The sequence below is a fragment of the Onychostruthus taczanowskii genome, unplaced genomic scaffold, assembly GCF_017590055.1.
Source record: "Onychostruthus taczanowskii isolate IOZ18803 unplaced genomic scaffold, ASM1759005v1 scaffold251, whole genome shotgun sequence".
In the NCBI taxonomy this organism is placed as follows: domain Eukaryota; kingdom Metazoa; phylum Chordata; class Aves; order Passeriformes; family Passeridae; genus Onychostruthus; species Onychostruthus taczanowskii.
Window position 1 is genome coordinate 29337 of NW_024499808.1, and position 66770 is coordinate 96106.

Here is a 66770-nt window from a genome sequence, read left to right on the forward strand (position 1 = left end):
CTGCCCAGCTGGGCCATTCCCTGCACACCTGGGCCATACCCTGCACACCTGAGCCATTCCCATAGCACCTGAGCCATTCCCTGCACACCCGGGCCATCCCCTGCCCAGCTGGGCCATGCCCTGCCCCAGTACCTGCCCTGCCTGCCCTGATGGGCTGTGCATGACCTGCCCACGCTGCCTGCACAGGTGTGGGCCCAGGGAGGGGATGTGACCCTCTCTGCACACCTGGCAGGGGGGTGACACCCCGGTGCACACCTGGCAGGGGGGTGACACCCCTGTGCACACCTGAGGCCCTGCGTGAGGCTGGCCGGGGCGTGGCCCCTCCTTGCACACTCGCGTGTCCCTGCTGAGCCGCCGCCATAATCCGCTTTGGGGACAAAGAGGATGAGCTGGGGGGAGGGGGAAGTGACACGGGGGCCACCAAGGGGGGGAGTGCGGGTGTGAAAATGAGGGGAGAGTGTGTGTGCAGGTGTGTGAGACACCTGTGGGTGTGACACAGGTGTGTGTGACACCTGTGTGTGTGTGATACCTGTATGTATGACACACGTGTGTGACACTGTGTGTGTGACACCTCTGTGTGTGTATGCGTGTGACACCTGTGTGTGTGACACCTCTGTGTGTGTATTACACACCTGTGTGTGTGATACCTGTATGTATGACACACGTGTGTGACACCTGTGTGTGTGATACCTGTGTGTGTGTGACACCTGTGTATGTGTGTGACACTGTGTGTGTGACACCTCTGTGTGTGTATGTGTGTGACACCTGTGTGTGTGACACCTATGTGTGTGTATTACACACCTGTGTGTGTGATTCCTGTATGTGACACACTTGTGTGTGTGACACCTGTGTGTGTGTATTACACACCTGTGTGTGTGATACCTGTATGTATGACACACCTGTGTGTGTGACTTCTGTATGTGACACACTTGTGTGTGTGACACCTGTGTGTGTGTGTGAGAGAGATACCTGTGTGTGACACACTTGTGTGTGTGTGACACCTGTGTATGACACACCTGTGTGTGTGTAACACACCTGTGTGTGACACACCTGTGTGCACCTGGTGTGCACAGGTGCGTGCAGGTGTCTGTGCCCTGTCTGTGCACCTGTGTGTGCGTGAGCGGCTGTGCTGCACAGGTGTGTGTCCTGCTGGGTGTGTGTGTGCAGCCAGGTGTGCCCACACCCTGCCTGCGTGCTCAGGTGTGTGCTGTCACCTGTGTGTGCCGGGGCCCTGCAGGGACCCCAGGCTCGGGCTGTGCTCCCGGGGCTGGCACAGCTCCTGCGCACCCCTGCAGCCCAGGGCAGCGGGATGTCATCCCTGCTCAGCCAGGGGACAGGGATGGGGACACCTGGCCAGGGGACAGGGATGGGGACACGCCCTGGTGGAGCTGGACCAGCCCGTGGAGTGCAGCGACTACATCCAGCTGGGCTGCGTGCCCGACACCTCGCTCAGGGTCTCGGAGCTGAAATCCTGCTACATCGCCGGCTGGAACTTTGCCAGAGGTGAGTTCCCAACAGCACGTGTGCTCCGAGGGCGAGCTGGGCACCCCGGGGACATGGGCTGGGCACAGACAGAGTCCGGGCGCAGGGCGGCAGCGGGGCCGGGCTCGGAGCAGCCCGGGCTGGGGAAGGAGTCCATTCCTGGGGAGGGCATGCTGTGGAACGGGATCAGCTGTGAGGTCCCTGCTCACCCGAACAATTCCTGCTGGCCCTGGGAAGCCTCGGCAGAGATGGGCCTGGCCCCTTCCCCAGGCCAACAGCAGGGACAAAGCACATGGCTCCGTGGGGAAGGGGCAGGGACACAGCGGGACAACATGGCTCCGTGGGGAAGGGACACAGCGGGACAGCATGGCTCCGTGGGGAAGGGACACAGCGGGACAACATGGCTCTGTGGGGAAGGGGCAGGGCGGGACAACATGGCTCCGTGGGGAAGGGACACAGCGGGACAACATGGCTCCGTGGGGAAGGGACACAGCGGGACAACATGGCTCCGTGGGGAAGGGACACAGCGGGACAACATGGCTCCGTGGGGAAGGGACACAGCGGGACAACATGGCTCCGTGGGGAAGGGACACAGCGGGACAACATGGCTCCGTGGGGAAGGGACACAGCGGGACAACATGGCTCCGTGGGGAAGGGACACAGCGGGACAACATGGCTCCGTGGGGAAGGGACACAGCGGGACAACATGGCTCCGTGGGGAAGGGACACAGCGGGACAACATGGCTCCGTGGGGAAGGGACACAGCGGGACAACATGGCTCCGTGGGGAAGGGACACAGCGGGACAACATGGCTCCGTGGGGAAGGGACACAGCGGGACAACATGGCTCCGTGGGGAAGGGACACAGCGGGACAACATGGCTCCGTGGGGAAGGGACACAGCGGGACAACATGGCTCCGTGGGGAAGGGACACAGCGGGACAACATGGCTCCGTGGGGAAGGGACACAGCGGGACAACATGGCTCCGTGGGGAAGGGACACAGCGGGACAACATGGCTCCGTGGGGAAGGGACACAGCGGGACAACATGGCTCCGTGGGGAAGGGACACAGCGGGACAACATGGCTCCGTGGGGAAGGGACACAGCGGGACAACATGGCTCCGTGGGGAAGGGACACAGCGGGACAACATGGCTCCGTGGGGAAGGGACACAGCGGGACAACATGGCTCCGTGGGGAAGGGACACAGCGGGACAACATGGCTCCGTGGGGAAGGGACACAGCGGGACAACATGGCTCCGTGGGGAAGGGACACAGCGGGACAACATGGCTCCGTGGGGAAGGGACACAGCGGGACAACATGGCTCCGTGGGGAAGGGACACAGCGGGACAACATGGCTCCGTGGGGAAGGGACACAGCGGGACAACATGGCTCCGTGGGGAAGGGACACAGCGGGACAACATGGCTCCGTGGGGAAGGGACACAGCGGGACAACATGGCTCCGTGGGGAAGGGACACAGCGGGACAACATGGCTCCGTGGGGAAGGGACACAGCAGGGGAGGGGCGGCGGCACCGAGCGGCCCCGGGGCTGCGGCCGGCCCGGGCCCCGCGGCGGCACCGGGCCGGAACGGAGCGGGCCGGGGCCGCGCTCTGCAGCCAGAACCGCGTCCGGCCCGGCGCCGTCAGCCCAGCTGCTGCTTCAGGAACTGCAGGAAGTTCCTGAGCAGGCTGCAGAACTGCACCAGGCTCTGGTACGGCACCGAGATCAGCAGAAGCCTGTCCGGCTCCGGTGCCGGTTCCGGTGCCGGTTGCGGTGTCGGTGTTGTCACCGGCTCCTCGGGCACTGGGGGGATGGATGGCTTTGGTGCTGGCTCTGGCACCAGCTCTGGCTCCGGCTCTGGCACCAGCTCTGGCTCTGGCTCTGGCACCAGCTCTGGCTCCGGCTCTGGCACCAGCTCTGGCTCTGGCATCAGCTTTGGCAGTGGCGTTGGCTCTGGCACTGGCGTTTGCTCTGGCATTGGCAGTGGCGTTGGCTCTGGAATCGGCACTGGCATTGGCTCTGGCATCAGTTCTGTCGTCGGCTCCGGCGTCGGTTCTGTCGTCGGCTCTGGTGTTGGCTCTGTTGTTGGCTCTGGCACTGGACCGGCTCCTCGGGCACTGGGGGGATGGCTGGCCCCGGTGTTGGAGCAGCTGTTCCTGCTGGAACAATCCCACCTGGAGCAAGTTCGGGGTGCTGAGGCCCCCTCCCAGGGCTGTTCCCCCATCCCTGGCCCGGCCTGGAACTGTGCCGGGATTGTCCGGGGGCAGCTCCTGCACTCGGCCTGAGACGGGCACAGACCCGGCACAGACCCAGCACAGACCCGGCACAGACCCGGCACAGACCCAGGCACAGAACCGGCACACACCCAGCACAGACCCGGCACAGACCCGGCACAGACCCAGGCACAGAACGGGCACAGACCCAGCACAGACCCGGCACAGACCCGGCACAGACCCAGGCACAGAACGGGCACAGACCCAGCACAGACCCGGCACAGACCCGGCACAGACCCAGGCACAGAACGGGCACAGACCCAGCACAGACCCGGCACAGACCCGGCACAGACCCAGGCACAGAACGGGCACAGACCCAGCACAGACCCGGCACAGACCCGGCACAGACCCAGGCACAGAACGGGCACAGACCCAGCACAGACCCGGCACAGACCCGGCACAGACCCAGGCACAGAACGGGCACAGACCCAGCACAGACCCGGCACAGACCCGGCACAGACCCAGGCACAGAACGGGCACAGACCCAGCACAGACCCGGCACAGACCCGGCACAGACCCAGGCACAGAACGGGCACAGACCCAGCACAGACCCGGCACAGACCCGGCACAGACCCAGGCACAGAACGGGCACAGACCCAGCACAGACCCGGCACAGACCCGGCACAGACCCAGGCACAGAACGGGCACAGACCCAGCACAGACCCGGCACAGACCCGGCACAGACCCAGGCACAGAACGGGCACAGACCCAGCACAGACCCGGCACAGACCCGGCACAGACCCAGGCACAGAACGGGCACAGACCCAGCACAGACCCGGCACAGACCCGGCACAGACCCAGGCACAGAACGGGCACAGACCCAGCACAGACCCGGCACAGACCCGGCACAGACCCAGGCACAGAACGGGCACAGACCCAGCACAGACCCGGCACAGACCCGGCACAGACCCAGGCACAGAACGGGCACAGACCCAGCACAGACCCGGCACAGACCCGGCACAGACACGGCACAGACCTGGCACAGACCCGGCACAGACCCGGGCACAGACCTGGTTACAGACCTGGTTACAGACACAGCACAGACCTGGCACAGACCTAGCTCTCATCTGCTCAGGCTCAGCAGGTGGCATTGGTAAGGACATGCTGACCAGGACACACTGACCGGGACAGACTGACCAGGACACGCTGACCAGGACACACTGACCAGGACACATTGACTAGGATACATGGGTCAGGACACACTGACCAGGACACGCTGACCAGGACACATTCATCAGGCCACAAACACCTGCAGGCCAGCAGAGTCCCTGAGCTCGTCCATCACCTTCAGGAAGCTGAGGGCTCAGGTCCAGGCTGGCACAGAGGGCAGGACACGGCGTGGCCCTGCCCACCACGGCTGGGGACCTGGGCCCTCGGTGCCACCAGGGCAGCGTCACCTGGCCTGGGGAGGGTGGGACACCAGCTTTGCTTGTAGCCATCATGGTGCTGCCAAGGGGGTGCTGGGGGTTGGCAGAGCAGCCAGACCTCGTTAATGGCTTGATTGGATCGAGCCAGAGGGGAGGCTGCCCTGCCTGGACACTGTGCCCACCCTCCTGGCAGCTGGTGAAGAGCAATTCCACTCTGCACCTTTGGCCATTCCTGACACCCAGCATCATGTGCCAGAGCTCCAGGCTAGCAAAAGCATCGTTTCCCCTTCTGATTGGCCATTAATTAATTGCTTGTGCCGTGTGAGCTGGGTGTGATGAGGAGGCTGGGCGTTAATTACCACGGCTCCTTGCTGCCCGGCTGAACCCGTGCCCCTGAACGCTCCGAGCTCCACCAGGGGAGCCGAGCAGCGATTGCCGCAGCTCGGGTGACAGCAGCACGCTGCAAGGCTGCCCTGCTGAGCTCCCAACTCGGCACCCACCGTGGCGAAGCCCCCTGACCTGTGCCCCACCAGGGAAACCTCGGCTGTGGATGGACTGGCCGTGGAATCACGGAGTCTCGGGCTGGTCTGAGCTGGGAAAGAGCAAGAGGTGACCTTGCCCACCCAGCTGCCACGGGCACCGCCACGAGCTGACGTGGGGCACAGGGGGCGAGCGCCGCCGGCCTCAGGGCACCTCACCGTTGTTTAACAGGGACTAGGAGGGAAATTAAAGGAGTTTTCCCCCAAAATCCTTCTCAATCCAGTTCCCCTGCCTGCCGACGCACTGGGGCAGACTCCAGGCTCGTCAGCAAAACAGTAACTGAGGTGAGGAACAAGGTGGGATTGGGGCCTAGGGAATCCCCCCATCCCAAAACTCCATGGATTGAGGTGAGGAACAAGGGGGGATCAGAGCTCCAGGGAATCCCCCCATCCCAAAACCCCATTGACTGAGGTGAGGAACAAGGTGGGATCAGAGCTCCAGGGAATCCCCCCATCCCAAAACCCCATGCATTGAGGTGAGGAACAAGGTGGGATTGGGGCCCAGGGAATCCCCCCATCCCAAAACCCCATTGACTGAGGTGAGGAACAAGGTGGGATCAGAGCTCCAGGGAAACACTGCCACCCCAAACCCCCATGGATTGAGGTGAGGAACAAGGTGGGATCGGGCCCAGGGAATCCCCCCCATCCCAAAACCCCATGGATTGAGGTGAGGAACAAGGGGGGATCGGGGCCCTAGGGAAACCCCCCCATCCCAAACCCCCATGGATTGAGGTGAGGAACAAGGTGGGATCGGGCCCAGGGAATCCCCCCCATCCCAAAACCCCATGGATTGAGGTGAGGAACAAGGTGGGATCGGGCCCGGGAATCCCCCCATGCCAAGATCCCCATGGATTGAGGTGAGGAACAAGGCGGGATCAGGGCCCCAGGGAATCCCCCCATCCCAAAATCCCATTGGCTGAGGTGAGGAACAAGGTGGGATCGGGCCCAGGAATTGTCATAAATAGGGCAGGAGATCTTTCTCCTTTTTAATGCCTTTATTAAAGAGATTCAGCTCAGGTGGGGAGAAATCGACGGGTCGCGCCCACGCCGCCGCTGTCCCCAAGAGTGGCACGGAGGAGGAGGGTGATGATGATGATGATGATGATGTCCCCAGAATGGGCCGGGGTACCGGGACCCCCCGCTCCGGTTTGAGGGGGGGGGTCACAGACCCTTCCCGCCGCGCCGCGTGCGCCCGGACACATTTGACCGCCGCACCGCCGGAAACCCGTTCCGGGCAGGGCGTGGAGGGGGGGGCGGTGTGACAAACCGTGGCGGGATGGGACAGGACGGGACGGGATGCGATGGAATGGGATAGGATGGGACGGGACAGGAAGGGTCGGGATGGGATGGGATGCGATGCGATGCGCTGAGATGGGAGAGGCGGAACGGGGCGGCGGAGGGGGAGGCCGGCGGAACGGAAGGACGCGGAACGGAAGGCGCACGGGCGCGTTTCCGGGGGCCGGCCCGGTGCGGCGGAGCGGCGATGGCGGCGGGCGGGCGGCGCTGAGGGACCGGCCATGGAGCGCGGGCCGGGCCGGCCCAGCCTGCAGCTCGTCCAGCAGGCCGTGCAGGCGCTCTACCACGACCCCGACCCCAGCGGCAAGGAGCGGGCGAGCTGCTGGCTGGGCGAACTGCAGCGCTCGGTGAGAGCCGCGGGCGGCGGGTACCGGGCCCGGGCTCGCGGGGAGGCCTCGGGCCCCATCCTGGGTGGGGCGGGGCAGGCAACGGCGGCTCCGTGGCGGCCTCGGGGAGCCTCTACACCGCCGCTTCCCGCAGCTCTGTGGCTGCCCCATCCCTGGGAGCGCTCTGGAGACAGACTGGGGACAAGGGATGGACAGGACACAGGGAATGGCTCCCAGTGCCAGAGGGCAGCCATGGATGGGATCTTGGCCATGAGGAATTCCTGGCTGGGCTGGAATTGCCAGAGCAGCTGGGGCTGCCCCTGCATCCCTGGCAGTGCCCGAGGCCAGGCTGGACACTGGGGCTGGAGCAGCCTGGCACAGTGGCAGTGTCCCTGCCATGGCAGGGTGGCACTGCAGGGGATTTGGGGTCCCTTCCCACCCAACCCATTCCCGGTTCCGTGATGAACACAAGGAACGAGGGGCCGGGACGTTTGGCACAGAGGTAGCTGGGAAGGAGGAAGCGGCTCCCAGAGGGAACTCGGGGCTTCTCCTGCCGGCCGGGTGGGAGAGCCGCCGGGCCGTGAGGGGAGGGAGCCACGGCCTCCTTCGGTCCCCGGAGCCCTCAGGACACACGCCCGGCTCTGGCGTGTTTGTCGGTGTTGGGTGGGCTCCTGTGGCCCCGCGGGAGCCGCTGTGCCCCCTCCCCTCCCTCAGGGGGTGGGTGTTCCCCCCCGGAGCTGTGTTCCCTCTGTGCTCCCCCTTCCCCAGCCCTCCCCAGGGGAGGGCCGTGTCCTGCCCCTCCCTGCTCTGGGTGTCCCAGGGCCCCTGCCTGCTCTCTGGCTAATCCTGCCGCCCCTTGTTCCCACAAACTCCCGTTTTTCCCCGTTTCCCCCTGAATTCCATGCCGCAGTTCCCATCGGAGCTCCCAAGGGAATGTGCACAGCTGGCTCTGGGGGCTCTGCTGCTGCTCCCCCATTTCCCCCAGGCAGGGGCTTTGCCACAGGAGGGAGATTCACATTTCAGGGGTCCCAGGCTCCCCTGAACCTGGGTGAGACCCCAGCATCCCTGTGCCAGGGACCCCCAAGCCTGGGGTGACCCAGCGGGGCCGGGGGCTGCCGGGGTGAGACCCCCAGGATTGCTGTTGGGTGAAGGGGTGTCCCCAGGCCGGGCAGCCCCATGCCAGGGAGAGTTTGGGCGTTTGGGGACTGATTTGTATTCCCAGGTGCTCTGGGAATCCCGGGGTCTCTGCTGCAGTTTCTCTGGGCTTTTCCCTGGGCTCTTTCTGATAGAATGGTAGTAGCAACAATAGCAATAATAATAGTAATGAAATCAGCAATAAGAGCGTTGTTATTAACGCAGCAGCATTCCTGCTGCCCCCCTTTTGTTGGGTTACTCCCCCTGCTCCTCTCTGAGCCTTGTGTGCTGCTCCCAGAAGGAATCCCAGTTATTCCCACGTGTCCCAGCCTGGTTCCGTCCAGCACCTTCCTCTCCTCGGAGCTGCTGAGTTATCCCAGCCCTGGTGGGGGGCCCTGTTCAGCCTGGCATGGCCTGGCAGGGTGGGATGCCCCACTGGGACCTTTCCCACCTTGGGGTCACGGTGGCACTGGTGGCACTGGCTGTTTGTCCCTCAGGTGTCCCCATGCCCTGGTGTGGATGGAGGCGCTGGGATTAACCCCCCAAGGGATGTTTGCTCGGATCCTCCTCTGTGCCAAGGCGTGTCCCTGCAGTGCCACTGTCACAGGCTATTGCTGGCACCCCTGGGCAGGCTGTGCCCCTTGCAGAGCGCCCAGCCCTGCTCAGTTCTGTCCCGTTTGCCTCTGCTGGGAGCTCTCAGGGCGGGGTTCCTGATGGTTTCTGCCTTTCTGGGGTTGTAATCACAGAATCCTGGAATGGCTGGGTGGGAAGGGGCGTCAGAGCCCCTGCAGTGCCACCCTGCCATGGCAGGGACACTGCCACTGTGCCAGGCTGCTCCAGCCCCAGTGTCCAGCCTGGCCTTGGGCACTGCCAGGCACAGTTTGTGGTGGCTGCCCCAGCCCCAGGGCACAGCTGTGAGCAGCACTGACAGTAGGGAGCCATGGGCTGCCCAGGGGTGCTGAGCAACCAGCCAGGGAGCAGAGGGCACACGGGGCAGGGGGTGAGCAGGAGGGGGAAAAGGGTGGTGAGGGACAGCAAGGGCAGATGCCTGCAGCCTTCTGAAGTGGGGTGGTGGTGCTGTGTGTGGGGTGAAGCTTTCTGAAGTTGTATCTGTGGGATGCATCCTATCCTAGGGATGAGAAGACAAAGCCTAAAGCTGAGTTTGGGTGCCTGGGTCACTCTGTGGGGGTTCAGGTTTGGCACTGGGGACCCCCCACCCTGAGTGAGATCCCCACACTTCCCATCCCTGGGATCTCTGGCAGGATGTGGGGTTCAGGTTTGGGTCTGGAGGTCCTGGGGGCTCAGGTTTGTCCCTCAGCTCCCCCAGCAGCCTCATTCTGGCCTTTCCTGCTGGCTGTTCCTGGAAAATGGGGCTGGACGTGGCAGAGCAGCTCTGAGCTCAGCTGAAGGTGCAAGTTGACCTAAATCCCAGAATCTGAGGCTCCTTCAGCCACCGTGTGCTGGGAGCTGTGTGAAGGCTGACTGCAGGCTAGCTGGGGATTCCTCAGGCACAGGGATTGGGATTGGCCTTGTCCCAGCTTTCCCAGCTTCATGGCTGGAGTTTCTCTGTGTGCCTGGTGTCTGGAGCAGAGCCCTGGGAGAATGTTCCATGTGGATCCGTGGCTGTGAGCTGAGTGTTGGGGTTTTGGTGTGGATCAAGTGGAGGTTGGTTTGGGTTTCAGTGGGGGTTTGGCTGTATAGAATTCCTGCATGTGCCATGAGGAGTCTCAGGCACAGAAACAGCTTCTCTGGTGCTCACAGCCCATTAATAATTGTGCTCTTTGCTGAGCTGGGCTCCCAGATGGATTATCCATGAGCCCTGGTGGGTTTGGGAGGATCTCCCGTGTCTGCCACCGTGTCCATCCAGACTGGGAGTTACCAGCCTGTTAACTGAGGGGGAAAGAGTTTAGTGAGAGGGTTTGGTGGGATTCTGGCTGTTGCAGGTGTGGAGTTCAGCTCCTTGTTTATTCCCAGCGTGGGAATTCCCTGTGAGGATAAATAAACCCAGGTGGGCTGTTTATGACAGCAGTGGCTCCGGTTTTTCCCACTCCCTGTCAGAGTCATTCCAGGTGAGTTTTACACCAGGAGGAGCTGGAGTTACAGCACCTGGGCAGGGAGCAGCAGAGCCTGGAAACAGCAGAGGAGCTTGTCTGAAGGCTCTGAAGGGCTCTGCTTGACCACACTGCGCTCAGTGGTGGCGATGACCAGCATTCCGTGGGGAAAATGTGCAGTGTCCCCTGGGAAGCTGCAGGGAGCTTCCACCTGGATGTGGCAGGGGTGGATCCAGCAGCCGTGGGGTTGAGGAGCTGTGGGGGGTGGCAGCTGGGGACACGGGGACACGGGGCAGTGGTGGCCTCAGCAGTGCTGGGGAATGTTGGACTCGATGGGCTCTGGGGGTTCCCAGCCCAGAGGATCCTGCGGAAAGGAGGAAGGGAGAGGAGAGGGGGGCACGTGGGGTGCTGAGGGTCCCAGTCTTCCCCCTTGTCTGGGCCTTTTGGGTTCTGCAGCTGGCTCCAGCTGCATTCCAGGCTCTAGTGGAAAGAGCTCCTAGCAGAAATTCTGGGAGTGGGGTCAGGAGCTAGGCCCTGTGCTATTATTGCCAGCTATAATGTTTTCCTTTTGCATGTGCAAGAGACTGGGTTTTCCTGGGAATCAGCCCGGATCATGCTGATCCTGCCTGGTGTTGCCTTCTGGAGAAGGCAATGCTGGAGAGCCCTGGGAGCCCTGGCCCAGGATTTGGGTCTGGAGCATTGTTGGGGTGGAGCCTCTGGGCACGGCTGTCCTGCCTGGGGGAGAGATTTGGAAAGGGGATTATTTTGTCTTCCAGGCTGGAACGCAGCTGGAAGCAAGGATGGGCAGGCAGTGGTTTATAACAAAGGGCTCTTTGGCTTTTGGAGTGACTGGCCAAGGGTTGTGGTGGAATTGCCTTCATGTGAGGCTGGAATGAGGGACAGAGCTGGGCTTTAGGGATGCAGAGGTTTTATTTCACTCTGGATTGAGCACAGGGGAGTCCTGTGGCCCAAAGGCTGTCAGAGACCAGGGCTGTGAAGCTCATGGAATTGGCTCAGGTTTTGTTCCCAGTTTCCACATCAGCTGGATTTGGGATTTTTAACCATGGTGGCCAGGGGGGTTTGGAGTCCCCATCCCTGCAGGTGTCCAGGGAAGGACTGGACCTGGCACTCAGTGCTGTGGGCTGTGGACAGGGTGGGATGGGGCACAGCTTGGACTTGATGGTCTTGAAGGTCTTTTCTAACCTGGGTGACTCTGGGATTCAGTGAGTCTGTTCCCATGCCCCAGCCCAGCCAGGGGGCTCTGGAGTCTCACCAGCCCCCCAATCCCACCCTCAGGACCAGGTTCAGACCAGCCTGGCACCGGCTGGAGCTGCCCCGAGGCTGGGCAGGCCATGGGCTCCTGCCTGGCTCTCCTGCAGCTCTCGGGCACATTGCTGTTCTAGTCCTGGTGTGGGCCCTCAGATGGGCCTGGTGTCCCCAGTCCTGGGATTCCATATTGTGATTGCAGTCTGGGGAGGCTTCATCCAACCCCTCCTGCCACCTGTCCCTTGCTGGGTTCTCTCTGTGTTTGTTTCATGTGAGACTCCACTTAGCCCAGAAAAGCCTCTGGTTGCCCTTTCCTGCAGGGGTGGGGCATGGATCCCTGTGGAGTGCGCTCTCCCGAAGGGGCTGTGGGAACTCTGCCATGTAAGATCTGTTATGGAGCTGCTCTGTCCTCCTCAGCTGGGTGTCCCAGTGCCAGCAGCTGCCTGGGGATGGCAGCACGGTGTGGGCTCTGCAGCCAGGGCTGTCTGGGGAGTCAGGGAATGGCTGGGTGGGAAGGGACCTCAGAGCCCCTGCAGTGCCACCCTGCCATGGCAGGGACAGTGCCACTGTGCAAGGCTGCTCCAGCCCCAGTGTCCAGCCTGGCCTTGGGCACTGCCAGGGATGCAGGGGCAGCCCCAGCTGCTCTGGCAATTCCAGCCCAGCCAGGAATTCCTCATGGCCAAGATCCCATCCATGGCTGCCCTCTGGCACTGGGAGCCATTCCCTGTGTCCTGTCCATCCCTTGTCCCCAGTCCCTCTGCAGCTCTCCTGGAGCCCCTTCAGGCCCTGCCAGGGGCTCTGAGCTCTCCCTGGATCCCTCTCCTCTCCAGGTGAGCACCCCCAGCTCTCCCAGCCTGGATCCCTGGGAGCTGAGGGACTCCAGCCCTGGGGCAGCTCTGGGGCCTCTCTGGGCTCTCTCTGGCAGGACAGGGCTGTGTTTCCATTGGGAATTTGGACTGTCTGCAGCACCCTGATCCCGCCCAGCCCTGCCCACTGACCACAGCGTGGTGTTCCCACAGGTCCATGCTTGGGAGATCTCGGACCAGCTGCTGCAGATCCACCAGGATGTGGAGTCCTGCTACTTCGCGGCGCAGACCATGAAGATGAAGATCCAAACTTCATTCTATGAACTCCCCACGGATTCCCATGCCTCACTCCGGGACTCCTTGCTGTCCCACATCCAGAACTTGAAGGACCTGTCCCCAGTCATTGTCACACAGGTTGGTGATGGAAGGGGGAGTGGAGCTGCTCCCTCCATGTCCTGCTCCTGGCAGTCACTCTGGGACTGCTCTCCCTGGGCTGGAAAACAGGGAAGGCTGATCCCTGCTCCTGGCCTGGCATGAGATAGTTTTCCCCCCTTCATCACTTGGTTCCTCTAGTTACATCCATTACTTCATCCTAGTTTGCTGTTTGGAGAGGAGGAGCAGGGGTTGTCCTGTGCTCTGCCGTGGAGACCAAAGCCCTGGGTGTTCAGGGGGATTTCTCTGCACCCTTCATTCCCATTATCCATGCATTCCTGTGGCACTGGGGGGCCTGACACCTGCAGGCTGAGCCAGGGTGCTCCTGCAGCCCCTGAATGTTGTGGCAGGGAATGTCAGCCCTCAGGGCAGCCGGTGTTCCGCAGTTCACCGCAGGGATTGCGCGCAGACAGGGATGATGGAGATGGATCCCGGAGTTCCCTGCCCATGGGCCATGTTGGGAATGATTCCTGAGTTGTCTGCTGGCAGGGATGTTAGGGGTGGATTCCAGAGCTGCCTGCCAGCCCTGTCTCCTGGCACTCCCAGCACTCCCCACATTGATCCATGTGTTTTCCGTTCCCTTCCAGCTCGCTTTGGCAATAGCTGACCTTGCCCTGCAGATGGCTTCGTGGAAGGGCTGTGTGCAGACACTGGTGGAGAAGTGAGTGACTGTTCCTGCCTCTGGCCTGGGGACTGTTCTGTGGGCTGTGTCAGGCGGGTGTGGTGCAGGAAAAGGACGTTTTTCTCCCGTGATGGCTGGTTTCAGCTACCCTGGGTGGTGGCAGGAGGGGCTGTCTGCTGTGCATGCTTCCCTGCTCACAGCCCAACACTCAGCGCTTTTCCTCATCCCTGTTTTGTTAGGGATGATCCCTCTTCCCTCAGCTGTGGATTGGAGCAGTGGGGCTGGGGCCAGTCACTGTTGGGTGTCCCTAGATGTCCCCACAGGATGACACGCGCTGCTGCACAGTGACAGCAATAGCCTCTACGGCTGCCACCACCCTGAGTCCATTGGCAGCAGGAGGGGGTGGGATTTGTCCAGGCAGTGGCACCTGGACTCCCAGAGCTCATGGGCTGGGAAAGCTTCTGTTATAGCCCTGTTGGAAATCTGGGCTGAGCCATCCTGGAGGCTCCTCTTGGCAGGGCTGTGGCTGGACACTGCGTGTCCTTGGGGCAGGACTGTTGCCGAATCTGTGGGATGCCTGGGGTGGGAAGGGACCACAGAGCCCTGCTGTGGTCCGGGGTGCCGTTCCCAGTGCTGAGGTGTGCCCTGTCCCTGCGGCAGGTACAGCAATGACGTGACGTCGCTGCCCTTCCTGCTGGAGATCCTGACGGTGCTGCCCGAGGAGGTGCACAGCCGCTCGCTGCGCATCGGGGCCAACCGCCGCACCGAGATCATCGAGGACCTGGCCTACTACTCCAGCACCGTGGTGTCACTGCTGGTGAGCAGCCTCCAGCTGCCTCTGCCCCACGGCTCCCAGCCCTCTGCAGGGCGTCGGGGCAGTGCCTGGGCTGGAAAAGCCCTCGGAGCCCATCCGACCATCCCACCACTGACCGTGTCCCCGGGTGCCACATCCACGTGGCTTTGAGATCCCTCCAGGGACAGGGTCTCCAAGCCTCCCCAGGCAGCTGTGCCGGGGATGGACAGCCCTTTCCAGGAAGGAATTTTTCCAGTGTCCAACCTGAGCCTCCCCAGGCAGCTGTGCCGGGGATGGACGGCCCTTTCCAGGAAGGAATTTTTCCAGTATCCAACCTGAGCCTCCCCTGGCAGCTGTGCCGGGGATGGACAGCCCTTTCCAGGAAGGAATTTTTCCGGTATCCAACCTGAGCCTCCCCGGGCAGCTGGGGCGGGGATGGACAGCCCTTTCCAGGCAGGAATTTTTCCAGTATCCACCCTGAGCCTCCCCTGGCAGCTGTGCCGGGGACGGACAGCCCTTTCCAGGCAGGAATTTTTCCAGTATCCAACCTGAGCCTCCCCTGGCACAGCTTAAGGCTGCTTCACCTTGTCCTGTATCAGGAGATGGAGCTGAGCTGTGCCCTCTGCCCAGCAGCTCAGGTGTGGCTGGAGAAGCCTCTTCCCCCATTCCACGTTTATCCCAGCAGAGTTCCCTGCCAGTGCCACTGCAGCCTTTGGGGCAGCCCAGCTCCACCTGTTCTGGGAGAAGTTGTCTGAGCAAGTTCTTGCTCACTCTGAAATTAGTTCACCTTCCTCGAGTCCCCTTCCAGGGCCACCCTGCCCAGCCAACCCCAGCTTTTCCAGGGACACCTGGGAGATCCTGGCTGGAGTATCAGGAGTCCCCATTTCTTGCTCACTCTGAAATTACTTCACCTTCCTTGGCTCTTCCAGGGCCACCCTGCCCAGCCAAGCCCAGCTTTTCCAGGGACACCTGGGAGATCCTGGCTGGAGTATCAGGAGTCCCCACACTGTGCTGTCCTCTCCAGCCCCATCTTTTCCTGGGATATGCCAGCTGGCACACCAAGGGGCCTCCCACTGGGCTGTCCCTTCCAGCCATGTCCAGCCCCAGCTTTTCCCAGGGTCCCTGGGAGATCCTGGTTGACATGCTGGGGACACAGGCAGTGTCAGCTCGCTCTGGTGCTCGTGGCTGCTCAGAGCTGACACGGGATCACCAAGGGCTGGCCCTGTCCCTGCACATTCCTGCTCCCTCTGCACCTGCCTGAAGCTTTCCTGAGCTTTCCCTGTTGGTGCCAGCATGGGCATTTCACCACCTGCCTGGAGAGCCAAATTTATATTTTCTGTGTGGGATTTAAATGCCAAATTACCATCTTCAGTTACAAAATGGGGGGTTAAAGCAGCATTCCAGGGACTGTGATGAGGTCCAACATTCTGCCTTTAGGACTGAAGTGTCAAGTGAGATCTCTGGAAGCTCCTGTGCAGGGATTCCTGGGCCAGTCCAGGGTGTCTGGGATCTTTCTCCATGTCCTGCCTGTCCACCTCTTGCCCCTTTCCCTGTGCCAGTCGAGGCTGGGGCTTTGGGCAGGGCTCTGCTGGTGCTGGGCTGCACCTGGAGCATTGGCCAGCACTGGGAATCAGCTGCTGCCATCCCACATCTCAGCACATCTTGGCTTGGACACTGGGGTGGCATGTTTGGAATGTCCCTCAGGACAGGTCTGGCTCTCAGCACCAGCTTCTCTTTGCAGAGATGGTTTTTTGGGAGAAGAGTTACACTGGGATTTGTCAGGTGTGAACATCTCTGCTGGCTGTGCTCTGCTGGCCCAACACAGGATCCTGCAGGAGTGGGAATGAGGGATGCACTCCAACTGCTCTTCCTGCTCCTGTGGGCTCTGTCTGTCCCTCTCACTGTGTCCAGGGCTGGTGACAGGGGTGCTGGGAGCAGCCTGCTTCTGGAATGTTCTCATGTGGACTCCAGAGGATGTGACTGGTTATTTCTCATGGGTCACCTGCTGGAGTCAGATCCTGACCGGCTCTGCTGCGTCCCTGCAGGTGACCTGTGTGGAGAAGGCGGGCAATGAGGAGAAAATGCTCATCAAAATCTTCCGGTGCCTGGGCAGCTGGTTCAACCTGGGTGTCCTGGACAGCACCTTCATGGCCAACAGCAAGCTGCTGTCCCTGCTCTTCGAGGTGCTGGTGAGTGTTCCCCAGGAGGTAGGGGGGTTCCAAGGTGGGGGCCCTGGGGAATCCCAGCAGGACTGAGGCATGGAGCAGGCAGTCCCTGTGCTGGGAAGTGCAGGCAGGGAAGTACCACTGCCCACGAGGTGCCAGGTGAGGTTTGTCCACCCAGGGGGTGCCAGGTGAGGTTTGTCATCCTCGTGGCTGGGCATCTGAAGCCTCTGTTGGGGTTTGATGGTCAAACCAGGGGGGGTTGAGGTTATTTTGGTTTCTTCCCAGATTGTCAGTAAAGCAGTATTCCTTTTCTGACCCTTTCTCTTTGGAAGATCCACTCACGGAGGTGGTGGGGTGTTTGGCTGAGTGTGGGAGGGCTGGAGGTGTGGAAAGTCCTGTGCCACTGAGCCAGGGCAGGCAGGGAGTGGAGCCAGAGCGAGGAATTCCTGGAGTATGGAGGGTCTGCTGCAGAGATTGTCTGTCCCTCCTCCCTGTTTCACATGGGATCCCTCATTTGCATGATTCAATCAATGACAAATGCAGATGAGGGCTCCCAAGGAAGGATGTCCATGTGGGATCCTGCTTTGAGTGGAGCTGTAGCAGGAGCTGCTCCCAGGACAGGCTGTGGGGCTCACCAGCCTGTTTAGTGGGTAATGGCACTTTAGGTGGGGTGTTTTTACTTCCTCCCCTTCTCCCTTCAGTGGCACCAGGAATTGTTTCCCAAATCCATTGAGATCTCGTTCAGTAGGACTCACAGAGCCTCTGCTCCTTTGTTTCCTCCCTGCTTGCTCTCTCCTGGTTCTCTGTATGTCCTGTCTCCTTCCCTGTAGATGCCCCTCGCTCAGTCACCACCCATGGAATTCACTGACCCCCCAGACCTTCCCTGGTCAATATTCCACTTGTTGTGGAAACCTCGTCTCCATCCCCACCAAGGACTCCCCAGCTCCCACCTCTCCTCCGGGGGTGCCAGGTGAGGTCTGTCACACCCAGGGGGTGCCAGGTGAGGTTTGTCATCCTCGTGGCTGGGCATCTGAAGCCTCTGTTGGGGTTTGATGGTCAAACCAGGGGGGGTTGAGGTTATTTTGGTTTCTTCCCAGATTGTCAGTAAAGCATTATTCCTTTTCTGACCCTTTCTCTTTGGAAGATCCACTCACGGAGGTGATGGGGTGTTTGTCTGGCTGAGTGTGGGAGGGCTGGAGGTGTGGAAAGTCCTGTGCCACTGAGCCAGGGCAGGCAGGGAGTGGAGCCAGAGCGAGGAATTCCTGGAGTATGGAGGGTCTGCTGCAGAGATTGTCTGTCCCTCCTCCCTGTTTCACATGGGATCCCTCATTTGCATGATTCAATCAATGACAAATGCATCCCAAGGAAGGATGTCCATGTGGGATCCTGCTTTGAGTGGAGCTGTAGCAGGAGCTGCTCCCAGGACAGGCTGTGGGGCTCACCAGCCTGTTTAGTGGGTAATGGCACTTTGGGTGGGGTGTTTTTACTTCCTCCCCTTCTCCCTTCAGTGGCACCAGGAATTGTTTCCCAAATCCATTGAGATCTCGTTCAGTAGGACTCACAGAGTCTCTGCTCCTTTGTTTCCTCCCTGCTTGCTCTCTCCTGGTTCTCTGTATGTCCTGTCTCCTTCCCTGTAGATGCCCCTCGCTCAGTCACCACCCATGGAATTCACTGACCCCCCAGACCTTCCCTGGTCAATATTCCACTTGTTGTGGAAACCTCGTCTCCATCCCCACCAAGGACTCCCCAGCTCCCACCTCTCCTCCCAGTGGGAGTGATGGCTCTGTGTCCAGCCAGGTGATGAGCAGCATGGTGGTTTCCTTCCTTCCCAGCTGCCCTGGGTTCCAGCTGGTGTTTTCCCTCCTGTGTTTGCCAGGGAAGTTGCCAGCTCCCTTGAGGAAGGGTCAGTCTGACTTGGAGTGTCCAGGGAAGCAGGTTCTGAGGCCACTGTGGGGTAGTGGGGGCTTTGGCTGTGCAGGACCTCTACAAAGTGTTTCCACAGAATTCTTTGGGTTGGAATAGATCTCCAAGATCAAATCCAGCCATTGTGGGACCCAGAACAAAAACCTGGTGGTTTCATTACTGTCTGGTGCATGATATAATTGGGGCAATGGAGGGGCAGCTCCCGTCCCTGCTCTGGTGACCAGTTACAGGACCCAGGGAACAGCTGGAGCTGTGCCAGGGAGGGTCAGGCTGGAAAGCAGGAGAGGTTCTTCCCCAGAGGGTGCTGGGCACTGCCCAGGCTCCCTGGGGAATGGGCACAGCTCCGAGGCTGCCGGAGCTCCCCTCCCAGGGGTGCCCAGGCTGGGATTGCTGGGGTGTCTGTGCAGGGCCAGGAGCTGGATCTGTGATCCCTGTACTCCCTTCCAGCTCAGGAGATTCCATGACCCTTTAATAATTGCTGGGCTTTTGTGCCTTGCAGCAACAGGACAAGACCTCGTCCAACCTGCACGAGGCTGCGTCGGACTGCGTGTGCTCGGCCCTCTACGCCATCGAGAACGTGGAGACCAACCTGCCCCTGGCCCTGCAGCTCTTCCAGGGCGTGCTCACCCTCGAGAGTGCCTATCACATGGCTGTGGCACGGGAGGACCTGGACAAGTGAGGGACAGGGACCCGCGCTGTGGCTGGGAGGGGCGGGCAGGACAGCGCTGGCCCAGCTGGTGCCATGGCAGCCTCCAAACTGGAGATACCAGTGCCAGGAGCATCAGCAGTGCTGGGGGCACTGAGGCAGTGCCCCCCGCTGTGCTGGGCACTTGTGGGATCACACCCAAATCCTGGGGGCAGGTGTGGGCCCCTCACTGCAAGAGAGTCATGGAGGGGCCAGGGGCTGAGCTGCACTGGAACTGTGCCCTCACTGGGCTTTTGGAGACGTTTGAGATCAGTATTTCAGCAGATTTGCTTATTGGAGCCCAGTGTTTGCACCCACTTCCCTGCTGAAGCGTCTCCCAGCTGCTGGCACAGCACGAGTTGGGGTTGCTCTCTCTGGCCAAGGCCCTGGGCACACTTTGGCCTGGCTGGGCATCTGAAGCCTCTGTTGGGGTTTGATGGTCAAACCAGGGGGGGTTGAGGTTATTTTGGTTTCTTCCCAGATTGTCAGTAAAGCATTATTCCTTTTCTGACCCTTTCTCTTTGGAAGATCCACTCACGGAGGTGGTGGGGTGTCTGGCTGAGTGTGGGAGGGCTGGAGGTGTGGAAAGTCCTGTGCCACTGAGCCAGGGCAGGCAGGGAGTGGAGCCAGAGCGAGGAATTCCTGGAGGATGGAGGTTTCCGCTGCAGAGATTGTGTGTGCCTCCTCCCTGTTTCACATGGGATCCCTCATTTGCGTGATTCCATCAATGACAAATGCAGATGAGGGCACCCACGTCCTGCCCTGTCCCTCCGCAGGGTGCTCAACTACTGCCGCGTGTTCACCGAGCTGTGCGAGACCTTCCTGGACAAGATCGTGTGCACGCCGGGCCAGGGCCTGGGCGACCTGCGCACGCTGGAGCTGCTGCTCATCTGCGCGGGGCACCCGCAGTACGAGGTGGGCAGCAGCCAGGCACAGCGGGACACCTTCCTGCTGCCAGCCCTGCCTGCTGGGCTGCGGGCTCTGCCATCCCTGCTCCCGGGCAGGAGCCTGCCTTCGCCTTTCCTGCCGCGCGTCCTGGAATTGCCAGCGCGGCTCTGAAACGCCCGTTGGTGCTTTCCCGCGCGTTAAAGCCGGGATTTGTGGTTCTGGGAATTTTGCCCTGTGAGGGACTGAAATGCTGGTTCACGTGGAAGCAGCTGTCCACCTGTCTTAGGAGCAAAACTTGTCATTGTTTTGGTCTCTTTATCCTTTATTTAATTCCTCGTCATTTTGTTCTTCCCAAACCTCTAAGTGCCAGTAGCTGATCCATGCCTGTGTTCAGTGGATGGAGGCTGCTGCCTGGCTGGTTTGCCATGGCAGGTGCAGGGCAGCTGTGCTCCAGCAGGCCCCACATGCTCCCTGGGGTCCCTGGGACCCTTTTCCTCCCTTCCCAGGTCTGTTAAGCTCAGTTTTCCTTGGCCATGACCTCATCCATCAATGCCATCAGTGCTGAGGGGGACATGGAGCTCTGTAGCTGCTTCTGACTAAATCCACACTTGTGGTTTTATGCAATAACCACACAATAAATAAAAGAACCCCCCACAAAGGGGCTGCATGCACTTCCAGCCCAAGCTGCTCCCAGAACCTCAGGCCCCACTCTGGGGTGGTTCTGGGCCAGAGAGGCTTTGGCTGCCAAGGGCTGGGGCAGCTCTCCAGGGTCACTGAGGGGTCCCAAGCCCTTTGTTAAGTGACAGGCAGAGAAATCAGTGGATCTGGGGCAGCTGGCCCCTGTGTCACCACTGTGTGGCACAGCAGCTCTGACACATCTGTGGTGCTGCCACTGCTGCCACCCAGGGAGGGTTTCTCTTTCTCCGTTGGGACCACTGACAGAGTGGGGAAAAAACATTCTGCTATATTCTGCTGTTCTGTAACAAAATGCTATATTTTTCTTTCCAAACAGGTGGTAGAAATTTCCTTTAACTTCTGGTATAGGCTGGGGGAGCACCTGTACAAGACGGACGATGCTGTGATCCACAGCATCTTCAAAGCCTACATCCAGCGCCTGCTGCACGCGCTGGCCCGGCACTGCCAGCTCGACTCCGACCACGTAAGGGCCCCGAGGAGCAGCTGGGATGTGTGGGTGTCCCTGTGGAGCTGCCAGGGCAGTGGGACGTGTGTGTCCCCTGGAAACTGTGTTGTCCCTGCTTGAGGCAGTTTTATTGGGATAAGGATGGCATGGCTCACTAGCCACAGCTGGGATCTTCTTCCATGCAGCCTGGAATGGTTTGTTCTCCCCTCCTCATCCCCTTGCTTCCCATCCCTTCCTCCACTTGTTGGAGCAGGAATACGCAGTGTGTGCTCAGGCTGGTCATGTTTTCCTTGGGCACAGCTCTCCAGAGCCTCCAGCAGCCTGCTCTGTGGCAGGAGGGCAGGAATGCTGGATCCCCTTGAAACAGAACCACTGGTGTTCCCCTGGCTGTGGCTGAGTGGGAGCCTGAACTCCCCTGAGCTGCCCTTGTGCTCTCCCTCCTCTCCCTCAGGAGGGAGTCCCAGAGGAGACCGATGACTTCGGGGAGTTCCGGATGCGTGTGTCAGACCTGGTGAAAGACCTGATCTTCCTGGTGGGCTCGGTGGAGTGTTTTGCTCAGGTGGGTTTGCAGCAGTGCAGTGAGGTGCAGGCAAATGCCAAGGGAGGTCACCGAGCCCTGGTGGCCTTTGGGACTGGAGGAGGTCACACACATGCCTTGCACAAGGAAGTGTGTGGTGGGAACTGTTGTGGGAGAGCAGGAGGTGTGGGAGCAGCAGGAGGTTTCTGACATTTTTGGGGAAAGCCACTCTGGTCCCACAGTACCAGGGTGGCCTGTGGGATGTGGGGTTTCTGCAGGCCCACGGCTGGGGCAGGAGTTTGGGGATGGGAGGGGTCAGGAACAGGGCCTTGGGGGCGGGGGTTGGTGACAGGGGCTCGTGGCCCCTCGGTGACCGTCCCTCCTGCAGCTCTACGCGACGCTCAAGGACGGGAACCCGCCCTGGGAGGTGACAGAAGCCGTGCTCTTCATCATGGCCTCCATCGCCAAGAGCGTCGACCAGTGAGTCCTGCCAGGGGGCTGGGGGCTGGGGCTGCCTCCGTGTGACACAGACACCACAAATATCCCAAGGACATTCCCTTCCCTGGCAGTGTCCAAGGCCGGGTTGGACCTGGCTTGGAACAAGCTGGGACTGTGGAAGGTGTCCCTACCGTGGCAGGGGTGGCACTGGCTTTGAGGTCTGTTCACACCCAAACCATTGGGGATCCTTCCACATCCAGGTGGAGTTTTCCTAGGTATCCTTAGGGAAGGTTAAGTCACTGAAAGTGTTTCCTCCTGTGTTAGTGGAAGCATGGGCAGATGATACCCAGGGTGGTGAGCCCACAGCGAGTCCTGTGCACTGCCAGCAGTGGGACAACCCAGCTGACCTTCCCTGGGCTTGGAATGCTGTTCCTCCAACCCCTGGGACACTGGGATCCCCATCCCTCTCTTCCCTGGGAGGCTGTGATTGCTGTCACTCCTTTTGCCAAGGAGGCTAGTAACGTCATCCCTCTCTTCCTTGTGAGGCTGGGAATCCTATCCCACTGCTCTCCAGGCACCTGGAGGAGTCACCTCAGTCCCTTCACATCATCAGTTCCTGTCATCTGTGTTCAGGCTGCTCCTGCTTGCTTTTCCAATGCCTTGTTCCTGGGAGTGCTGGCTGGAAGCACTGGGGGCTCTGCCCCCACCAGCCTGGGATCACCCCCTCACACCCTCCTACAGCAGAGGAGGCAGTTCCCAGATAATGAACCCCCTTGGTTCTTGTGTCCCCCTGGTAGTGGTGGGGCTCAGTTCCCAGATAATGAACCCCCTGGTTCTCATGTCCCCCAGCAGTGGTGGGGCTCAGTTCCCAGATAATGAACCCCCTGGTTCTCATGTCCCCCAGCAGTGGTGGGGCTCAGTTCCCAGATAATGAACCCCCTGGTTCTCATGTCCCCCAGCAGTGGTGGGGCTCAGTTCCCAGATAATGAACCCCCTGGTTCTCATGTCCCCTGGTAGTGGTGGGGCTCAGTTCCCAGATAATGAACCCCCTGGTTCTCATGTCCCCCAGCAGTGGTGGGGCTCCGTTCCCAGATAATGAACCCCCTGGTTCTCATGTCCCCCAGCAGTGCTGGGGCTCTCCCTGGAGGCATTCAGTGTTCCCTGTGTGTTTCCTGCTGTGGCACTGGTGTCCGTGGGGCTGAGCCCCATCCTCGCAGGGTTTGTCCCCGCGTGCTCCGAGTCACATTCCACGTTCAGAGCATCCTGTCTGGCGGTGGGTCCGGCAGCCGGCCCGCTCTGGGCGCTGAGCCGAGGCTGTCCCGCAGGGAGAACAACCCGACGCTGGTGGAGGTGCTGGAGGGCGTGGTGCGGCTGCCCGAGTCGGTGCACACGGCCGTGCGCTACACCAGCATCGAGCTGGTGGGTGAGATGAGCGAGGTGGTGGACAGGAACCCGCAATTCCTGGGTGAGTCCCGCGCCCCCGCGGCCCCGCCGCGCCCGCCGCCCCCTGACCGAGCCCCTGTCTCCGCAGATCCCGTGCTGGGCTACCTGATGAAGGGGCTCTGCGACCGGCGCCTGGCGTCGGCCGCGGCCAAGGCCATCCACAACATCTGCTCCGTGTGCCGGGACCACATGGCCCAGCACTTCTCGGGGCTGCTGGAGATCGCCCGCGCCCTCGACTCCTTCGCGCTGTCGCCCGAGGCCGCCGTGGGGCTGCTCAAGGGTGGGTATCCCTGGCGCCTGCCAGGGTGTCCACGGGAGCTGCCGGGGTATCCACGGGAGTTGCTCCCCAGGGTGCTGAGCCCCAGCCTCACAGCGTTTGTCCTGATGTGCCCCAAGTCCCATTCCACATGCAGAGCGTCCTCAGGAGTTCCCTTGGGGCTGGAGGCAGAAATAAATCCTAGACTGGTAACTGTCCCCATCCCTGAGACAGAGCTCAGGGCATCCTGGGCTGGGTATGTGGGAAGAACGTGTGGGAAATGCTGAGAGCCAGGCTGGCAGTGGGTCACTGCTCCATCCAAACTCTGGGAATCACCTGCTGGACACAGAGGGTGGAGATTTGGGAATATTGGTAATTCTTTTGGAGCGTTTGGGCTCAAGAACAGAGATTTTTAACTCAGAGTGTTGGTGTCTCGCTGGACTGTTGGGTACCATGAGCCTCCTCAACCATGGCTGGTTTTGGGGATGTGCCTTACAAATTTTCAGTGAATTCCAATGCTGTTGGAGCCTTTACCCCAGAGCCAGGGAGCCTTCCCTGCAGTCGTTTGCTGCCTGGGAGACAAAACTCCCCTTGTTCCACTGGATGCCCCAGCACCAGCCGGGCTGTTCCTCTCCCTGCCAGAGGGTTTTCTCCTGCTCAGAATGAGCCAGGAATTCCAGAGCCAGGGAGGTTTCCCCCTGGGGTGGTTGGCACCACAGCCAGGTCCTGGCTGTGCTGGAGCTGGGAGTGAGCTGCTGCCCGTTGGGACTGGGAGCAGCTCCGTGCTCCTCGTGTTCCATGGCTGGGAGCCCCAGAGTGCCTTCCCTGGAGATTCCTGGGATCTCATAGTGCTGCTGGACTGGGACAGGGACACTGGGGACACGTGGTGGGCCCAGATGTGCTTGTGGCATCTGTTGGCCTGTCCCTCATGCTAGCGTCGCTCCCTGCTGGGATTGAAGTGTTTCGGTGTCTGGATTAACCAGAGCCAGGTTCAGCTGTGGGGAAGCTCTGCCAGGCCCTGCCACTGTCCTGCAGCCGTTCCATCTGGGAATGTCATTGCCCCTCCGCCCTCCCGTGCTGCATCCCTGCCCCTGAGCCGTGTGTGTCCTTGCAGGGACGGCGCTGGTGCTGGCCCGGCTGCCCCTGGAGAAGATCTCGGAGTGCCTGAGCGAGCTCTGCGCCGTGCAGGTGCTGGCGCTCAAGAAGGTGCGTCTGGATGGGTGGGACAGCAGCTGGGAGGGGACAGTGGGGACAGTGGCCAGGCCCCAGCCCTGCTATGGCAACTGTGTCCTCAGAGCCAGAGGTGTATCCTAGAGTAGTGGAATTGTTTGGGTTGGAGAAGCCCCTGGAGCCCCTTGAGTCCAGCTGTTCCCCAGCACTGCCAAGGCCACCACTGGCTGTGTCCCCAAGTGCCACATCCACACAGCTTCTAAATCCCTTCAGGGATGGAGACTCCACCCCTGCGCTGGGCAGCTGTGCCAGTGCCAGGGAGTTTCCCCAATATCCAACCAGACCCTCCCCTGGCACAGCTTGAAGCCATTCCCTCTCATCCTGTCACTTGTTCCGTGGTGACAAGGCCCAGCACCCACACAGGACGTGTCCAGGACTGAGCCCTTCCCTAGTCCCACCTGAGGAGGTGCACAGGTGCTGCTGGTAGGGTCAGTGTCCAGGCAGTGTCTTCCCAGGGCTACCTGTGCTCCTGAACTCCTACCCTTTTCCCTTGTTTTCCAGCTGCTCTCCCAGGAGCCAAGCAATGGCCTCTCCTCAGACCCTACAGTGCCCCTGGATCGACTCGCCGTCATCTTCAGGTGAGGAAGGAGCTGGGGCCCTGCTGCTCCCCCAGAGCCTGAGTCTGCACCGCCTCCTTCTCCCCAGCCCTTGGGGAGTGGGCTGGAAGTCTCTGCTTCCCCAGGTGCCCCCCGAGCCAGTTCCTGGTCCGCTTCCCAGAGCTCCAACCCTTTTCCTTTGCTTTAATCCCAAACCCCCCTTAACCCTTGGCTGTTCCCACAGACACACCAACCCCATTGTTGAGAACGGCCAGGTCCACCCGTGCCAAAAAGTCATTCAGGAGGTGCGTGGGAGAGGGCTGGGATTTGGGGAGAGGGTTCTGGTGGGGGTTTTGGGGTGGGGGTTTCCAGGGGTGGGGGTACCTGGGGTGTCGTACGGAGTCCCAGTCCCTGGCTGCCAGGGGATCCGTGTGTCTGCCCAGGGCTGCACGGGAGGGGAGCTGTGGGGCACCCTCCTGTCCCTCCTGGAAGCAGGGATTGGGGTGTGGAGGGGGAAATCTGAGGCTTCAGCCCTCTGGAAGGGGCCCTGGCTCTGGGAATGCCCCAGGTGTTTGATTTCCCTGCCCGTGTTCTCATTTGCTGCCCTGGAGGGAATAAATCAGCCCAGGCTCCTCCAGAAAGCTTTTCTCCCTCATGGGCCGTCCCCCCGGGATCGGGGTGGTGTGGGACCGGGAGGGAGTGGGCGGTGTCCCGGCTGGGCCGTGACCCCTCCCGCGTGTCCGCGCCCAGATCTGGCCGGTGCTGTCGGAGACCCTGAACAAGCACAGTGCCGACAACCGCATCGTGGAGCGCTGCTGCCGCTGCCTGCGCTTCGCCGTGCGCTGCGTGGGCAAGGGCTCGGCCGCGCTGCTGCAGCCCCTCGTCACCCAGGTGGGGCTCGGGGGGCCGGGGCTGCCTGGGGGGCTCGCTCGGGTCGCCGCGAGCGCCGCTGTGGGCGCTGGGAAGTGCCGCGGTGAATCCTGCCAGCCTTGGGAATCCCATCGTGGGGAGGAGAGAGGCTATGGAAGAGGTTGTGGATCCCTCGGTGTGCGTGTGTGGTTTGGGAGGAGTGTGTGAAAGCCTGCGTGGTGCGGCTCCCTGGGGAGGTAACCCAGCCTGAGGGAAGGATCCTTGAATCCCAGAGCTGGTGTTCCCTGCTCCGCTCGGCTCCTGCCGGGCTCCGTGGGGAAGCTTCCGTGGAGAAGTGCTGCTGGCCCAGGTGGCCTGAGCACAGAGCTGCTCCCAGGACCTGAGCAAGTCCGTTGGGATGTCCCTGCCCACAGGGGACAGGCTGGGCCCGGAGGGATGTGGGGTCAGGGCAGATCTGGCGATGCCTGTGCAGCGTTCCTGTCTCCCCAGATGGTGAATGTGTACCGGGAACACCAGCACTCGTGTTTCCTCTACCTGGGCAGCATCCTGGTGGATGAGTACGGCATGGAGGAGGGCTGCCGGCAGGGCCTGCTCGACATGCTGCAGGTGGGGCCCCAAACCACAGCGTCACTCAGGGTGGAAAATCCCTCAGACCACACCGAGTCCAACCGTCCCCCAGCACTGCTGAGGCCACCACTGACCCTGTCCCCAAGTGCCACATCCACACAGCTTTTCAGTCCCTCTGGGGGTGGGGGCCTCCACCCCTGTCCTGGGCAGCTGTGCCAGGGCTGGACAGCCCTTTCCAGGGGGAATTTTCCATAGTATCCAGTATATCTATATAGAATCTAAGACTGGTTTGGGTGAGAAGGGACCCCGTGGGCAGGGCCAGCTCCACTGTCCCAGGCTGTCCCCAGCCCCCACCAGCCTGTCCTTGGACGCTTCCAGGGATGGGGCAGCCCTAGCCTGGTCCACGTGGGGAAGGGCCCTTGAGGAGTGATCCCAGGTAGTTGCTGATGGATCCCTGTTCCCCCCAGGCTCTCTGCATCCCCACCTTCCAGCTCCTGGAGCAACCCAACGGCCTCCAGAACCACCCGGACACCGTGGACGACCTCTTCCGCCTGGCAGCCAGGTGCCACCTCCTTCACAGGCCACCCGGCCCCCCTCCCCTCGCGGAGGGTCCCCGTGAGCACCCACGGGGGCAGTGGAGCGGGGAGAGGCAGGTCCTGGCCTGACGTCCCTGTGTGTCCCCGGCAGGTTCATCCAGCGCAGCCCCATCACCCTGCTGCGCAGCCAGGTGATGATCCCCATCCTGCAGTGGGCCATCGCTGCCACCACCCTGGACCACCGGGACGCCAACTGCAGCGTCATGAAATTCCTGCGGGATCTGATCCACACTGGGGTGGCCAACGACGTGAGTGACCCACGGGGGCACGTTGCTCAGGAGGCTCTTCCTCCGTGGGGATGTCACCATGGATTCATGGAATGGGTTGGGTGGGAAGGGACCTCAGAGCCCCTGCAGTGCCACCCCTGCTGTGGACAGGGACACTTCCCACTGTCCCGGGCTGCTCCACTCCCCGTCAGCCTCATCATCCTCATCTGCCCTGCCCTGTTGTCCCCACAATCCACCCTGGTTTCTCCACCGCTGCTGGCCGAGAAGCTCTGGGGGTTGCCTGCAGAGCGAGGAGCTTACCCCTGTCCCCAGGCCCTGCCCACCCCCTTCTCCTTCCTCCCACAGCATGAGGAGGACTTTGAGGTGCGGAAGGAGCTCATCAACCAGGTGATGACCCAGCTGGGGCAGCAGCTCGTGAACCAGCTCCTGCAGACGTGCTGCTTCTGCCTCCCGCCCTACACCCTGCCCGACGTCGCCGAGGTGCTCTGGGAGATCATGCAGATCGACCGCCCGGTGAGGGGAGCGACCCCGGAGGGCAGGGCTGGGACCCCAGAGGGCAGGGCTGGGACCCCGGAGGGCAGGGCTGGGACCCCGAAGCTCTGCCGAGGCAGGGCCCGGGAGCCAGGCCGGGCTCCACATTCCGAGTTCCTCCCTTTCCCTGGCACAGACGTTCTGCCGCTGGCTGGAGAACTCGCTGAAGGGGTTGCCAAAGGAAACCACGGGCGGAGCCATCCAGGTGACACACAAACAGCTCACCGACTTCCACAAGCAGGTCACCAGGTGAGTGGCACCGGGGCCTCCAGCTGGCACCAGCTCCCTCCTTCAGGCTGGCCTCCAGCAGCCCCGGCCCCAGCCCTGCCTGTGCCGCTGATCCTGCTGGGATGTGCCATCTGCCTGCACGGGCACACGGAGCCCTGGGGCTGCGTGGTGCCTTTGCTGTCACCCAACGGGTTTTTCTGCCCGGCCTGATCCCTGCAGAGCTGCAGCCCTTCCTGAGCCACCTCCTCATCCCCATGAGTCACTGGTTCCAGCTGCCAGGCCCTGCCCAGGCCTGTTCCTTCCCAGGGCCACCAGCTGCTTTGGGAACGTCAGCTGTCTCTGCCTGGCTCCATCTCACCCCTGGACAAATCCCAGAGGCCGAGTGCCCAGGGGCAGCTGGTTCCTTCCACCCAGCCACTGCTGTGGTGGCACACAGGGACAGTCCTGGGGGCTGCTGACCTCATTCTGCCCTGATGATTGTCCCTTCATCTCTCCCAACACCTTGGAGCCCAGCTGTCATGCTCCCACCTCCTCCCATCCCTCAGCAGGACACCTTCCCTGGGTCCCACATCTCCCCTTGGGGTCACCCCTGATGTCACCCCTTGTCTTGCAGTGCTGAGGAATGTAAACAAGTCTGCTGGGCTCTGAGGGACTTCACCCGCCTGTTCCGATAGCTCCGGCTCCACATGGCACCTGTCTCCCAGGTAAGGGCCTGGCTCCTGTCCCTGCCCCACAGGACATCGGGGACAGAGGGCTGAAGCTCCCTTCCTCCTCCCAGGAATGTCTTTAAGGAGAAGACAGGAAACAGCAACCCAAGAATGTGTCCCACAATCAGCCGAGGGCTCTCGCCCGCTCCAGCGCGTCCCCGAGGCCGGAGCCGTGGGAGGAGGGCTCGGGGGTCCCGGCGGCCGCGCGTTCCGGGGCTCGGCCGCCGCCACGAGCAGCAGCCCCAGGGCAGCACCTCCAACCCCACTGCAACCCACCAGGCACCGGAGCCACGCGGCTCCCCCGGGTCCGCCCGGCAGCAAAAGAAGTAGAAAAACTTTCTGTGAAATGGAGACAAAAAAAGAAGGAAAAGAAACAAACAAAAAACAAACAGTACAAATTGTTTAGGAAGATGGGGGGGGTCAGTCGGGGGGTCCTGGGGCGCTGCCCCCCTGAGCCCACCGCGGCCTGCCTGGTGCCGACTCCCAGAGACGACGCAGGCGGGACGGACTCTGCAAATAGAGATTTATATTTTATTTTGTTCTGCTTTTTTTCGTTTGTTTTCTTGTTTGGTTTTTTTCTGTTTTTTTTTTTTTTCCCTTTTTCGGGGTTTTCTTTGGTTTGATTTTGGGGTAGGAGGCGGTGGCTCGAGTGCGGGCAGGGCGGGCGGGCGCATGCGGTTCCCTCCGGGGGTGTGTAGCCATCTCGAGAACAATAAAAAACAACAAAAAACTGAAAAAATAAATTAAAACCTCCCAAGGTCCCTCTGGTTCTCCTCCCAGGGCTGGGGCTGCTTTGTGCCCCCCCGCAGTGCTGAGTACCCCCATCCCTGGCGGCTTCAGGTCCAAGGTGGCCCCAGCCCGTTTTCTTGCTGTTTCCCCCGAAAGTCCCAGGGGGATTATCCTTGCAATGCAGGGAGGGTGGGGGGTCACAGTGCCCTTCCCCTGCAGAGCGCCCTGGTGCTGGTCACTGGCAGCTCTGGGGGGACAGGGACGGGGATGAGGACGGTGCTGCGTGGACCGGCCCACCAGCCGAGATGGGCACGGCGTGACTCACCGCGGCTGGCAGTGCCACGGCTGTCCCCGCTCCCTGTCAGGGGGGCAGGGGCCCGGGCAGCGCCCAGGGCCCCGCGGAGGGGCCGGGCGGGGGCTGCGCCGGCGGCAGCCGCTGGTGGCTCTGCCAGAGCTGGTGCAGCTCCTTGAACTGCTGCACCATCCTGTCCTTGAGGTCGGGGTGCGAGATCTGCAGCGGGATGCTGTCGGCCGACCAGGAGAGCTCCCCGGAGAACATCTCCAGCAGCAGCCGCGCCGCCACCGGCACCACCTGCGGGAGCGCGGGGCGTCACGGCGGCAGGGACCCCGCCCGAGCCCCCGTCACGGCCCCTCACCTGCACCGTGATCAGCTTCTTCTCCTTGGGCTTCTGGTCCGGCCACTCCTCGCCGAAGCACAGGAAGATCTCAAAGGGGGGCGGGGTGGGGGTCTGCCCCTTCTGGAACTGGATGAGGCCTGCGGGGCCCCACACCGCGGTGAGGGGCAGGACGGGGCCTCGCGCCTGCCTGGGCCACCAGCACCCCGCTGAGGGCCACCCCGAGAGCCAGCCGGTGACCCCCACCCCAGCTCTGTCCCCCCATTCCACCATTCCAGCTGGTGTCCCCATTGCACACTTGTCCCCCTGATGCCACCACGTGCCTGGTGCGCCCCCACCCCAGCTGGCCTCTCCATCCCAATCCATTGCCCTCGAGGGTCACAGGGCCACCTCCCCTTCCCCTCTGACCGTTGAGGAAGCCCTCGAGGCTGAAGAGCTTGGTCCTTCTCTCCCTCTGGATGGGGTTGGGGCCGGGCTGGGGAGCGGCGCAGGGCCCTGTCCAGAAGACCTTGCACTGGCAGAGCCGGAGGGCGAAGAGGTCCTGGCCCTGGAGCTCCAGGATGAGCCCTCGGTCCAGCACGTCCAGCAGCTGGTGGGTGTAGAAGCGCTGCTTCTCGTTGGGAATGGCGTCGGGAGCAGGGAAGGGCACCTGCTCCAGCGTCAGGGGCCCGAAGAGCTCCTCCTGCTCCCGCGTGGGCTCCAGGCTGCTGTGGAACAGCCGGCAGCCGTGCGGGTTGCTGACGGTCAGGGCGCACACCTGGCGGCCCCGGTACTGGAACTTCAGCTCCAGGTCAGTCACTCCCTCACCCAGCGGCCCTGTGCCCCACCCCCTCCCCCCCACGGCCACCCCACAGCCACGGCCACCCCTGTCCCACCACCCCACGGCCACGGCCACCCCACAGCCACGGCCACCCCACGGCCACGGCCACCCCTGTCCCACCACCCCACGGCCACGGCCACCCCTGTCCCACCACCCCACAGCCACCCCAACCCTTCCATGGCCTCGCCACAGCCATGGCCACCCCAGCCAGCGCCCCCAGGCCCCCCAGCCCTGCTCACGTGGCAGCATGTGGGGGCTGACGAGCAGGTCGGGGATCAGGTGCTCCGTCGGTGCCACCGGGCAGGTGGACGAGGGCCCCGGGGGGCCCAGGGGGGGCCCCATCTCAGCGAGGGCGCCAGGGAGCAGCTCAGGGCCCCCGTGGGTGCCCCCCGCCTCCCCCTGGAGCAGGGCCGGGGGGGGAGGCCCAAAGGGCCCCCCCGGGGGGCAGTGGCCAGCAAAGGGGGGGGCCTCCTCCTTGGCCCAGGGGTAGGGGGGCAGCAGGTCCCCCCCGTGCTGCGTGTCTGGAGCAGAGAGGGGGGTCAGAGGGGGCACCCCAGCCCCCCCGACACCCGACCCACCCTGAGCCCCCCACTCACCATCGATGCTCAGGGATGTCATCTTGTGGAGCTGCAGGGCAGAGTGGGCGTTACAGGGACCCCGCTGGGGCATCCCCGGTTTGGGGATCCCCCCACCCTGAGCCCCCCCCCAGATACCTGGCTGACGTCTTCCTCCCCGCTGCAGCCATAGTCATCCTCGTCTCCCCCGTCTGCAAGGGAGAGAGGGGCTGGGAAAACAGAGGGAACTGGGGGGATATTGCTGGGTTCTGGGGACTCATGGGGGGGGGATATTGAGGGGTTCTGGGGACTCAGGGGGCACTGAGGCTTCACAGGGGGGTGGGTCCCTTGGGGGGGCAGGTCTCTGGGGCACTGGGTCCTTGTGGGGTGTGGGGGCTGCTGGGGGCTGGGACCTCACGGGGTGCTGGGCTTTGTGGGTGTGGGGGACTGGGGGGACGTCAGGTCTTTGTGGGGTGCTGGGACTTCGGGGGCCGCCCAAAGGCCTCCCCCGAGCCCCCCGTACCTGCGCCCCCGGGGGGCTCCTCGCAGAGCTCGTAGACGCGGAAGGGCTGGGCCGGGGAGCCGCGGGGCCCGTCCACCAGCAGCCGGAACTCGCGGCTCTTGTTGAGCGCGCAGCGCAGCGTGGCCTTCCAGCGCGGGGGGTCCGGCGGGTCCCCGGCCCGGAACCGGCCCGTCTCCTGCGCCCACGCCTGCCGGGGGGTCAGCCCCGCCACCCCCAGCCTGCCTGTCCCCGCGCGCCGGTCCCCCTTGCCACCCCCATCCCACGTGTCCCCATGGTCCTTGTCACCCCATCACCCTGTCACTCCTGTGCCTGGTCCCCCAGATCCCCACTGCACCCATCCCATGTCCCCCTTGTCACCCCATCACCCTGTCACTCCTGTGCCTGGTCCCCCAGATCCCCACTGCACCCATCCCTTGTCACCCCATCACCCTGTCACCCCTGTTCTGTTTCTCCTATACCCCTACTGTCCCCATGCCGCGTCCCCCTTGTCACCCCGTCCCACATCGCCCCCGTCCCCCAGGCCCGCCCGGTCCCCATCCCAGTGCCCGTTGTCCCTCCCGCCCCGTGTCACCGGTGTCACCTTGAAGATGGTGTCGTGGTCCTGGGGCCCCGGGGGGTTCCTGGTGGCGTGTCCCCAGGGGATGACGAAGCGGCGGTGCTCGGGGTCGAGCCAGCGCAGCCCCGGGAAGCGCCGGCTGCTCACCTGGGCCACCAGCCAGGGCTTGAGGCGCACCCGCCGCGGGGGCTCCATGCCTGGGGACCCCAGCGGGCACCGCGTCACCCCGCGGCCGCCCTCGCTCCGAAAGGGGAACCGGGCCCGCGCGGCCCCGGGGGGCCCCGGTTCCGCTTTCAGGGCGGGAGGGGGCGAGGCCCCCCCGAGCTCTCGCACCCCGAAAGCAGAAGCTGCGGTGGCTTCGGGGAAAGAAAAGAGGAGCTGAGAAGGGGAGGGGACAGGAGGGACAGGAGGGACGGGAGACACACAGAGTGGGGAGAGGGACGCGGGACAGTGGGATGTGGGGGGATGGAGGGGACACAGGACAGGGGACACGAGGGACAAGGGGAGGACACGGGATGGGAAACACGGGGACGCGGCGTGGACAAGGAGAGTGCACAGGGGACACACGGGGGATGGGGGACACAGGGGACGACACTGAGGACGTGGAGGGACACGGGAAACACGGCAGACAGGGGACACGGAGAAGGGAGGAGGGGCACGGGTGACATGAGGAGAGAGGGGACACGGGATGGAGAGGACACGGTCCATAGGACGAGGGGGGCAGGGGGTGGCACAGGAGGGATGGTGGGACACGGAGAGCACGTGCGGGACACGGGGACACGGGAGGTCCCCACCGCGGTCCGTGTGCGGTCACAGAAGCCCCGCGAGCGGAGCCCCCCGCTCCCCTCGAGCCGCGGGTCCCCGCCGGTCCCCACGCGTGTCGCACGGACGGCACGGCGTGTCCGGGCTGCCGCCCCCCCCGCGGCCGGGGCACTGTCCCCGCGTGTCCCCGCGGCTCTTCCCGGCCATCTCGGCACCGCCCCGCCACGGCGCCCACCGCCGCGGCCGCTCCCCACGGGCCCCCTCCCCACGGGCCCCATCCCCACGGGGTCCCACCCCACGGGAATCCCCCGCGGACCCCCCGCGCCCGTCGGGAGCGGCCCCGGCTCTCACCTGCGCTCGGGCTGCTCCCGGGGCCGCCGCCCGGCGCTTCCGCACGGGCACCGGGCGTGGGCGTGGGGCGAGACCGGCCGGGACCGCCCCGGGACACGGGGCGTGCACCGGGGCTCCCCGTGTCCCCACAGGACCCCCGGCGTGTCACCCCCCTCGTGTCCCTCCGAGCCCCCACGGCTTCACCCCAGGTGCCCCTCCTCGGTCCCCCGTGTACCCCCCGTGTCCCCACCGTCGTGTCCCCCTCCCGGGTCCCGCCCCGTCTCCCCGGCTGTCAGCCCGCACTGCTCGCAGCCCCCTCGTTAACATACTATTTGCATATATTTGCATACACAGCATCCAGTTCCCTCTCCACGTGACGCGCGGGGATCTCCGCGGTGGGCGGGGACACCGGGGAGCCTTTGCGGACTTTGATTGGCCGCGCCCTCTGTCATTCATCTGCGGGCGCACCCGCGCTCCCGCCTCCGAGCCCCGCCCCGAGGCAGCTGTCTGTCAATGAGGGGGGCGTGGTTTAGATGGGCGTGACCAAGGGCTGCAACAACGTAGCGGGAATGGGCGGGTCCTGCCCCGGGGTGGGGCTGCTCACAAGACACGGGGCGGGGGCGGGGCCTGCCAGGCCCGCGAGGAAGAACCGAAGGAGGTACCGGGACCCGAATGGCTGCCGCGCGGGGCGGGGGTGCGGATGGTCCCCGGCGCTGCCGGTGTCGGGATGGCCCGGGGGGACGGAGGGGACTCGGGGTTTGATGTTATTTTTCGCCCCCATCCCGGTGCGACCGGGATCTTCTCGAGGGGAGCGCAGGTCCCGGGGCAGTGTTCGGAGAAGGGAGCGGATCCCGCTGGATTCGGGGTGCTGGGGGGGGAGTAGAGCCCCGTGGGTTCCCGGGAGAAGATCAGACGCCGGTGGATTCCCAGGATTCCTCAGATCCCTGTGAGCAGGGGGTAGGAGCGGAGCCCGTGGGTCCCCGGGGCAGAGGAGCAGCTGGATTCCCGGCTGGATTCCCGGCTGGATTCCCGGCTGGATCTGCAGCTTATCCCACCACCGTGCCTGTTCTTGCCCTGTCCCTGCTTTTCCCGGGATCCCAGCTGATCCCAAGGGACAGCTGCAGCCTGTGAGAGCCTGGCCGCAGGCCAGGGCCTGATCCCGGATGGGAAAAGGCACCCAAGGCACCAGTTGTGGGGTGCTGAAGGGATCCCAGGGGGATCTGCTCAGGCCTCGCGGGGGTTTCCCCACAGTGGGATCCCGGGTGGCTGAGCGGCAGCATGGAGCATCGCGGCTGGGATTCCGGGAAACGGGGACGGGATGGGGGAAACCTCAGGGTTTGGGTCATCCTGCACCCCAAACCGGTGCTGCTGCCGTTGCATTCCCGAGCACGCTGGTGCTCCGCTGGGTTGGGCTTTCCTCCCAGCCCGGCACCATTCACCTCTTCACTTGGTGTTTTTCCGGCAAGAGAAAGCGGGATAAATGTCCGGATCGCCTCGTGGCGTGGCCATGAGAGGGAGCCTCAGAACTGCCCGTGCCGGAGCTGCTCCCGGTGCTGTTGGGCGGGATTCCCTGCAGCTGGGCTGCTGCTCCCGGGCCATCCCCGTGGGCTGGGTTTGGGGCTGCTTCAGGCGGCTTTGGGCCAAACAGGGAGAGCCTGTGCCAACACGGCTCCAGCGCTTTCTCCTCGCTGGGATGTGCTGCCAAGGAGCTGCTCCGGGATGGAGGTCCATCCCCTCCGGGCCGGCTCTCCGGGCTGACATTCCCTGTTCTCCACGGCAGCTCCGAGTGGACGGTGCAGCGGAGGCTGCGGGAATTGTTTTCCGTCCCGCGGTGCCTGGTCAGCGTGCTCAGCCTCTTCCTGGTGGAGCTGATCCGCTTCCTTGGCGAGGCCGTGGTGCAGGTGAGCTGCTGGGGATGTCACAGCCCTTCAGCACTGGGGGAAGGACCCTCCATTTCCCCCTGTTGCACGTTTCCTCTCCCGTAGCGGAGTTTTTGTGTCTCAGCCCATGTGTGGTGACTCCTGCTGGCAAGTATCCCTCAAACACAGCATTTCATCCCAAATCCAGGCGCTGGTGGTCGGTGTCCTGACAGCCGTCGGCGACCACGTCCTGAAGCCCCTGCTGGCGGCGGCGTTTCACAGCCTCCTGCAGCCGCTCCTGCTCTTCCTGCTGAAGGTGCTGGCGGGCGTGCGGGACCTGGCGGAGCCCGTGCTGGACGTGCTGGCCCGGCTGTGCTCGCAGCTGGCCGTGCTGCTCCGCGCCGTCCGGCTGGTGGAGATCCGCCTGCGCCCCGACCTGCGGGCCGGCCCCGGCGACGGCTGAGGGCAGGCTGTGGGTGGCCAGATGAGATAAGGAAGAAGAATTCCTGGGAATTGCGGAAGAGTGGGACCAGCTGCGGCTCCGGAGGGGCCGTTGTCTGCACTCGGGCAGGGGGCAGCACATGGCGTGCTGGGAGGTGGTTTGGATCTTCTAGTTCTGCAAATATCTCCTTAACTTAATTAAATTCCAATTTTATCCATTGGACCATTGCTCCAGTGAGGTGCTTTTCCTCTTCCTGCCTGGAAAGCTCGGCTTCTCACTGAGTAGGACTTCCCTGTGCAGTCTCTTGCCACCAGATGGGCTCCACTGCTGGGGTGGTGCCCAGGGCCTGTGCCTCAGGCACTGCCGGGAGGGGACGGCTCCTGCCAGCTTCCAGCTCTCTGGAATGGTCTCCAGAACCGGTGGTATGGGACAGACTGGGATTTGGGGGCAATTGAAAAATAGGGATCACAATATAACGGAGCAACCACCTCTGTGTTCCTAACAACTGGCTCTGGTGCACGATTTGGGTCACGTATTCCCGTCGGGATGAGGCGGCCAAGGAGCCGAACGGCGGCAGCAGAGCTCTGGGTGCGTTTTACAAACCCTTGGAGGGGACTGAGCTGTGTTTCGGGGCTCCCCCAGCCTCAGCTCCCTCTGCCCTTTTGCCGTTCCAACAACGCTGCCTCCCGGGAGCGTCTGCCCCGGCTGGCGCAATCCCCGTGTTCCCGATGATTCCATGCCCAAAGCCCTTTGCTTTTTATGGGCAGGAGCAGCATGTTTGGAGCTTCCCGGGCTGTAAGATCATCCGCGGGCCAGCGCCGGGGCCGGAGCGCTCCTGCTGGGGGCCAGGCTCGCCGGGCTATTTGGGGGGTGCTGAGTTCACGGAGCCGTGACGGGATGTTCCCAGGCGCTGCGAGGGGGAGCCAGCCCCGAGGAGTCCTCTGGGCTCGGGTGACCAAGGGCAGCACGGGAATGGGCACTGAGAGCCGCTGGGCAGCGGGAAGCAGCCGGGCTCTCCGGGACAGGCGGGGCTGCACGTGGGCACAAACAGGACCCGGGCACAGGGACCGAGTCCAGGACGTCCTGCGGCAAAGGCACCGTGCCACGACAACCACACGCGGGGGCTGGAGCTCCTCAGGACACCGGGGACGCTCGATTGTCCCTGGGTACTTCCACCCTTGCTGGGCTGCAGGCCTGGCCTGATCCCCGCTCCCGTGACCTTTCCCTGGGGAAACAAACACGAGGAGGGCAGGGCAGAACTGATGGGGGGTTTCTCATTGCTTTGATTTAGCTGGCAAATCACTTTAATATTTGAAGTGGTTTAATTAAATTCGGCTGCTCTGGAACCAGGAATTCCCCAGTACAGTTTCTCTTTTTCGGCTCAAGCTCTCCCAGTCAAAGGCCCAGTAGACGGCGAGAGCTGGGAAAATTCAAAGCTGCTGGTGTCATCTTTGACCTCCATCCGTCATCCTGCAGCGGGAGAGGAGGGCGGAGAAAGCCGCGGGGCTGGGAGCTGCCGCCTCCCCGCAGCCCCGTCCGGCCGCGGGATCCCGGCAGCCCCAGATTCCAGCGCTTGGAATTCGGGCTCCAGATCCAGCGGGAGCGTGTGGCTCAGGGAAACCCACGGGATTCTGGGGTGCAAAGCGGGGAGCGGGAGGTCTGGCCACGGCCTCACCAGGAACAAAAACCTCTTTTCTTCCTCAAAACACGCCCGAGGTGCGCGGAGCCGCCCCGCCCGCGGCCGCCGCCCGGGGCCCGGTGCCGGGGGAGCGGCGGTGTCCCGGGGCTGGCAGGACAGTGCCGGTGACCTGCGCGGGGACAGCGCCGTGCCGGGACAAGGACATTCCTGGGCTGGCACTGCCGGCAGCCGGGCTGGCAGCGCCCCCGCATTGCTGCTCCCTGAGATCACGGCTCCGAGCCCATCCCTGCTCCCAGCGCCCATCCCGGCTCCCAGCGCCCATCCCTGCTCCCAGCGCCCATCCCGGCTCCCAGCGCCCATCCCGAATCCGACCCCATCCCTGCTCCCAGCCCATCCCTGCTGCCAGCGCCCATCCCTGCTCCCAGCGCCCATCCCTGCTCCCAGCACCCATTCCGGCTCCCAGTCCATCCATGCTCCCAGCCCATCCCGGCTCCCAGCGCCCATCCCTGCTCCCAGCCCATCCATGCTCCCAGCGCCCATCCCGGCTCCCAGCCCATCCCGGCTCCCAGCCCATCCCGGGCACACGCGGCCGGCGCTCCGCCCGGCCGGGCTCGGGTGCGCTCTCCAGCCGCGGGCGGTCGGAGGAGGGGGCGAGGGCCCGGATGCAGCCGGCTGGAGCGGGAGCGCAGCCAGGGGCTGAGCGCGGCCTCCTCGGTTCTTCCCTAAATAGCCGGCGGCGGGCAGGAGGATTAGCCGGGGCATTCCTCGGCCCGTCTTCCTCCCTCAGCCGCCTCGCTCCTGAGCTCCCCCGGCCTCGGGATTCCTGCTCCTCCCTCACGCCGCCCTTCCGAACCTCCGCGGGCGCCCACAGCCACCCGAGCCCGGCTGCCTTCGTCCCGTTTGGCAGCGGCCTTTGGGCTTTCCCCGGTGCCGGCCCGGCCCCGCCGGTGGAGCCCGGGGCTGTCCAGGGCCACTCCTGTCCCGAGGGGTCACGGCGGTGCCAGCCCAGGGACTGAGCGTGGGGGCAGCGTGGGGAGAGCCCAGGGACAAGGCCTGGGGACAGAGCCTGGATAGAGGATCCAGGGACAGAGCCCAGGGACAGAGCCCAGACACAGGGCCTGGGGACAGAGCCCGGGGACAGAACCTGGGGACAGAGCCCAGGGACAGGGCCTGGGGACAGAGCCTGGGGACAGAGCCTGGATACAGGATCCAGGGACAGAGCCCAGGGACAGAGCCCAGACACAGGGCCTGGGGACAGAGCCCAGGGACAGAGCCTGGATACAGAACCTGGGGACAGAGCCCCGGGACAGAGCCCGGGGACAGAGCCCCGGGACAGCTCGGGCAGCACCATGTGGGCCCAGGCCTGGTCTGGGTTCTGTGGGATTTGGCCCAGGCCTGGTCTGGGTTCTGTGGGATTTGGCCCAGGCCTGGTCTGGGTTCTGTGGGATTTGGCCCAGGCCTGCTCTGGGTTCTGTGGGGCTGGGCCCAGGCCTGCTCTGGGTTCTGTGGGGCTGGGCCCAGGCCTGCTCTGGGTTCTGTGGGGCTGGGCCCAGGCCTGCTCTGGGTTCTGTGGGGCCGGGCCGAGCCGGCGGTGCGGCTCTGCTCTGGAGTGTGGGATGGGGCTGTGAGGGAACGCCCTGTGCCCGCAGCGGGTCCCACGGAGGGTCACACCAAGGCACCAGAGCACTGGCATGGATGGGGAATGAGCCATTGGAAGAGCTGGGAACGGCCCCGTGGCTTTATTTCCTGACACCAGCTTCCCTCCCATGGGATGAGGGAAACTGAAGCAGAGCACAAGCTGTATCCCATCGGGATGCACCTCCCATGCAGCCTCCTTGATGGAGGTTCTGCATCCCAGCTTCTCCATCCCTGGTTCTCTGTCCCTTCCGTACAAATTCTCCCACTGCAGGTCTGTGTGCTGGACCTGGACTATGCACGCCCTCATCCAAACCCTCCCAGACTGATAAAACATTTCCATGTATCCTCTTTTTCCCACATTTCAAGTGCAGGTTTCCTCTCCTCACAGATGCCCCGGGACCTCCAGGGGCTGTTCTCACATCCCCTGTGTTTTGTCTCTTCCCAGACCATCCCAGCTCTTCCCCCAGGGCTTTGTCAGGGAATCCACGGAGGTGAAGCCAGCGTGGAGTCTGTGTCCAGGGCCCCGTGGTGGCTGTGGTGGGCGGAGGGGATCGATAAAACACAGACCAATAAAATTCCCTCTCCTTTGCCCAAATCCTGAGGCCATCCTCCCTGGAGCTCTGCTGGCTGGCGTGTGTGACAATGAGGCAAGCATGACTGCAGCCAAAAAGCTGGTTAATAAACAACACGTTCCTAAATGCTGGGATTTGGAAGTGTCTGAAGGTCCCATTAATAAATATCCAGCTGGGAAGTGTGTTAAAATCAGAATTTTTACCCAGTTTGGGATCTGCTCTCACCGACAGCTGGCAGTGGGACAAGATCATTGGGGAAGGGAAATGTTGTCTGTCAGTGCTGTCTGAGCAGAGAAACCCCAAAATGTCGGCAGTTTGGGCAAAACCAGCGGGATTGAGGGACTGGGGAGGTCAAGACAGGAAAACAGGAATTGGGGGTGGGTTTTGCCTTATGCTAAATACATGCAGAGAAGAGGATCCAGCTGCAAAATGTCAGTGGCTTTGAAAGACTGAGAAACTGGAAGAACTGAAAAAAGAAACAATGGGAATGGTGTGAGGTGTGAAAAAAAGGGATTCGTGAGGGACTTGGATTTCGGAGGTCATTCAGCTCCCCTGCAAGGGGAGGAAAAGGGATTTCCATGAGCACTTCCGTAAGGAAATGCAGTAAATCACTCCCAGAGCAGCGGAGAGCTCCGGGCTCGGCTAACATGAGAAAAGGCAGCTGTGCAGTAAAAGGTGGGTGGATCAAACGGGATGTGCTTCCCCAGGAATGGTCAGGCTGTGGGGGGAGAGGTGAATCATCCCCTGCCAGGGGAGAGCACAGAAAGGGCCTCGATTCCCCCCGTCCTCTTGGGTTTGGTGGGCATTGCTGGACCATGGCCAGGACCCGGGAGCTGCTCCGTGTCCCTGGGACTGGGCACAGGTGTCCAGCCCAGAGCCTCCCGGTGCCCAACTCCAAACCCTATTTCATCCAAAAAAACCCTCACATTTCGGCCTCCTAAGGCATTTTTGTTTTAAAAAAACCCAAAATGATCTTCAAACCATTTAAAAAAAAACTCATCTAAACCGCCTTAACTTACATTTTAATAAAAGTTAAAACATTTCAACCTTCCTGAGCTCTTTGTTCAAAAAACCATCGCAACCCCTGAGACGTATTTTCTTAATAAGATAAATATCTCATACTTTCAGCGTCTGTTCCCCATATCTGGGACCGTTTTGCTCTCAAGACTGTGCGATTCCAGCACCAAGGGAGATTTAACGAGGGGAAAAACACAGTGGGAGGTTTTCCAAGGAATTCTGGGCTGTGCTTTTTCAGCCCGTGACTTCACTCGGGGCCGTGTCCGAGTGTCAGTCCTGGCAGCGCTCCCGGCGAGGCCGAGGGTGGGAATTATCTCACTGACTGTAAATATCTGCCGGAGCCTCTGCCCGGCTCGGCTCCCCGCGAGCAGGAGCGCCGCGGCCCCGGGATGCTCCCGCTGCCCTAATTTAGGCATTTCTGCGGGCTGGGATGAATCACGGCGCTGGTTTCCCTGCAGGCGGGCAGCCCGCGTGTCCGTGTGTCCGGCGGGCAGGCGCTGAGCTCAGCTTTGGATGTGTCACGGAGCAGAGGCAGCGAAATAGAGCCTGACGCTGTGGGAGCCCGTAAAGCAGGATTTGGGGCTGGGAGACATTCCCTGCCGATGGGATCACACCTTGTGCAGGGAGCTTGGACACCACAGCGAGGGGTATTTATAGCCGGGCCCCTCGCTTGGGACGTGGAGCCCTGGCGCTATTTTGGGATCGATGTGGTCATGGCTTGGGGCACGTCTGGAGTGTGGCTGGGACCTGCATGGAGAGAGGGCCCGGAGCGTGTCCAGGGAGTGGAGATGGGGAGGGAATGGAGCCCCAGGAGGGCTGGGGGAGCTGGGAAGGGGCTGAGCCTGGAGCAAAGGAGGCTCAGGGGGGCCCTTGTGGCTCTGCACAAGTCCCTGCCAGGAGGGGACAGCCGGGGGGGTCGGGCTGTGCTCCAGGGAACAGGGACAGGAGCAGAGGGAACAGCCTCGGCCTCAGGCTGGGCCAGGGCAGCTCAGGGGGGATTTTGGGGAAATTCTTCCTGGAAAGGGCTGTGCAGCCCTGGCACAGGGATGGAGTTCCCATTCCTGTTGGGATTTCAGAGCTGTGCGGATGTGGCACTTGGGGACAGGGTCAGTGGTGGCCTTGGCAGTATGGGGGAAACTCAATGGTCACGGAGGCTTTTTCAACCAAAATCAACAGTAAGCTGGCAAAAGTTATCCCAGTTTTCAAGAAGGGCCAGAGGCACAAGCTGCAAGCTGCAGGCCTGTTGGTGTCCCTTTGGTGCCCTTACAACCCTGGAATGGATTCCTCTGGGAGTTATTGAGAAGGCTGCAGCCCCCAGAGAACATCCTGATTGCCAAACCTCCTTACCTTGTACCACAAGGTCCTCCTGAGCTGATCCAGGCAAAATAGAAAAAATCGTTTTGGATCTCAGTAAAGCTTTTCCAGAATCTCACAATCATTGAACTTGGAAAAGATTCCTAAGACCATCCAGTCCCAGGCTGTGCCCAATGCCCACCTTGTCCCCAGCCCAGAGCACTGAGTGTCACATCCAGCCCTTCCTTGGACACCTGCAGGGATGGGCACTGCAAAGCTCCCTGGGCAGCCCCTGCCAAGGCCTGAGCCCCTTTCCATGGGGAAATTCCTGCTGATTCCACCCTGAGCTGCCCTGTCCCAGGCTGAGGCCGTTCCCTCTCCTCCTGTCCCTGTTCCCTGGAGCACAGCCCGACCCCCCCGGCTGTCCCCTCCTGGCAGGGACTTGTGCAGAGCCACAAGGTCCCCCCTGAGCCTCCTTTGCTCCAGTCTCAGCCCCTTCCCAGCTCCCTCAGCCCTCCTGGAGCTCCAGACCCTTAACATCTTTCTTGAAGTTTGAGATGTTTCAGTTCTGTGTCCAGATCTTTCTGGACAAGCTGCCCAGCCCAGCTGGATAAACACCTCAGGATGAAGGGAATGGCTGGAGCTGTGCCAGGGCAGGGACAGGATGGACATCAGGAAAGGCTCTTTCCCAAGGGTGCTGGGCACTGCCCAGGCTCCCCAGGGAATGGGCACGGCCCCAGAGCTCCAGGAGCGTTTGGCCAGCGCTGCCAGGGATGCCCAGGCTGGGATTGCTGGTGATAGGAAAGGTGTGCGCTCATGTGTCTACAAACAGTTCCACGGGTGAGGGCGTGGGTGCTGACGCTGAAATGGGGCTGAACGCCTGCAGAGGGTTTGTCAGAGCCCAGCCAGCCTGACCCCTGCAGGGCTGAGCTGATGCACTGCGGGGCAAGGTGCCGGGCCCAAGGGGGATGTGTGGTGCGCTCCCCCTCCCCGGGACCTCGGCCTTGGGAAGAGGGAACGTGCAGCGGGGAGTTTGGGATAAAAGGAGGCTGTGCCCCCCGAGAGAGAAACCCCTGTGGGCTGTGCCCCGCTGGACACTGCCTTCAGCAAAGCTGCAGGACTGCTGTGTGTCCTCTGTGGTGCTCTGTCCCCTGTGGTGCCCTGTCCCTTTGTGGTGCTCTGTCCCCTCTCTGTCTGCTCTGTCCCCTGTGGTGCTCTGTCCCCCTCGGCCTTGGGAAGAGGGAACGTGCAGCGGGGAGTTTGGGATAAAAGGAGGCTGTGCCCCCCGAGAGAGAAACCCCCGCGGGCTGTGCCCCGCTGGACACTGCCTTCAGCAAAGCTGCAGGACTGCTCTGTCCCTCTGTGGCTGCTCTGTCCCTTGTGGTGCTCTGTCCCTTTGTGGTGCCCTGTCCCCTGTGGTGCCCTGTCCCTCTGTGTAGCTCTGTCCCCTGTGGTGTTCTGTCCCCTGTGGTGCTCTGTCCCCTGTGGTGCCCTGTCCCTTTGTGGTGCTCTGTCCCCTGTGGTGCTCTGTCCCTCTGTGATGCTCTGTCCCCTGTGGTGCCCTGTCCCTTTGTGGTGCTCTGTCCCCTGTGGTGCTCTGTCCCCTGTGGTGCCCTGTCTCTCTGTGTCTGCTCTGTCCCTCTCTGTCTGCTCTGTCCCTCTGTGCTCAGCGGGATTTTCCCTGCACTGCGGGGTCTCTGCAGGGCCGGTAGCTGGATCAGTGACCCCTGCGGGTCCAGCTCAGGGGGTCTCTCAGTGGGCACACCTGTAACTGAGCCTGCGGCTCTGCGACAGCCCGGCCACTCTGCTGGGCCACGCCGACCAGCTGGGAAAGCTGGGAGTGACCAGGGGTGACCAGGGGTGACCAGGAGAGACCAGGGGTAACCAGGGGTGATCAGGGGTAACCAGGGGTGATCAGGGTGATCAGGTACTGAGCAGGGGGTGACCAAGAGGTGAGCAGGCGGTGACCAGGTACTGATCAGGCACTGACCAGGGGTGATCGGGCACTAACCAGGCACTGACCAGGCACTGTCCGGGCACTGACTGGGCACTGACCAGGGGTGATCGGGAACTGATCGGGCACTGACCGGGCACTGACCAGGCACTACCCGGGCACTGACCGGGCACTGACTGGACACTGACCAGGGGTGATCGGGCACTATCCGGGCACTAACCAGGCACTGACCGGGCACTAACCGGGCACTGACCAGACACTGACCAGGGGTGATCGGGCACTGACCGGGCACTGACCCGGCACTAACTGGGCACTGACTGGGCACTGACTGGGCACTAACCGGGCACTGACCAGGGGTGATCGGGCACTAACCAGGCACTGACCGGGCACTGACCGGACACTGTCCAGGCACTGTCCGGGCACTGACCAGACACTGACCAGGGGTGATCGGGCACTGACCGGGCACTGACCAGGCACTGTCCAGGCACTGACCGGGCACTAACCAGGCACTGACCAGGCACTAACCAGGCACTGACCGGGCACTGACCAGGGGTGATAGGGCACTAACCGGGCACTAACCAGGCACTAACCGGGCACTGACCGGGCACTGACCACAAGGCCACTCTGACCCCCACGACCCCAGCCCCGCCTCGGCTTTCCCGCCTTTCCCGCACACGTGACACTGCCTTTCCCGCGTGCGCAGTGCGGCGCGGGGTGCCCCGGTGGGCGGGGCCGGCGGCCGGCGCGCGCCTGAGGACGTGGCGCTTTCCAGCCAATCAGCGCCCGCGTCTCCGGCGGGGTGGGCGGGGCCGGAGGGAGAGGGGCCGGAGGAGGGCGCGAGGGGCGGGGCGAGAGGCGGGGGCGGGCAGAGGGGCGGAGTGGCGGCAGAAGAGACCAATCGAGGCCCGCATCGGTGCCGAGGAGGAGGCGTGGCCTGCCCGTGATTGGTGGGCAGGGAGGGAGCGCGGGGGGCCGTGCGGCGTGGCGCGGCGCCGATTTCCGGTGCGCGGAGCGGCGGCGGCGGCGGCAGCGGCGGTGGGGACGGTGAGAGATGGGCTGCGGTGTGGCGGTAACGCGGCGGCGGCAGCGCCGGGCCCGGTCTCCATGGGAACGGGCGGGAGCGGCGGCGCCGCCGCGTCCGCGACTCCTGCGGCCCGTCCCGCTGCGCGGTGCCGAGTCCCAGGGCCGCCCGTGACCTGGCCCGGGGCGGGTGGGCTGGGCCGGTCGGGACCGCCGGTCCCGGGGACGGAGCCCCGTCGGCATCTCGCGACCCGGGCGGGACCGGCCCGCGGGAATCCATCGCCTCCCCTGGGCGTTATCCGCCGGGACACCGGGCTGTGCGACCCCCGGGGCACCGGGCTGTGGGACCCCCGGGACACCGGGACACCGGGCTGTGGGACCCCCGGGGCACCGGGCTGTGGGACCCCCGGGACACCGAGACACCGGGCTGTGCGACCCCCGGGGCACCGGGCTGTGGGGCCACCGGGACACCGGGCTGTGGGACCCCCGGGACACCGAGACACCGGGCTGTGCGACCCCCGGGGCACCGGGCTGTGCGACCCCCGGGACACCGGGCTGTGGGACCCCCGGGACACCGGGCTGTGGGACCCCCGGGGCATCGGGACGCCGGGCTGTGCGACCCCTGGGACGCCGGGACACCGGGGTGTGGGACCCCCGGGGCACCGGGCTGTGGGACCCCTGGGACACCGGGCGGTGCCACCCCAAGGCCGTGCTCCTGTCCCGCAGCTCTCAGTGACCCCGGAGCGCTGGGGCCGGTTTGGGGCAGGAGCAGCCCGTTTGTGCCCCGGGATTGGTTGTGCTTCCATGTCTCCCCACATCCTTCTCAGGGCTGGGATTCCCCTCGTCCCCCGGGGTGGCACCGTGGGGTCCCAGCTAATTGTTCCTTGGCTGCTCCAATGGGATCCATCCCGTAAAAAGCCGAAGCAGGCTGATTCCCAAACCTGAACAAACTGTGTTACCTGTGCGGGTTTTATGGGATACTGTTGGCCTCCCACGTGGGAAATGTGTGTCCAGAGGGGCTTCTTCCCACCAGTTTCCTCTAAATGTCACCACTGTTCCAAGCCCAGTGCAGGATTCTGAGGTCCTCTGTCAGTACCCTAGCAAACCCAATGGGAATTCTGGGTTTTTCCATCAATATTACAGCAAACCCACCTGGCATCCCAAGTTCCTCCACTGACAGCCCATCAAAACCACCTGAAATCCCGAGTTTCTCCATCAGCATCCTTGGAATCTCAAGGTCCTCCATCAGTATCCCACCTAGCCCTGTGGAATCCTGAGTTCCTCCCCAGCGGAGGGTCTGGGCCCCCATTCTGACCCCCACATCTTCCCCCACTGCTCCCGACTTCCCTGCAGTTCACCCAGAGACTCTTTATCTGGAGGAAAGGGCCAAAGGCCCTTTGGGAGGAGAGGGGCTCTGCCCTCCCTCAGGTTGGGATCCCCACAGGGCCCATCCCTCGGTCAGCAGGAGCTGCTGGAGCATCCTTTGTGGATAACCGTGGGCTTGTGGGTTTTGGTCTCTCTGAGCACCTTTCCTGGCACCCAGCAGTGCCTGGATCTGGCTGGAGCTTGGATTGTCCCTCTTTAATCACTTCCAAGTGCCTCCGGGCTCTGTGTGGACACTGGCAGATAAAATCGGGCAGTTTGACCTGTTCCAGGTCACTCTGTGCTCCAGGCTGGGCTGATCCTGGGATCAGCATGGAGCTGGGCAGGCCCTGGCTGCTGGGATGTGCCCAGGGGAGCAGGAGTCAGCTCCTGGGGACAGGGATATCCAAAGGGAGCAGGAGTCAGCTCCTGGGGACAGGGATATCCAAAGGGAGCAGGAGTCAGCTCCTGGGGACAGGGATATCCAAAGGGAGCAGGAGTCAGCTCCTGGGGACAGGGATATCCAAAGGGAGCAGGAGTCAGCTCCTGGGGACAGGGATAGCCAAAGGGAGCAGGAGTCAGCTCCTGGGGACAGGGATATCCCAAGGGAGCAGGAGTCAGCTCCTGGGGACAGGGATAGCCAAAGGAGCAGGAGTCAGCTCCTGGGGACAGGGATATCCAGAACTCCACGTACACCTGGCACTGGCTTTCCCTCCTGGAAGGTTTCCCCTTCCCAGAAACACTAAAAAAGTGACTTTTACTCTTTGTCACACAAATCCCCCCTTCTTCCCCACTTCCAAGGAATTGAAGCTTGTGGATTTTCTCAATGGTCTGATAAATCCTCATTCAAAGAAAGGAAGGAAAGGGCTTTTCCACCTCCTTTCCCCCATGTCCTGCCACCACTGTCTTGGTTTGATGTGGGACCAGTCCCAGGTCACTCCTGGTCATTCCTGAGTCACTCCCAGGGCAGAACTCCTTGATGTGAGCTTAGGTTAAAGGGCTGAGGTTCAGGCTAAAGGGGAATACCTGGATTTTAAACCACAGACTTAAAGAAATAAGGAATGGCAGTACCTGGGTTTACATTTATGTTTAAGACCTCTGGATGGGGAAGACCTGGATGCATATTTAAAGGGGTAAGGATGGGGAATATCTTGGGTTTAAATTTAGGTTAAAGCAATAGGGATGAGGAATATATTGAATTAAATTTGCATTTAAGAGCTCTGGATGGTGAATATCTGTTATTTGATGTATAAATGTAATTTATAGTGAAAGAGTTAAAACCCAGAAATATCTTGGTTAAAATTTAAGGCTAAATACACCAGGATGATGAATGCCTGGACTGAAATTTAAAGAGATCAGGATGGGGAACACCTGGATCTATGATGGGATCTAAGTTGGGATCTCAGTGATGAGCATGGGGAACACCTGAGTTTCTGCTGGGATTTGAAGGGATGAGCCTCTGGAATCCTTCCAGAGCTGCCATGGATCCCAGGCACATTTGGGTGGTTTGGTCAGGCGGGTTCCGGAGTGGGATGTGTGGGGGAGGATTCACCCGAGGTGGGTCTGGGGGAGCACCAGGGCTTGGGGAGGGGATGTGGGGGGGGGCACATCCTTCATTCCCCCCATCTGGATCCACTTCCTTCCTTCCTTCCTGCCAGGACCCCTTTCCCCACCCCTGGGTCCCTTCCCAGCCCAGCTGCCGCTCTGGGATGGGGTCGGGAGCAGCTCTGGGCAAACGGGACATTGCCCACGTGCACCGGGGCTGGAAATTCCCTGTGCCCTGATAATCTGTGTTAATGAATCCCTGTGCCCCGATAATCTGTGTTAATTAGTTACTGTGCCCTGATAATCTGTGTTAATGAATCCCTGTGCCCCGATAATCTGTGTTAATTAGTTACTGTGCCCTGATAATCTGTGTTAATGAATCCCTGTGCCCCGATAATCTGTGTCAGTGAATCACTTTTGCCCAGATAACCCACATCAGTTCATTACAGTGCCCTGATAATTAGGATCAGTTAATCAACTTGACTTGAGAATATTAATCATTTTCCCCCATAATTTGCATTTATGAGTCATTTGTGCCCACACAAATCTGCACTAATTCTCCATTTTCTCGAATAACGTGCAGTAATTCCCCATTTTTCCCAGACAATCTGCATTAAATAATCATCTTTGCCCAGACAATCCATTTTTATCATTTTATCCAGATCATCTGGATTAATTCATCATTTTTGCTCACATCATCTGTATTATTATTAATCTGTTTTTTTTCCCAATAACATGCCCTAATCCCCATTTCTCCCAGATAATTTGCCCTAATCCCTAATTTTTCCAAGATAACTGTCCCTAAACCCTATTCTTCCCAAAAAACCTGCCCTAATCCCCATTTTTCCTCGGCAACACGCCCTAGTCCTGTCCCTCCCTGTTCTGGCCCTGGCGCTGCCTGGTGCCCGTCCTGGTGTCCCTGTCCCGTGGCAGTGTCCCTGTCCCACTGTCCCCATCCCATCACAGTGTCCCCGTCCCACGGCGATGTCCTCATCCCACGGCGGTGTCCCACGGCAGTGTCCCTGTCCCAGTGTCCCTGTGCCACAGCGGTGTCCCTGTGCCATGGCAGTGTCTCTGTGCCACGGCTGTGTCCCTGTGCCACGGCGGTGTCCCTGTCCCACAGCAGTGTCCCTGTCCCATGGCGGTGTCCCTGTGCCACGGCGGTGTCCCTGTCCCACAGCGGTGTCCCAGTGTCCCTGTCCCACGGCAGTGTCCCAGTGTCCCTGTCCCACGGCAGTGTCTCTGTGCCACGGCTGTGTCCCTGTGCCACGGCGGTGTCCCTGTCCCACAGCAGTGTCCCTGTCCCACGGCAGTGTCCCAGTGTCCCTGTTCCACGGTGGTGTCCCAGTGTCCCTGTCCCATGGCTGTGTCCCTGTCCCACGGCAGTGTCCCAGTGTCCCTGTGCCATGGCGGTGTCCCTGTCCCACGTCCCACCATTTTGGAATGTCCCTGTCCCACAGCAGTGTCCCTGGCCCACGGCAGTGGCCCAGTGTCCCTGTCCCCCGGCGGTGTCCCTGTCCCACGGCGGGGTCCCAGTGTCCCTGCGCCACGGCGGCGTCCCTGTCCCGCGGCCGTGTCCCTGTCCCACGGCGGGGTCCCAGTGTCCCTGCGCCACGGCGGCGTCCCTGTCCCGCGGCCGTGTCCCTGTCCCACGGCGGGGTCCCAGTGTCCCTGCGCCACGGCGGCGTCCCTGTCCCGCGGCCGTGTCCCTGTCCCACGGCGGGGTCCCAGTGTCCCTGCGCCACGGCGGCGTCCCTGTCCCGCGGCCGTGTCCCTGTCCCACGGCGGGGTCCCAGTGTCCCTGCGCCACGGCGGCGTCCCTGTCCCGCGGCCGTGTCCCTGTCCCACGGCGGGGTCCCAGTGTCCCTGCGCCACGGCGGCGTCCCTGTCCCGCGGCCGTGTCCCTGTCCCACGGCGGGGTCCCAGTGTCCCTGCGCCACGGCGGCGTCCCTGTCCCGCGGCCGTGTCCCTGTCCCACGGCGGGGTCCCAGTGTCCCTGCGCCACGGCGGCGTCCCTGTCCCGCGGCCGTGTCCCTGTCCCACGGCGGGGTCCCAGTGTCCCTGCGCCACGGCGGCGTCCCTGTCCCGCGGCCGTGTCCCTGTCCCACGGCGGGGTCCCAGTGTCCCTGCGCCACGGCGGCGTCCCTGTCCCGCGGCCGTGTCCCTGTCCCACGGCGGGGTCCCAGTGTCCCTGCGCCACGGCGGCGTCCCTGTCCCGCGGCCGTGTCCCTGTCCCACGGCGGGGTCCCAGTGTCCCTGCGCCACGGCGGCGTCCCTGTCCCGCGGCCGTGTCCCTGTCCCACGGCGGGGTCCCAGTGTCCCTGCGCCACGGCGGCGTCCCTGTCCCGCGGCCGTGTCCCTGTCCCACGGCGGGGTCCCAGTGTCCCTGCGCCACGGCGGCGTCCCTGTCCCGCGGCCGTGTCCCTGTCCCACGGCGGGGTCCCAGTGTCCCTGCGCCACGGCGGCGTCCCTGTCCCGCGGCCGTGTCCCTGTCCCACGGCGGGGTCCCAGTGTCCCTGCGCCACGGCGGCGTCCCTGTCCCGCGGCCGTGTCCCTGTCCCACGGCGGTGTCCCAGTGTCCCTGTCCCACGGCTCGTCCCTGTCCCCGCAGGCCCGGCACGATGCGGTTCCCGCGGCTCCTGCTGTGCCTGGGCGTGTGGGCGCTGTGCGGCTCGGCCAAGCCCACGGAGCGCAAGGAGCGGGTGGTGCGCGAGGCCCCGCTCAGCGCCCGCGAGCACGACGACGCCCAGAGCTTCGACTACGACCACGACGCCTTCCTGGGCGCCGACGAGGCCAAGAGCTTCGACCAGCTCACGCCGGAGGAGAGCAAAGAGCGCCTGGGGTAAGGACAGCGTCCCGGCCTTCCGGAGCGGGAGCGCAGCCACGCGTGCAAGCTCCCCCTGCGGCAGGCCCCGCTCCCGGCCTAGGAATTCCCCAGAGTCACCCGGAGCCATTTCCTGTGCCAGGCATTCCCCAAAACTCCAGAGCAGACGGGGGTTCTGCACTGTGCCGTGCTTGCTCCTGTTCTCTGGAGCCCCTGGGATCACTGGGACTTCTCAGCTGGAAGTTGGATGGGAGTTGGGAAAACAGCCTGTGTGGAGATTCCTCCTCCAGTGTCTCTGCTGGGACCCCAGGATGGCCACGTCTGCCCTGGGATCCGGCCGTTCTTCCCCTGGGATATGGCCGTTCTTCCCCTGGGATCTGGCCGTTCTTCCCCTGGGCTCTGGCCATTCTTCCCCTGGGCTCTGGCCGTTCTTCCCCTGGGATCTGGCCGTGCCTGCCCTGGGATCCGGCCGTTCTTCCCCTGGGATCTGGCTGTGCCTGCCCTGGGATCCGGCCGTTCTTCCCCTGGGATCCGGCCGTTCTTCCCCTGGGATCCGGCCGTTCTTCCCCTGGGATGTGGCCGTTCTTCCCCCGGGATGTGGCCGTTCTTCCCCTGGGCTCTGGCCGTTCTTCCCCTGGGCTCTGGCCGTTCTTCCCCCGGGATCTGGCCGTTCTTCCCCTGGGATCCGGCCCGGGATGGTTCCGGGAGCCGCGCAGGGCCGGGTGCCCCCGCAGCAGTTGTTCTGGGGCTCGGGGTGGCTCAAACCTGGGAACTGCAGCCTCCAGCAGGGTGGGGGGCCTGGGGGACGGAGGCTCGGGATGCTGGGCTCTAGTCACCTTGGAACTGGGTGCCTTTGGCTGGGTATTCATGGAATGGTTTGTGCGGGATGGGACCTCAGAGCCCCTGCAGTGCCACCCTGCCATGGCAGGGACACTGCCACTGCCCCAGGCTGCTCCAGCCCCAGTGTCCAGCCTGGCCTTGGGCACTGCCAGGGATGCAGGGGCAGCCCCTGCTGCTCTGGGCACCCTGTGCCAGGGCCTGCCCACCCTCCCAGGCAGGAATTCCTTCCCAAGATTCCACCTGAATCTCTCCTTTTTTAGTCAGACTCGATTTTTTAAGCCAAGCATCCCGACCTTGCTGCTGCTGATGGAGCAGCACCTACCACAGCCCGTGGTGAATTTTGGGCTGTTTCTTGGTTATGGTGCTTCCTGATGGGAAAGAAAAGCTCAACCACATGTGGATGCTGGGGACACTTCCAGAGTGAGCCAATTCCCACAGCGGGATGTGCAGGGCAGGGTGTGCCATGTTCCATCCATCCCTATGGATCGCCCAGGCCCCCAGTGGGAAGGAGGTGCTGGCCTCTCCCCCAGCACTTCGTGGCCGGAGGAAATTGGGAATTTCCTCCCTCCAGGGACAATTTAAACTGGAAAACCCCTTGATCCCTTGGAGCCAGGCCCTGGTTGCTCCATAAGCTCCAAAATAGAGGATCCAGGAGACTTTTTGCCTCCTTTTTTGCCTGCTGGCACAATCAGAGGGAGTGCCTCGATGCCCCTGGAGCAGCGTCAGATCCGAGGGAAGCTGGGCCTCCCCGATGCCAGGGCTGCGATCCCAGAGCTGTCACGGCTCAATCCCATTGTTCTGCCGAGTTCCATCGGGGATTTACCGCCCTGCCTGCGCACAAACATCCACCCCCAGGCTGTCCGCGGGGCCAGCTCTGCCATGCCAAGCCGGTGGCCTTCCGTAAGCCCTCGGTGAGCTCCGTGCCCCGGCGGGCTGTGCCCGGCTCTGCTCCCTGCTGCCCCGGGCCGGGCTTTGGCAGCGCTGCCCGGTGCGTCCCGGCCCTGGCAGCGCCGGCCGTCCCTTGGAGCGGGCAGTGGGAACGGGGAGCAGCTGCGCCCGCCCTTGCAGGGCTTTTGGGAAAGCGCAGGGGCTGGTTTGGTGGCTGCTGCCCTGGGAAAGCAGCCGGGAGCAGCTGTGCCAGCCCCCGGAGCAGGGTGGGGAGGAGGGCTGCCAGCTTCCTGAGCACTGCTCTGGGCTGGACAGGGTTTGGCTTCCCTGGGAAGCTGTTCCCTGATTAACCCTCTAGAAACTGCCCTGGAAAAACTGCCTGGCCACCAGCCCCTGCCAGCTCTGGTCCTCCATTCCAGGGACTTTCCCTAATAAATCCCGTTGCCGGTGGTGTACCTTCTTGTGAGAGGGAAGCACGGAATTTTTTTCCCTGAAATAGGAAGGATTTGATAGATTTATTTGTTGTTTATATATTTACATGGACAAATGTTCAATATCCGTGTGATATTTTACATAATCCTATGCAGAATTTCATAATACTGATTTTATAATACTGGTTATAATATTGACTTGTTGTATATGTATATGGAAAATTCTGAATATTTATGTGACATTTTGCATATTTCTGTGTTTGATCAGAAATATCAGAAGGGACACTTTGCACATTGATATATACAATTCCGAAATATTTCTATAATATTTCACATACTTCTGCATAAATTTGGGCACTATCGATGAGCTGTTTTTTATATTTACATACTTATTTTATATATTTCTCTTTAAAATCACTCAGGTCTCCAAGCCCTGCCCACTGCCCCCACTCTGGCCTCTCACTGTCAGAGCTAAATTCCACATTCTCCCCTTGTTCTTCCAGTCTCTCTCCAGCTTCTCATTCCAGGAACATCCTTTGTGCCACAGAGGAATTCCTGGTTTTCCCAGACCAAGGCAATTCTGAAACACGGAAACCTGGGTGTGAGCGTGGGTGGCTCCGGTGCCCGGTTTTCCCTTCGCATCAATATCTTTGGAATTAATTGTCCTGGCGGTGATCTAAAATTTAAAATTCCATATTTTCCACCTGTCTTCTAAAATTCCTCAAATACCTGGGCTGGAGGTCAGGATTCCTGAACTGTTTTCCGTTAAGCCTTCATGTTAGAGGAAAAAAAGCGGGATCCTGCTTCACCAGACAAAGGATTTTGGGACTGTCAGCCCTGATTTTCACCCGAGCAGCCCAGAACGTGCCCAGCACGGAGGCGGTGCGCTCCGGGGAGCGAGTGCTGCGGATCAAGCAGCCCCCACCCCCCGGCTCCATCTGCCCCTGGATGCTGCATTCCTGCCGGCCTTTCCTACAGCTGCTGCTAAAAATAACGGAGGCACGCGGCTCCGGGGCTGCGGCTCCGGTGTCGGCAGCGGGCGGGACCGGCCCGGCACCGGCGCTGCTCCGCTGGCCTTGGGCGGCTCCGGCTCCCGCGCAGAGCCAAACCTCCCGCTCTTCCCGAAATGTGCATCCCCGGGGCGGGACGGCGTGCAGGTGGAGCTTTCCTAAGGTTTGACAGGGAAGCTTTTCCCCTAAAATCCGTAATTCCAGAAGGAGCCAAAACATGAGTGGTTCAAGAGTGGCCAAGCTGGCGATTTCCATGTCTGAGCCAGTGTTTTCTGCGTCCAAAACAGAGTTCTGGCAGCTGACCTTGCTTTTTGGTAGCTAACCCAAATGTTGGTTTTGAAGGTGAACTTTTCAGATGGTTGAATCTGCAAATTTCATAACCACCTCAAACTTTCTCCTGGCGTCACCAGGAGAGGCAGAGCCGATATTCCCATTTTTAATATAAATATGGGTCCGTGCTCATCACCTGCACCGTCTTGGTCAAGGGACGTGTGGATGGGTCTTTCCAGGGGCTTAAAAGGAAGTTTTTCCCCTAAAACTCATAACTTCTGAAGAAACCAAAACTTCAGTGGTCCAAAAGTGGCCGAGCCCAGGATTTTCATGTCTGAGCCGAAGTTTTGGCAGCTGAACCATATGTTGGTTTTAAGGATAAACTCTCCAAATGGTTGAATTCCCAAATTCTGTAATGACCTCAACTTGCCCCCTCTGCCCCTTCCCATTCCCTCCCTGCTAACCTCTCAGTTTTTTAAACTTTTGCTGCATTTCTCTGTGTTTCCCACAGGAAGATTGTAGGGAAGATAGATGAGGATGGAGACGGGTTTGTGACAGTGGAGGAGCTGAAAGCCTGGATCAAGTTTGCCCAAAAGCGCTGGATTTACGAGGATGTGGAGCGCCAGTGGAAGGGCCATGACCTCAACGAGGACGGGCTTGTTTCCTGGGAGGAGTATAAAAATGCCACCTATGGATATATCCTGGGTAGGTCCTGGCTCTTGGGACGGGCCTTTCCTGGAGCCAGCAGCTGGGATGTCCTGCTCTGCTTTGGGTCACCAGGCGTCGGTGGGGTGGAGGCGGATCGGGATGGGCTTATGGCACAGTGGTCAGCAGTGGTCAGGGATTGGGGTGGGCTCATGGGGTGATGGTCAGAAGGTGGTCAGGGATTGGGATGGGCTCACGGAGTGATGGTCAGAGAGGGAGGCGGATCGGGATGGGCTCGTGGCACAGTGGTCAGCAGTGGTCAGAGATCAGGGTGGGCTCACGGAGTGATGGTCAGAGGGTGGTCAGGGATTGGGATGGGCTCGTGGCACAGTGGTCAGCAGTGGTCAGAGATCAGGGTGGGCTCATGGAGTGGTGGTCAGAGGGTGGTCAGGGATTGGGATGGGCTCACGGAGTGATGGTCAGAGAGTGGCCATGGATCAGGGTGGGCTCATGGAGTGATGGTCAGAGGGTGGTCAGGGATTGGGGTGGGCTCATGGAGTGATGGTCAGAGGGTGGTCAGGGATTGGGGTGGGCTCATGGAGTGATGGTCAGTTTGTGGTCAGGGATCAGGGGGGGCTCATGGAGTGATGGTCAATTTGTGGTCAGGGATTGGGATGGGCTCGTGGCACAGTGGTCAGCAGTGGTCAGGGATTGGGGTGGGCTCATGGAGTGATGGTCAGTTTGTGGTCAGGGATCAGGGTGGGCTCATGGAGTGATGGTCAGAGGGTGGCCATGGATCAGGGTGGGCTCATGGAGTGATGGTCAGAGGGTGGTCAGGGATTAGGATGGGCTCGTGGCACAGTGGTCAGCAGTGGTCAGGGATCAGGGTGGGCTCATGGCACAGTGGTCAGCAGTGGTCAGGGATTGGGGTGGGCTCATGGAGTGATGGTCAGAGGGTGGCCATGGATCAGGGTGGGCTCATGGAGTGATGGTCAGAGGGTGGTCAGGGATTAGGATGGGCTCGTGGCACAGTGGTCAGCAGTGGTCAGGGATCAGGGTGGGCTCATGGCACAGTGGTCAGGGATCAGGGGGGGATCATGGAGTGATGGTTGGTGGTCTGGACGTGGATCCAGGTGAGGTTGTGGTGCAGGGGGACTTTGGGGCCTGGATTGGGGAGGCCCAGAGGAAGTTGTGATTGAGAGTGTGGAGTTGTGCTGGGCTGGCGCTTGGCTGACCTGAGATGGATTTGTTCCCTGGGATAAGCACAGGAATATGATGTAGGATGTGGCCTTGGTATATGTGGGGCCAGGTGGAGCAGATGTCCCCAGTATGTTACATTTTAAAACCACTAAAACTCTACAAATTGACCTCCTGGTGGCATTAGCAAAGAGAAATCCAAGGAAAAGAATCCAAAATACATGGAAATCTCCCCAGTGGAAAGTTTACACACCCCACACCCTCCTTTTCCCCTCTGCAGCCACACTTTGGCATTATTAATGTCCCTGGTGACAAATGCAGCTCTGGGCTGAATCCAGGTGATTTTGGGATGAATGGCATGTGGGAATGGGGGTTTCCAACCCTTTGGAATTCCTGGCTTGTGGGGGAATTTGGGACCTGCAGGTGGAACCCACTGGTCTGCAGCTGTGGATCCACCTTGGTGTGTCCATTGTGTCCCTAAACCCAAAAAACCACTAGCAGAGATTTCATTTGCTTTCCCGTGTCCTGGGAGCAGTGTTAGACCCCAGAATTGGGGGATTTTGGGACACGTGCTGGGCCAGCAGTGTGGCACGGCTTCAGGCATCCCTGGGAGTGAGGGAAGCAGCAGCTCTTTTGGGGTTAAAACCGTAAACCCTCAAGCCCTGTGCCAGCTCTGGCCTCCAGCACTGTAGACTGGCCCGGGTGGAGGAGCTGCAGCTCTGGAGTGTTGAATCCACTCTAATTTCCTAAATATTGCCAAAAATAGTCAAACTGCTCCACGGGATGTGCAGAGGGGGAGCCGCTGCACAGGAGGCCCATCCATCTCCCTGGGGATCGGGGAGGATCTGGATTTGCTGTGCTGGTGGCCACCCTGGTGACACCCCTGAGCTGGGGCAGCACCTCCCAGACCTCCCTTTGCCACGGGTTTCTGGGGTCTGGGCTAATCTGCCTGTGTCAATCCAGCCTGGAAGGGGACAGAGAGGTCCTGGGAAGGGTTTGAGCACTGTTTGTGATGGCATTTTGGACCTGCAGGTGTTGGATAGGGAAAAGTGTGAACACCAACCAGGAAAAGCCTTAAAGAGAGAACCCTGAATTAACAGAGCCCCCTCAGTGACCTGAGGGAGCAGTTCCCTCCCGCAGTCTGGGGAGTGCCCAGCCCCGGCAGGGCTGGTTCCAGAGCTGGAGCAGGGCTGGAGGCTGCGTGCCCTTGGCAGGCCCCGGTGGAGCCTCCACTCGTGCTGCTCCCACATACTTGTGTCCTTACAGAGCGCCGGGAGGATCCTGCCTCGCAGTCTGGCTCCGGCTCCTCTCGGCAGGAATTGCTTTTCCACAGCTCCTTGCTGCTAAAATGTTCCCCTGTCTTCTCCTCGCTCCCCTCCCTGGCCACAGTGGGGCTGGAATGCCTCTGGAAGTGCCTCCTGAGTGTTGACCCGTGGCCAAGGGATGCACGGGGCCAGGCATTGCCCTCGGCTGCTCTGGAGGGTCCAGAATGTGGTGTTTTGTCAGCAGAATGAGGTGCTGGGAGTGGTTTTATTAATTAATTAATTACACACCAGGATGAGTCACTGGGTGGCCCCCAGGAGTGCCACGGAGCAGTGTGGGGTTCTGCTGGGGGGAGTCCTGGGAAGCAGGGAATATCAAGTGATAAACGTCCAAGAGCATTATCTGAGACTGGAAATTCCTTTGAAACTCCCTTCAAAATGAGATTATTATCATCATCATCATCACCACCACTCCCGTTTTTGTTAATTCCTCAATCCCGTGGTGGGATCCAAAACCAGGACACAAGATGTTGGGTTGAGTTTGTGGGTTTGCTGCCATACTCTGAGCAAAACCCCCTGGCTCTGTCTGCTTCCCCTCCCTGTGCTCTTCCAAACCTCTCCCAGCTCAGGGACCAAGGATTTGGGAGGGTTTAACCCTTTTTAACCCATCTGCCCCCCCACCACTCCCCCATCAAACCCATTAATTAGCCCAGCAGCAATTAAAAATCATCTGTTAATGGCACTGGTCCCGAAGGTTTCCTTGTTCGGGGCTATGCTCTTCTCAAGGCAAAACCTTGGGAACAGAATGGGGAATTTGGGGTTCATTCTGCCCTAGAGCTGCCTTAAAGTCAAAATCTTTGGATATTTAATGGATGCTCCAGAGCTCCTTGAATCCCAAGCCCCTTAATCCAGGCCTCCCCAATTGCTGCCTTTTGTCCCAGCTAACAGAGCAGGGACATGAGGGCTTTTGGGACCTTGTTATTAGATGGGGCCTGGCTCTGGTTTAACTTAAGCAGAGCGTGGCAGTGTCCCCCAGGATCCGTGTTCTCCACGGGCTGCTGGACACTGCTGTGTCCAGAGCTCCTGTCCTGCTGCTGCAGGGCTGTGCCAAGCGGCCACGCGTGCCCCGCGGTCCCACCCAGCCGATGCCTCCTGCCCTGCCGCTGCCAGCAGCCAGTGAGATCCCCTTACACATTCCCCTCCCAAAATAGTTCACGTTGAGCCTCTGGCCGTGCCGGCCAAAGCCCCCAAGCCCTGTCTTTTGGGGCCTCTCCCTGGGAATGTCATGATCCCAGGGCTTCCGCAGCTCCTCCTCCTCCTGGGAGTGGGCACAGGAGAGAGGTGGTGGCTGCAATTGAGCTTTTGCTGGCAAAGCATCAGGAGGTCGTGCTGAGAGGGAGGAAGTTGAGTTGAGGTTGAGGTTGAGTGGAGGATGTTGAGGTTGCATTGAGGAAGTTGAGGATGAGAAGGTTACTTTCAGGAGGTTGAGGTTGGTTTGGGGTGAAGGTTGAGGTTGGGTTGGAGTGATCGAAGTTGTCTTGAGGTTGAAGTTGAGAGGAAGCTGAGGTTCAGTAGAGGAGGTTGAGCTTGAGCTGAGGTTGAACTGAGAATGTTGGGTTGGGTTAGGCTGTGCTGGTGGTTACTGAGTCCTCGCCCTGCCCGAGCTGACCCGGGTGCTCCTGTGCTCCCTCCCAGACGATCCGGACCCCGACGACGGCTTCAACTACAAGCAGATGATGGTGCGGGACGAGCGGCGCTTCAAGATGGCCGACAAGGACGGGGACCTGGCCGCCACCAAGGAGGAGTTCACGGCCTTCCTGCACCCCGAGGAGTACGACTACATGAAGGACATCGTTGTGCAGGTGGGGCCGGCACAGAGGCACTTTGGGAAGCTCTGGTGGCGGGTGGTCACTGAGGGGCAGGAACTGCCTCGGGCCCGGCTCACGCTGGCGTCTTCTTGCAGGAAACCATGGAGGACATTGACAAGAACGGCGATGGTTTCATTGACCTGGAGGAGTACATCGGTGAGACACTGGTGCTGCTGCTGCTCCATGTCCTGTCCGTGTCCCCTCAGTGTCCCCGTCCTGTGGGAGCCTCTGCCACCGTGTCCTTCCCAGTCCTCCCCCTCACAGAATGTTCTCTCTTGCAACTTCCACCTGTCCCTAGGCCTCCACCGAGGATTTTCGGGTGAAATTGTGACCCAGGTGGTTCTTTGGGGTTCTGGGGATGGATTTAGGGAACTCAAGGCTTTGGGTCAGTCCTTGGGCTGAGCTCCTAGGCCTCCACCGAGGATTTTTGGGTGAAATTGTGACCCAGGTGGTGCTTTGGGGTTTTGGGATGGATTTAGGGAACTCAAGGCTTTGGGTCAGTCCTTGGGCTGAGGACAGGGCCGTGGGGCCGATCCTGATCCTGCTGTCCCCCAGGTGACATGTACAGCCAGGACGGTGATGCTGACGAGCCTGAGTGGGTGAAGACGGAGCGGGAGCAGTTCGTGGAGTTCCGGGACAAGAACCGGGATGGGAAGATGGACAAGGAGGAGACCAAGGATTGGATCCTGCCCTCGGACTACGACCACGCCGAGGCTGAGGCCCGGCACCTCGTCTACGAGTCCGACCAGGACAAGGTGGGCCAGCAGCTCGGGGGGCGCGGGGAGCGGGATGAGGCGTGGGGCGATAGCGGGATGGGGCGATAGCGGGATGTGGCCTTCCCTGCAGGACGGGAAGCTGACGCGGGAGGAGATCGTGGACAAGTCAGACCTGTTCGTGGGCAGCCAGGCCACGGACTTCGGGGAGGCGCTGGTGCGGCACGACGAGTTCTAGGCCCGAGGCCGGCAGCCGTCTGTGGGCTCCGTCCCTGCCGAGGCCGCTCCTGCCGCCGAGAAACCCCATCCCGGCTCCCGGGGACGGGGCTCGGGAAAGCCACACTCCCCCGGCACCCGGGGCTCGTCTCGTTGTGGGTTTTCCCCGGATTTTAACGACTTTTGGGTTATTTTTGTATGTTTTGGTTTTACCACGTGTGGGAACAGCTCCCCTGGCGCGGGGGCAGCGACGGGGCTGCCCGGGGCTGCGGGGCCAGGGGGCCTGGGGGGGGAGTGGGAAGTTCACCGAGGGATTGGGATTGGAATTGCAGTTGGAATAAAAATTAGAATTGGAATTGGAATTAAAGTTGAAATTGAAATTAAAATTGGAATTTGAATTGGACTGAAATTTGAATTAAAAATGGAATTGGAATTAAACACTGAAATCAAAGTTGAAAACTGAAATTGAAATGGAATTGGAACCAAATAAGTAAAATTGAATTAAGTGGAAACGCTGATGTGAAATTGGAATGAAAAGAAGTGAACATTGAAAACCCCAAAAACCGTCAGAGCAGCAGCAGGACCAGGGGGTGACCCCAGGGAGGTTGGACCCTCCTCCCCTGTGGCTGCTCCGTGGGATCTGGGCAAGACCCTTCCCCCAGCCCCGCTCCAAGTGCCTTGAATCCCCCAGACCTCTGGGGGAGGGCCTCATCCCACCCCGCTCCGGGACAGTTCCCGAGGTTTTCTCTCTTCTGTGTTGTTTGTCCCCCTGCAGCCACCAGAGCTGCGTGGAATCGGGCCCGGCCATCTCCAAATTCCCAGGTTTTCCCTTAAATCCTTTCCCAAAGGTTTCCAAGGGCTGACCGGATCCTCCCATCTCTATCTCCTCCTCCTCCCCTTTCTGCTCCTCCTTTTCCTCCCCTCCCTAAATCCAGGGGTAAGTGGGTCGGGAATATGGCCTCATGCAGCGCTTGGGAATCTGGGAATGCTGGGGGTGATCCGGGAATGTCAGGATTGGTTTGGGACACCAGGGATGATTTGGGACAGCGGAAGTGATTTTTGGAACCCTGGGAAAGCCTCTGGTGCAGCCACCCAGCTCTGCAACAGCCCCTCTCCTAACATCCCCCGGCTCCCATCCGTGAGGATCTGGGGCCCTGTGACAACTCCAGACATGGATTTTTCGCCTCCTCCGGGTTTATTCCTTGGTTTTCTCCTCGGGCTGATTGAAGGGATCCGGATCGGTTGGAACTCAATAAAATTGTTCACCCCCCGATGGGCCGAGGGGGACGGACCCCAGTTCCCTGTTTCCCCCTAAACCAGGATCTGGGAGAGCCCCCTTGGACTGAGCCAGAAGGGTTTGGGCAGTGGGGGGCCCTGAGGAGGGGAGCGGGGGGAACTGGGTGGGGATGTGGGGACACACGAGGCCTGTGGGACTTCTGCCCCTGGGGCCTGGGGGCTCAGCCCCACAGATGGGGGGCCCAGCCCCATGGATGGGGGGGCTCAGTCCCACCTCTACCACACAGATGGGGGGGCCTAGCCCCATGGATGGGGGGGCTCAGTCCCACCTCTACCACACAGATGGGGGGGCCTAGCCCCATGGATGGGGGGGCTCAGTCCCACCCCTACCACACAGATGGAGGGGCCCAGCCCCATGGATGGGGAGCTCAGCCCCACGGATGGGGGCCCTTAGGTCCCACCCCAGCCCCACAGGTGGAGGTGGGTGGCACCATCCCACCTCCCTGCCTTCCCTGCGTGTGAGGCCTAAAGGGGGACAAGGGAGCAGAGTCCCTGGGGGCTCAGCCCCACAGATGGGGGGCCCAGCCCCATGGATGGGGGGGCTCAGTCCCACCCCTACCACACAGATGGAGGGGCCCAGCCCCATGGATGGGGAGCTCAGCCCCACGGATGGGGGCCCTTAGGTCCCACCCCAGCCCCACAGGTGGAGGTGGGTGGCACCATCCCACCTCCCTGCCCTCCCTGCGTGTGAGGCCTAAAGGGGGACAAGGGAGCAGAGTCCCACCATGGCACCACCGTGGAGCACAGCCACCTCCAGGACCCATCCTGCCCCACGGTGGGGCACAGTTTCCCCTGGGACCCACCCTCTCTCCCTGCAGTGGGGCACAGCCGCTCCCAGGACCTGTCCCACCCTGCAGTGGGGCACAGCCACCCCTGGGACCCCCATCCCACCCAGCCATGGGGCACAGCCTCCACCAAGGCCTCCATCCCATCCCACAGCCCCCGGCTCCCCCATTCCCACCCTGCTGTGGGGCACGGCTGCCCCTAGACGCCCACGCCGTGGGTGCCCTGTCCCACAGGTCCCGGGTGCTCAGCGGGTCCCCGTTGCGCTCAGACCGCGGCCGTGGTTTATTGTCCCACCCGCGCTACATCCTAGGCTGGCCGGGGCCCCCGGCCCCCAGGGCAGAGCCAGCCCCTCGGTGGGGGCAGCTGGGGGATAGCGGGGGGGCAGCCGGGGGTCCCGGGGGCTGGGGCGGTGCCGGAGCCCCTCAGCTGGGGCCGACCTGGCTGGAGGACACAGAGGAGACCTCGGTGCGCTGGGCCGAGCTGGACACATCGGAGTCGTCTGACATGGGCCGCCCGCACACCGTCTCCATGATGCAGGCGCGGAACTGCGGGGACACAGGTGACACAGGGTCACAGGAGAGGGGACAGCTCAGCCTGGGGGTCCTGTGTCCAGCCCTGGCACTGTCCTCGCACCCTCAGATGCCACATTGGGGTCCCTGGGGTCACGGTACCCCCAGCCGTGCAAGTGCTCCTGGATGCGCCATCCCCAGGTGTCCCTGGTCCCCCAATGTCCTTGGGCACCCCTGCATGTCCCTGCTGCCCCAGTGTCCTGGGGTGTCCCCGTCTTCTCTGTGTCCCCCTTGCCAATGTCATCCCCTTAGCTGAGCGTCCTGAGGTGTCCCCTCACACGGGTATCCCTGGGCGTTCCCCATGCTTGGGTCTCCCTGAGTGTCCCAGGTCCTCAGACATCCTTGGGCAGCCCTGGATGCCCCCATCACCAGGTGTCCCTGGGCGTCCCCCTGCCCGTGTCCCGGTGTCGCCGGTGTCACCTGTTTGTTCATGAAGCAGTAGATGATGGGGTTGTAGACGCAGGAGCTCTTGGAGAAGAAGGCAGGGATGGTGACGAGGCGCAGGTCGATGCCGTGCTCGCGGTTGTTCACCATGTACATGGCCAGCGCCGCGTAGGGCACGTAGCACATGCAGAAGGAGCCGACCATGACCACCACCATGCGCGACACCTCCCGCTCCGCCTTCTGCGTCGTGGCCGACTCCTGCTGCTGCGCCGCCACCTGCCACAGGGACAGGGACACCTTGGGCCTGCCCGGGCTGCTGGCCCCCTGCCCATCCCCTGTGCAGCCCCCCGAGCCCTGCCCATGCTCCTGACGGTGCTCCTGCCCAGCCTTCTGTCCAAGTAACCTCCCCTCCCTTCCTGCATCCCTTCATCCCTCCAGTCACCTCTCCCTCCAGTCAGCTCTCCCTCCCTCCTTCTCCCCATCGTGCCCTCCCTTCCTGCTCACAGTCAATTCTCCATCCCTCCCTCCCTCCTGCCCCCCAGCCCCTCTCCACTCTCCATCCCTTGCTCTCAGCCACAGGTGTGCCTGACCCCAATGCCCCCTGTGTCCCCTGTGCCCCCGGGACTCACGGCCCGCAGGGCGCTGAGCAGCTGGGAGTAGGAGAAGATGATGAGGGAGAGTGGGATGATGAAGCAGAAGATGAAGAGGAACCAGGTGTAGTATTCGCTCTTGTACTTGGTGCCCACCGTGTACCAGTCAGGGCCGCAGGAGCACTGCAGCCCCTCGGGGATGTACCTGCAGAGCTGTGCTCAGCCCCCACTCTGCACCGTGGGGCAGCCCCCGGTGCCCCCCCAGCACCCCGTGGCACTTCTGCTCACTCAAGCACTCACCTGGCACCCCCACGACCCCCCCCTTGCCACCCCGTTCCACCCCCTGCCCCCCACACCTCTGTGTCCCACCTGCTCCAGCCGAAGAAGGGCGGGATGGCGACGCCGACGCCGATGATCCAGGTGGCCGCCACCACCAGCAGCGCGTGGCGGGAGTTGAAGCGGAAGTTGCCGAAGGGTTTGCAGATGACGATGTAGCGCTCGAAGGCCAGGAAGGCCAAGGACCACCCTGTCACCATCCCTGGGGGAGCAAGGCCACCACTGGCCTCACACAACTGCCCATGGCCACCAGGGCTAGGGGTCACTGCAATTCCCATAGCCCCCCGGGCCCCCCGGTCACCCCAAGTCCTACGACCCCAGTAGAATGTAGTGCTCACCCCTCCCTTCAGGCCTCAGTGGTCACCCCAGCTCCTCCAGCCCCCACAGATCACAGGGCTCAACCCTACCCATGGCCCTTACCCATTTTGTCACTTTCAGCCCCACCAGACCACAATGATCACCCCAACTTCCCCAGCCCCAGAAGAACAGGATGGTCACCCCCACTTCCAGCTCCACCAGACCCCAGTGGTCACCCCAACTCCTATAGTGCCACCAGACTACAGTGGTCAGCTCCTAAAGGTCCAGAAGGTCACCCCAATGCCTGCACCACCGCAGCCCGTGGTGGTCACCCCAACTCCTAAAGCCTTAGCAGAATGTGGTGGCCAACGATACCTTGAGCCCATGGTGGTCACCCCCCCTCCCACAGCCCCACGAGATCACTGTGGGCACCTCTGGCCCCAGCAGCCCCCAGCGGTCACTCCATCGTGTCTGGCCGCAGCAGCCTGAGCGCCCCGTGGTCCCCTCGTACCTCCGGTGGCCCCTGCAAAGCCCTCAAAGGCACACATGTGCTTCCCGAAGACAAAGTATCCCTGGGAGCTGGCGACGAAGACGGTGAAGATGCAGAAGACGCAGCACATGAGGCCGCTGACGGAGATGTTCACCAGGATGTAGTTGAGCGGCTGCCGCAGCTTCTTGTACTTGATGGTGACGATGAGGACGATGGCGTTCAGGGGGGTGCCCGCCACGAACACCAGGCCCATGAAGATGGTCTGCAGGTAGAAGGCCCACTTGGGCGCGATGTGGTACTGGGGCCCATCCCAGGGCCCCACCGACGACTGGTTCTTGAACAGGTAGAACTCTTCCTCGTCCATGGCGGCGGTGGCGGGGGGGGAGCGCCCACCCCCCTGATATACCCTGCGCCCCCAAAGCTGCTTAGGGGAGATCAGGGCTCAGCCCGGCCAAACTTGGGGATTAGGGTGGGCTAAACCGGGCTCAGCCCCTAATCGGCCCCCTGAGCCGGGTCGAGCCGATTGCCGGTGCTCTGGAGGATTTGGGGGGGGGCAGAAGGGCTCCCCGCAACATCTGGGTGTGGGGAGGGTCCCCTGGGGTCTCCAAGCTTGATCCTGCTCCTCCTCAGGTGTTCAGGTGTCCCCAGGTGTTCCCAAGCCCAAGTCTTGGTCCCACCACAACAGCCAGAAGTCCCCAACTTTAGTCCTGATCCCAGCGGGGTCCTCAGTGTGGCCCGAGGGTCCCCAAGCTCTGTCCTGGTCACCCCAGAATGGCCAGTTGTCCCCAGGTATCTCCAGGGGTCCCCAGGAGTCTCCAGCCTTGATCCCAGTCCCCCAGGCCCAGCCCTGGATGCCTTGGGAAGAACTCAGAGTTTCCCTCATGAGCTCACCCCCTGCCCCACCCAGCACCCCAGGGTGCCCCAAAAGTGTCCCCCCCCCAAGCGATTGTACCCAGTTCTGGGCTTGGGGGATCCCTGTGCTGGGGAGATCCCAAGTGAGGTGGGGGGAGTCTGGGGGTATCAAGGGGTGCAGGGGAAGACTGCGGGGGCACTGCTGGGGGTGGGGTGTTTCAGAGGGGGTGCTCATTTTGGGGGTGCAGCGCTGGGGGATCACTGATGGGGGCTCATTTGGGGGTGCACTGCTGGGACTCAAGTTCCAGAAGACTCCCAGCGTTTCCTGCCCTCCCTCCCCCCTTTCCCTCCCTCCCCCGGCCTGTGGCACCCCCGGGGAACAGGAAGGATGAGCAGAAGCTGCTTAGGGGGGGATTACAGG

At 62.0% G+C, this 66770-nt stretch overlaps 4 protein-coding genes across 6 annotated transcripts; 2 read left to right on the forward strand and 2 right to left on the reverse strand.

The window, feature by feature from the left end:
• The first annotated feature begins 7122 nt into the window (after positions 1-7122).
• On the forward strand, positions 7123-29869 carry TNPO3 (transportin 3). Its single transcript, XM_041407064.1, has 23 exons — positions 7123-7304; positions 12754-12954; positions 13560-13633; positions 14255-14411; positions 16433-16576; positions 18975-19150; positions 19937-20075; positions 21061-21207; positions 21641-21748; positions 22095-22186; positions 23470-23609; positions 23676-23867; positions 24958-25049; positions 25575-25651; positions 25854-25914; positions 26360-26500; positions 26969-27085; positions 27514-27608; positions 27734-27890; positions 28215-28382; positions 28537-28649; positions 29242-29332; positions 29407-29869. Exons 1-22 carry the CDS (start codon positions 7179-7181, stop codon positions 29300-29302), a joined length of 2778 nt encoding a protein of 925 aa, XP_041262998.1. The 5' UTR covers positions 7123-7178; the 3' UTR covers positions 29303-29332; positions 29407-29869.
• On the reverse strand, positions 29859-34454 carry IRF5 (interferon regulatory factor 5). Of its 3 annotated transcripts, XM_041407067.1 has the most exons (9): positions 34266-34453; positions 33177-33349; positions 32597-32783; positions 32233-32285; positions 32116-32146; positions 31759-32040; positions 31108-31497; positions 30721-30839; positions 30311-30656 (listed from the first exon to the last, which is right to left on the reverse strand). In XM_041407067.1, exons 2-9 carry the CDS (start codon positions 33345-33347, stop codon positions 30426-30428), a joined length of 1464 nt encoding a protein of 487 aa, XP_041263001.1. In that variant the 5' UTR covers positions 33348-33349; positions 34266-34453; the 3' UTR covers positions 30311-30425. The 3 variants fall into 3 exon arrangements, with proteins under 3 accessions (XP_041262999.1, XP_041263000.1, XP_041263001.1); XM_041407065.1 differs by having other exon boundaries at positions 29859-30839; positions 34266-34454; XM_041407066.1 differs by lacking the exon at positions 34266-34453 and having other exon boundaries at positions 29859-30839; positions 33177-33504.
• An 11107-nt stretch (positions 34455-45561) lies between these two features.
• Positions 45562-62040, forward strand: CALU (calumenin). Its single transcript, XM_041407080.1, has 7 exons — positions 45562-45702; positions 51197-51427; positions 55360-55553; positions 59648-59814; positions 59916-59976; positions 60376-60575; positions 60667-62040. Exons 2-7 carry the CDS (start codon positions 51207-51209, stop codon positions 60769-60771), a joined length of 948 nt encoding a protein of 315 aa, XP_041263014.1. The 5' UTR covers positions 45562-45702; positions 51197-51206; the 3' UTR covers positions 60772-62040.
• A 994-nt stretch (positions 62041-63034) lies between these two features.
• Positions 63035-65938, reverse strand: OPN1SW (opsin 1, short wave sensitive). The gene is made up of 5 exons (XM_041407063.1): positions 65519-65938; positions 64744-64912; positions 64414-64579; positions 63821-64060; positions 63035-63376 (listed from the first exon to the last, which is right to left on the reverse strand). Exons 1-5 carry the CDS (start codon positions 65859-65861, stop codon positions 63254-63256), a joined length of 1041 nt encoding a protein of 346 aa, XP_041262997.1. The 5' UTR covers positions 65862-65938; the 3' UTR covers positions 63035-63253.
• Positions 65939-66770: the final 832 nt, after the last annotated feature.

Coding starts and splice junctions, on each gene's coding strand:
- TNPO3 (XM_041407064.1), top strand. CDS start 7,179: ATGGAGCGCGGGCCGGGCCGGCCCAGCCTGCAGCTCGTCCAGCAGGCC. Junction 28,383..28,536: donor TCATGCAGATCGACCGCCCG/GTGAGGGGAGCG, acceptor TCCCTGGCACAG/ACGTTCTGCCGCTGGCTGGA. Junction 28,650..29,241: donor TTCCACAAGCAGGTCACCAG/GTGAGTGGCACC, acceptor CTTGTCTTGCAG/TGCTGAGGAATGTAAACAAG.
- IRF5 (XM_041407065.1), bottom strand. CDS start 33,347: ATGGAGCCCCCGCGGCGGGTGCGCCTCAAGCCCTGGCTGGTGGCCCAG. Junction 32,784..33,176: donor ACCACGACACCATCTTCAAG/GTGACACCGGTG, acceptor ACCCCCCGGCAG/GCGTGGGCGCAGGAGACGGG. Junction 32,041..32,115: donor GACATCCCTGAGCATCGATG/GTGAGTGGGGGG, acceptor TCTCTGCTCCAG/ACACGCAGCACGGGGGGGAC.
- CALU (XM_041407080.1), top strand. CDS start 51,207: ATGCGGTTCCCGCGGCTCCTGCTGTGCCTGGGCGTGTGGGCGCTGTGC. Junction 51,428..55,359: donor GAGAGCAAAGAGCGCCTGGG/GTAAGGACAGCG, acceptor TGTTTCCCACAG/GAAGATTGTAGGGAAGATAG. Junction 55,554..59,647: donor CACCTATGGATATATCCTGG/GTAGGTCCTGGC, acceptor GCTCCCTCCCAG/ACGATCCGGACCCCGACGAC.
- OPN1SW (XM_041407063.1), bottom strand. CDS start 65,861: ATGGACGAGGAAGAGTTCTACCTGTTCAAGAACCAGTCGTCGGTGGGG. Junction 64,580..64,743: donor CCCTTCTTCGGCTGGAGCAG/GTGGGACACAGA, acceptor ACAGCTCTGCAG/GTACATCCCCGAGGGGCTGC. Junction 63,377..63,820: donor ACTGCTTCATGAACAAACAG/GTGACACCGGCG, acceptor GTGTCCCCGCAG/TTCCGCGCCTGCATCATGGA.